We start from the raw sequence: 72,089 nt of genomic DNA, 5'->3' as shown, positions 1-72,089 counted from the left end.
AAGGGTCCCTCAGTGGACTGATTGTAAAGACACGGTTCCCAGTAGAACACCGAAGTCAAGAATCACTGGTTGCGGTTAGTAAGTGAGTGGGTGACAACTTTGATCAGTCTGCGCATGGAACGAAAGTGTGCGGTATCGGTCCTCATTAGCCTGTTCTACCATAAAGTGCTCGACTTCGCACTCAGGTTGTCGAGCTACCAAAGCAAGGGAGTCATCGCCTCTGCAGAGGATCAAAATTGCAATGGCATGTCTTTGGATCATCCTCAAGGATTTTTCCCAGAACATCGCCAATAGTCCATTGTGCAGCTCTAGTACGACGTAAATAAAGTACCTACCTACCTATTATTTTCGAGGCAAGCAAAACAATTGATCTGGTTAACAACATTTATATGATATTTATAGATATTCTTTTATTGATAAGAAAAAATAGGGTATTATGAGGTCATGCCGTTATTCTAATAGTGTCGTAACTTTCGGGAAATATAAAAAAAAGTATTTCAATGTTAAATATTAATCATTAGCTTATTAAATCGAAATAAATATTAATCCGCATTAAACTGTTCTACAGTAAAATGCTCGACTTAGCCCGTAGGTCATCAGGCTACCTAAGCAGAAAATCAAAATTGCAATGGTATGTCTTCGGATCATCTTCAAGGATGTTTCCCAGACCATCGCCAATAGCCCATTGTGCAGCTCTGGTGCAACGTACTAACCTACCTATTAGATTCATAATAAACAAAACGAATGTAATTTCTGATTATCAACATGTGTATGATATTTTGGGGCATTCTTCTTTTACTGGTAAGAAAAAATGGGGTATCATGCTATTAATATTGTAATAGTATTGTGACTTTTGAGAAATAAAAAAAAAAATTAAAATATCAATATCAAATATTAATCATAAGCTTATAAAATAGAAATAAAGATCAATTGTACCTTTTCTGATAAATTGAAAGAAGAATCTTTTCTTAGAGATGATATAAATTTGCGCATCATTTATAATTCTTTCAAAAACAAATCCACTAAATATTTAGTTCTAAATTAGAAAACAACAAACTGACTTTTCCAACAAACTTATTTATACGCTATCACTAAAGATTCTTTTCTATAAGAATAAATGAGGTTATTATTTCGGAAAAATATCGGATCGTTATGTTTGAAATTAAATTTGTTAATAAGCTTCTAACGGAAAGAAATATATCAGAGATGATGAATTTTTTGCGTTACGGCTGTAGGAAATAAAGAAATAAAGATAAGAAAATGTATTCAATTATTTTCTTGCAGTCGAAAGGAAAAAAAAAAGAAAAAAAAGCTCTTAAGTATGTAAGGTAAGCATTATTGAGAGAAATATAGTTGTTTCTTTCTGTAGTTATTAAATTAAGAAGATTGGAAACACATAGATAAGTAGTTCGATATTTGTTTAAATATATACATAAAACAAGAATATAAGCATTATTATTGAACTCGATAGGTACTTGTTGTTAATATGGCTAGGAAAAAAGTTAAAGTCAGTAAAAAGAAACCCTAATAATTCTGAACAGCTTTTGACATCGTAATCAGATTATTGCGAATTAGGTTTCAATTGTTATGCTTTAAAACAACTCTCTTCAAATATATTTGACTTAAAGTAATGCGTATTAAACGAATAACGAAAATAGATAAATTAGATAACTTTTCTGGCTATTGGGTACATATCAACAGGTGGCAGCAAGTCAGAGCATTAAAAGAAATAAACACTGGCACATTTAGAAAAAAACTCTACTTTATTGCATTTCTGGTTAAGAATAATTCTGATAAACACAATCAAAATAGACAGTACTTCCACAAATTCTGGTTTTCAAAAGTATAGTTCCACACGCTCAATAAAAAATATAAAACTGGAAGGTAAATTTAACCTAATAAACGGTTTTCATGCCACGCTCTTAGGTATTATGATTAAATTACCAAAATCGTTTTTAAAACTGTCATTAAATTTACCACATTTCGGTAATTCAAACCTTTGCAAATAACCTTTTGTCTATGATTTACCAAATAGAATAGTAATAGATTGTTTATAACTTCTATGTTTTATTTTATAACCGTCGTTGAACAGCTGACCCAATTTTGGGTTTATGACAACTCCGTAGCCTTGTAATTTCGAAACTAATCCAGAAGACAAGGGTACTCCTGGATCCAGTATTGCGAGAGTTTTGCCTTTGTGGAGCACTTTTTGATGGAGCTAACTCGCATTTGCGTAACATGACGAGAAAAATCAAGAAAACCTCCCACTGCTAGAATAACGGCAAGGGGACTCTAACCCATGCTCCGACTACCACTGGAATATTTTACTTCAGCACAGTGGTTGGTGCGAGCCGAGTGCAGAATTTGTATCGACCAGCCATGGCTGGGATTCGAACCCAGTTCATCTCATTGGGAGGTGAACGCTCTACCCCCTGATCCAGCACGGTCCTCTGTTTTATTTAAAATGGTGGTTCATTTAACTGGCTGATAGGGGTTAGTTGATTATTTATTCCTTATATATTTTTCGATCAGAGAAGAAAAAATGGGTCTAAATAATGCTTTCAAGTGTTTTAAAAATGCAATAATGGGATAGATGAAGCCGTGGCTTTTGTAGTATGCATCTTTCATAGCGGTAGTGAGATTTATTTATGTATTGACAACACGTGGGTTTTCTCTGAAAATACAAATAATAGCTAAAAACTTTTTTGAAATTTAAAAAAACAGACAGCACAAGTTAGAGATAGACAGCAAGAATATGCATCCAGTGTTGTAGTAGGTTTCAATTCCTCTATATTTACTCTTCTTAATAGTACTTTTTTATAGCAATCAAGCCAGCATTTGCGTGTGGAACAATAAATAAGTACTTGAAGTTTTTATGTAGTGGCCGCCCTCTATATTCCTCTATATTTTTATTTTTATTTTATTTGAACGACTTAAAACTCCTCATGCACCACAAAGTATAGCATGAGGCTTACTTACAACTGTAAGCCTCATGCTATACTTTGTGGTGCATGAGGAGTTTTAAGTCGTTTAAATAAAATTAAAAAAAAATTACTGTAGCTTGGAATGACTAGGGGTAAGTCTTTCCACTAAACTCTCTGAAGTGTAGAGGTAGCGGGTTCAATATCATATAGCTGTCTGTCTCATTTTTGTGATAACTGTTCTTCAATTTGACAAAAGACAATTCATCCCTTGTAGTAAGTACACGAACCTGCTTGCGTATCAAAACAAAATTAATTTACTCATTATTACCGTGAATGATTAAAATGATAGATTAAATAATAAACATAACGATTGGTTTGGTTCATTGGAATTACATACATTTGTATTCTTGTCCTCAATTTAGGCTTATAAACCTTTGTCAAATAGTAGGACAGATAGCACAGTACAGTTAAGGACAGAATGAAGATACGTCCTGGGAAACAGCGGGATTCTAACACGCAACCTCCATGCTTTGCACAGCATTTGGCAGACAATAACACTAGAAGGGAGGCCTCTACATAAAAATTTCAAGTACTTATTTATTGTTCCACATGCAAATGCAGACTTGATTGATGTAACAAAGTACTATTAATTGTAATCCCCAGACAAACTAAAAAGCAGATTGCTCAAATTAGAGAAATACGTTACACAGATGAATATATTGTAGTATAGAAGTAGCGGGTTCGAATACCACTGTATAATCATGCATATGTTTGTGATTTCTTTTTCGATCGGTATTTCGACTAAAGAGGGAAGCCAAAGTTAGTATATATATAAAGCAATTTTAATGATCAAAATTCAATATAAATCAATATATAGATGGAGTAACTATCCCGCAGTGGACTAATATATGTGACACCTACCTAATCTTTTAAGTCTTGTTGTTTAACAGCAGCCACATCGTGTTTTCAACCTTCATTAATCAACTATGTGTTCCGAATTTTATTAAAAAAAAAAACTAAAATAACTCATTAGTTCTTAAAGAAAAGATAGCGTATACAGAAGCGTAGTAATGAGTTTGACTCGAATGGGAATTAAGGACTCATTGTTTAATTAATATCCACATTTTTAAAAGGAATTAAACTTTCTCTCTTTTTCTAGTGATGTGAAAAATTGGAAGTCCGAATTTAAAAGATTTAATTAACTGCTTTAACAATCTATAGAAATAAACATATTAGAAGAAGTGATTATTTATAATTAATGAGTTAAATGTAATTGGCAACTAAAATCTATTCTCAGTTTACTTTCTCTAATTGTAAAAGAAAAAAGATGCACCTTAAGGAAAAATAACAAAAATTCTATTGATTAATTTAAAAATACTGCAATATAAATTAATGCCTGAAATATTTATTTATTTACTTTTTTTTACCTAGTTTCAAAATTCAAAATGAAACCATTTTGTTCTCAAGTAATCTTCGTCCCGCAGTCAAGCATCACTGGCTGCCGTCAGTGTGCGGGTAGGTGACCCACTTGGATCAGTCTGCGTAGGGACCGAGGGTATGCGGTATTGGTCCTCGTTAAACTGTGCTACCGTAAAGTGCTCGACTTCGCGTGCAGGTCGTTGGGCTACCGAAGCGGGGGTGCCATCCCCTCTGCAGAGGATCAAAATTGTGATGGCCTGTCTTCGGATCATCCTCAGGGATGCTTCCCAGGCCGTCGCAGATAGCCCATTGTGCAGCTCTAGTGCGACGTAAATGAACAACAACTACAACAACAAGATGAAGTAACTAGATCAAGATTGCTTCATAAAATGCGGATTGTGAATGAAGTGGACTGATCGTTAAGACACGGTTCCTAGTAGAGTACCGAAAACAAGCATCACTGTTTGCGGTCAGTGTGCGGGTGAGTGACCACTAGAATTGGGGATAACGAATCATCTAAGTGATTCGATTCAATGGAATCAGTTCACTTTAGTGATTTGAATCACTGTTTCGAATCACTTATTGATTCGAAGCACTGATTCGAATCACTTGTTGATTCGAATAAGTTGATTCGAATCAATTGATACAAATCTGTTGATTCTAATCAGTGATCCGAATCAGTTGTTTTTATCGAAATAGATTTAAATTATAATGAAAAATTGTGTCTTAAATTTCAGTTAGTTTTGATTCACAATGAGACTGCGTCATATATAGTTAAAAATTCTGTCAAAACCTAAGAGATTCTTACGTATTTATTACTAAGGGCATAAGATTTTTTCAATTAAAGAATTCGATGAATTCAGATAAAAAATAAATATAAAAAATAAAACCTTTCTTTTGTAGCTTCTTAAAATATACCACAATTAAAAATCTTCATAGCAGTTAGCAACATATACGATATAATTAAACAAAATGTATAATAAGCATATTTGTTTACTTGAAAGAATTCGTTAATGAGAAGTGATAATATTATCTATCGACTTTAGTTAAGAGAAAGGTAGTGATAGGTAAGCAAAAGTTTTTTTGAATTTTTTGCAAATTTGAATATTTTTGAAGCATTTGATACGAATCACGTGATTGAGTCGTTTAAGTCCTGTTATTCGAATCAAGTGATCGAGTCGTTTAAGTCTTGTTAGTTGAACCAGTGATTCAACTTACTAGATTCGAACTGACATCTGCATCACTTGATTCAAGTCTCTGATACGAATCACATGATGTGAATCATTAATCAGAATCAATTGATTCGAATAGTGATCCGAATCACATGATTTAAATCATTGATGCGAAACGCATGGTTTGAATTACTTGATTTGAATAACTGATTCGAACCACTTGATTTGAATAACTGATTTGAACCAATTGATTTGAATATTGATCCAAATCACATGATTCACATCAGTAATACGAATCACGTGGCTTAAATCAGTAATCCGAATCAAGTGATTTAGATAACTGATTCAAATCAAGTGAATTGGATCACTTTCCGAATCAAATTCAGATCAGTGATTCGAATCATGCCATTTGGATCAATGATAGGAATCAAATCATTCACATCCCTGATTCAAATCACGTGATTCGAATAACTGTTTCTTATGAAAAGATTCAGATCAATGATTCTAAACATGTGATTTGGATCACTGATTTGAATCATGCGATTTGAATCAATATTCTACTCAAGTGATTCACATCAGTAATTCAAATCAAGTGATTTAGAGAAATGATTCAAATCAAGTGATTCAAATCAAGTGATTCAAATCAAGTGATTCAAATCATTGATTCGAATCATGTACTTCAGATCAGCGGTTCGAATCATGTCATTTGGATCAATGTTTCAAATTAAGTTATTCAAGCCACTAATATCAGGTGATTCGAATAACTGATTTTTATGAAGTGATTTAGATCACTGATTAAGGATTCATCATCACTGACACGAATCATGCAATTCGGATCAGTATTCAAATAAAATGATTCTGATCAATAATTCAAATCATGTGATTCAAATCACCGATTGGAATCATGTGATTCAGATCAGCGATTCCAATCAAGTGATTCAGATCTCATTTCAAAACTAGTAATTCGGATCACTGATTCGAATAAAATGACTTAAATGACTTAATTGTGAATCACGTGATTTGAATCAAATGTTTCAAAAAAATTTTAAAAATGTCCTATTCCTATTATTAATAAATGTAAATTACCTATCATTATATTTCTTTTAACTGAAGTCGAAAGAAAAAAAAATATTATTGTTTCGCATTAATGAATTCTTTTAAGTAACTAAATATACTTATTATATTTTTCGTATAATTATATTGTATATGTAGCTAATTGCTATAAAGACTTTTAACTATGGTAAACTTTAAAAAACTACAAAGGAAATGTTTTTTTAAAATTTTTATTATTTTTTATCTGAATTAATCGAATTTTTTAATTGGAAAATCTTAAATCCTTAATAATGATTGCGAGAGAATCTCTTAGGTTTTACAAGAGATTTTAATTGTGCATGACATAGTATCACTGTGAAATAAAACTGACCAAAATTTAAGAAGCAATTATTCATTATCATTTAAAGTCGAATCAATTGATTCGAATCAGTTGCAAATTGGGGATTTGAATCACCTAATCAATGCAGTGATTTGAATCATTGAATCAATACCCAGCTCTTGTGATCACTTGGAAGTCTGTGAAGGGACTGCGATTTTGCTGTATCAGTCCTCATTAAACTGTTCTATTCTAAAGTTCTCGATATCACATGCAGATTATCGAGCTATCCAAGGGGGGTACCATCCCTTCTGCAGAGGATCAAAATTATTATTGCATCTCTTCGGATCAGCCTCATGTATATTTTCCAGACCATTGACAAAATCCCATTGTGCAGCCGTAGTTCGACTTAAATAAATTAGAACTTGTCCCATAAAATGGCATTCTATTAAGAAGTAAAACAAAAAAGACAGGGAACGCAGTGTAGTATTCGACGTGGTCTTGGAAATTTATTCTTTAAGAGTTAATTTCTAAATATATGGTGAAGTATTGATGCAATATTTTCATGTTCTAGACAGGCATATCATTGTAAACTTTTATTTCATTTTTTATTATGATAGAATATATTTTAGTGTCTTCTTTTAATAATACTAATGCCCAAGGTATTTTCTCATATTTTCTGGATATACTCATGTCTCACCAATTTAATCTCCCCTCACAAGAGGCCACTCCAATCGGAAATTCCCTCTTTTTAAAATTATATGGTTTCCTAAATCATAGAGTTTAAAAATTTTTGATTTATAGTACATTAAAAAGGATGTTTTTGAATTCCTAAAAATGCCTGTTAAAGCTATTTCCATGAAGCTTTTTAACCATGCGCAAATTAGCAGGAAAAAATATGTTTAAATGAAATTTATTTAACTTATTTTATGCATTTTAGAATGATGAAACTAATAAAAGTTAGAATTTCTTACAAGGGAAACTAGGGAAGTGTGACTCGCCAATTTTGAAATAAACTAGTGGGATGTATGCCTTATGAGGAATAATTTTAGGGGGCAACATTCGTTTCGGCCCATAGAAGGTCCTGTGAGAGATAAAAAATAATTCAATATATAGAAAAATCGGTATTTTATTACCTCAATGCAGACTATTAGTTCTTGTGATTGTCTCATACTCCGATTAATTTGTAATTAATTGGATAATTAATTAATTTGCTAATTAATAAATTAATTAGCATTTGTTTTGGCCCATAGAAGGTCCTGTGAGAGATAAAAAATAATTCAATACATAGAAAAATCGTTATTTTATTACTTCAATGCAGACTATTAGTTATTGTAATTGTCTCATAATCCAATTAATTTGTAATTAATTGTATAATTAATTAATTTGCTAATTAATAAATTAATCAGAAAGTTAATTAATTATTAATTATCTGTTAATTAATTATTAATTAATAATTTGATTTGCAATTACGTACTCCAATTAATTTGGAAAGTTTTTTGGAAAAAAAATTTAAAAAATTTTAGGTCAATTTTTTTTTTTTTTAAATTAGCCTAACAGGTTTTTCTGAAAAACTACAGATATATAAAATTTTCGAAATCGATTTTGACAATAAATATGCATTATATAGTACGTGAAAGTACCACAAAATTAATCGGAGTATGAGACAATTACAATAACTAATAGTCTGCATTGAGGTAATAAAATACCGATTTTTCTATATATTGAATTATTTTTTATCTCTCACAGGACCTTCTATGGGCCGAAACGAATGTTGCCCCCTAAAATTATTCCTCATAAGGCATACATCCCACTAGTTTATTTCAAAATTGGCGAGTCACACTTCCCTAGTTTCCCTTGTTAGAGCTATGAAAGCATCTAGCAACTTTAAGCTTCCTAGAGTTATGGAATTCTTTGAGTTATGAAGTGCAATCGGTGAGGCTGTGGTACAAATATTCTGAGTTCTAAATTAGGCTGATTGCCAAATTTATATACTGGAACAAATTACCAGAATATAGTTAAATTTATCGTGTTTCTGGCTCTACGAAAACATCAAAACAGCACTGTAATTTTTAACGAAGCGATTTGGTAATGATTTTTGCTAAAATTAACTATAAAATGTGCTACTTGGTAATTACTGTGGTAAAATTTGGGTAACATAATGAAACCTTAGAACATGGCCTAAAAATATTTATTCTGTTAAATTTCCATTTTTAATATTTTTATTAAATATGTGATAATAAAAACTATACTTTTGAAAACCAAAATTTCCGGAAACCCGTAACCATAAGAACAAAAAAATTATCAAATGAATTGTTTAAATATTTTGGTTTTATTATAGAAATTATGTTTCTTTTTCAATAGATAAATAATAAAAAAAATTGTCAACAGATAAACAAAAATTCTATTCTGAACTTAGCGAGACAATTTTCGTAATTCAAACAATAAAAAAAATCATATTTGTACAAAAATGTTAGAGTAACATCATAATGTTTTTATGTGATAAATTAAAAAAAAATCCTATTTGCATAAGTTGTTAGCATAAAAATAAAGCCATATTTAATAACTACATCTTTACAAAAATTCGCAGCCACATAAAAACTGAATGCCAAGCTAAATGGTGAGCTAAATCTAAAAAAAAGATACTTATTGATAACTGACAATAGTTAAATGCTTATTGCTATAGGCAATAGTTAAATGTTTCGTAATAAAACTATTCTACCTATTGCTAAAGTCCAATAATATCCACTAAAAATATAAAACTATAATGAAACTTACAATGAATGCACAAAATAGTAAAACATAAACAAAGAATCAATTCAAAGATATAAGACAACGAAGTAAAAATGGACTTTATTCCAAACATTACATAAAAGTGATAATTATTTTAACGAAGCGTATATTTTGCCGTACAAAAGATGCTATATTACTCCTCAAGCGTTCGCAAAAGACCCGAAGTTATTCAACATTAAACTTAATTAACATTTTCCAGAAAACTCTACCAATCTCCCGTTTCGCAAACGATATTCAAAGACAGCAAAAGCTTTGCCCATTGAATTGGCTTCAAACAAAAGGAAAGTGCGATCCTTTGGAAGAATATTTTCTATAAAGGCAGAACGAGTCCGTATCGATTATTTCATATCGATTGAAACGGAGTCCTTAAAGACTAATCGATACGAGGAGAGAAAAAGCGATCTTCCATTTGGTGCAAACAGATACTGATGTTTTTGTCTGTCCGTCTGTTTGTTGAAGGAAAAAGTTCTTAGATTGCCTTAATGGAATATCTGGCAGAAAGTGGAGCTTCTTTAAGTTTTCTTTTCTGATTATTGTTTCCGGATCGAGTTTGTTAAATTTAAAGCGGTATGTTTTAAAGATAAGTGATCGACAAATCTAATAAATGTATCAAAAGTTTCTCTGTTCAGTCATTGAGATAAAAGAAATAAATTAGTATTTGGTATCTATATTTGTATCATGAGTAATTTAAAGTTATGAAATATATCAATGGTGACATCAGTGTCTCTTACTTTATTTAATGACATATTAAATTTTTTATTGATAGCTTAAAAGTAATACAAATTTGAAAGATTGCAAAAGGGTTTAATTATTATCTTATACCAATGCAATGAGCTTTGTTAAGAGAAGGCATAACTACTAGCACTGATTATCTAATAAACCAAATTATTTAATAAATAATCCCAAAAAACTGAAGCAGTGAGGCATAAACTGATTGAAAACATTATTCGCTTCAAAAATAAGAATTACGATAGATATGTTTGCTATCAAGAATTCAAGAAACCTTCAATTACTTCACAATGTTGTACTCTCGGGTATAAATTCAATTTCGATAAGGCTAAAATTATTTCTATCCCAGTTACATCAGCTCATCTTGATTCCCTGGAATCTTGTTTTATTCATTTGAGTGCTGATTTCCTTGTTTAGTTCTTCCCCACCTCTCCATAACGCGTATTACCCTGTTTTGTCTCTCGGCTTCTGTGATTTGATTTTTCTTGTTCTGTTTTACATCGTTTTTCTCTCTCGGCATCTGTGGTTTTTCTAGTTTTGTCAACAAAAAGGACAGAGAAAACAAAACCGGAAAAATCACACCAACTGATTGATAAAAAAGTAATAAATCGAGCAAGAGAAACTATAGAGGTCGAGAAGGGCAAATCAGGGCAAAATGTCTTTCCAGGTGCCATTGAGAGGTGGTGAGGAATTAATGTCTTTAAGAAGGGAGATGCATTTTGATCTGAATTGCCTCTATCAACCTCTGTGGTTTTTCTTGTTCTGCATCTTTTCTTTCCTCTCTTCGCAGGAGGGGTTTTTCTAGCGTTGTTTTCTAATCTTTATTTTCCATTTATGCTGGTAACTTTCCTTTTTTTAAAATTTCAAATAATCACTTTTCTATCATAGCATTCACGTCTGGCGAGTCTTCAGGATGATTTTCATGTTTAAGGGGTGCTTGCTACAAGTCTACTGTTGTTTTCTGTTTGTATATTTTTGAAGGGAATGAAGTTTTGATCAGGTAATACCTTATTGCTTAAGTTTCTTGGGAATATTTATTTAATAGTGGAGAGGTTATAATTTTTATAGTACTTTTATCGCACTCCAATCGCACTTCCATGTGATTGACTCCTCGCAACACTTCATGTGCAATTTAGACCTGGATGAATAACGATAAGGAGAAAAATTACTACTGCCAAGTAAACGTAGCATACATGTTATTTTTGAAGGTTAAGTGTTATTGTCCGGTACACATTTCGCCTCTTTTCCCCACACTAATGTTTTTTTTATTCTTAAGTGCTATTGTTTAGTATACAGGGTTATTCATAACTCCCTCCGGGGTTTCGAAGTGTTATAGTAAAACAACGAAGACGAATATGGCAAAAAAGAACGTATGAAATTATTCAGAAAGTATTCAAGGTTTAGTTTAAGCAGTCGCCGGTAGATGGCAGTAACATGCACCACTGAAGCCAGTTGTAGTAAAGAGAAATGGCGTTTACAGGCGAAGGGAATTATGAATAACCCTGTACATTTGTCCGGTATATCGTTTGAAAAAATAAATATTTTTTATTGTAATTCGCAACAGCATTTATAATCAGTTCAGCTTCTCAAACGACGAGTGTATGTATTTATTGCAGTGCCCTCCTGTCTTTTTAATACCACGAACCGGTCAACGAATGATAATTTTGCTGAGTCTGATAATTTGATAATTTTGCCGCCGTTGCTATCGATGGAGGGACATTGATTGCTTATAGTTCAGATTGTTTTGATTTACTACTTTTAATTTAATTGTATTTAAACATGCCTAGAAAATAAAATACAATTACACGCGTAGTATTGGTGCTGCCTTAAGTGGCGTTTCTCAGCTGCCAGTTAACCTCTTGTCTATGGAAAACCCGATAAAAATACAACATAGTAAATAAGTGCGGTGGTGGCTCAAGGAAAAGAGCGTTTACTTTCCAATGATATGAACTGGGTTAGAATCCCGGGCATGGCTGGTCGATACGAATTCCTCACCCCGTTCGTACCGACCACAGTGCTGACGTAAAATATCCTCAGTAGTAAACGGATCATGAGTTAGAGTCCCTTCGCCTTCAGGCTAACCGTGGGAGGCATTTGTAGTTTTCCTCCTCAAATCCAGGTTAGTTCTATCAAAAAGTGCTCCGCGAAAGCAAATTTCTCCCAATACTTGATTCAGGAGTTCCTTGTCTTCTGTACTGTGTTCAAAATTACATGGCTACGGAGTTGAACATTAGTAGCCATGAACCCGAAATTGGATCGGCTGTTCAAAGACGGTTATAAGACACAGCAAATAAAATTGAAATAATTTAATGTTCATTGAGCATCCCACAGTATTTGATCAATAGACCGGTCCCGGCATGCTTCCCAATGGTAGTAGGCCACTGCATGTGCTCAATCATGGTTGATGCGAATATTTTGTAGATGTTTGAACCGCTGGTACGATTAGCTCCGGCCAATTTCATGAATGTGAAAAATTTTAATTACATAATATAACGAAAAGTAATGATAATGCCTTAATTCTTTAATGTGTAAGCTTTCAATTCAAATTTTAAGAACTATTTTCCTTTTTATTGATGCCAGTTAAAGTAATAATCATGTTTACCACTGTGAAAAATGTTATGTCCTTCAAATTTCCCACATGCTTTAATTAGTGTTTGGTTATTAATAATTATTTATGGTTAATAATAATTATAAGTGATGAAATTAATTTAATAATTGATTTTCAACTATTAATAAATTTAACTGTACTTAAGCAAACAATTTCATATTTATGGATTTTTTCTTGTCCTGCATCACCATGAAAGAAATATTACATAACACTGAGTTATATGTTTCATTTTAACTTTGTTCATCTTAAATTCTGTACTTCAAATGAGGTAAACATGAAATCCATTTTTTTTTATATAAACAGGATGAAATCATTTACGAATAGACAGAAGCTTTTTTTATAAGTTTTAACCTCCTATAATACGTACTATTAAATTTCACTGAATCTAATAAACTATTTTGTTTTTTAATTTACTTTAAAATATGCTACACAACATCCAGTCAACCTATAAATATTCCTTTTCTAGATTAAAAAAAGTTTGTTTGCTTAAATAAATTTATTTAATTTCAGAAATTTGCATTTTGCTGACGTTAGACATGAGCGGAATATTTAATGCTTTACTAAGATAAAAAAAAATTAGTTTAGATGATACTGGTTTAAAAATAACATAACTCGTAAAGTGAAAAAAATTGTTTCGAATAAATTTTTTTAAGATGAGTTTTATGTCCAATAATTCAAATGCAGATTTGAATTGTTGGAAGCTGAGTTGTTTAAGGACACTTTACATCAGAAAATTAATGATACTTTATGTTATTATTTTTAATATAATTTACTTATTTTAAAATAATTGTTATGTTTTAACAAGCTATTACTATTTAGACATTGTTGTTTTACAAGAAAGAATGTTGAATTGAATCTAGTAAGTATTCAATAGATATTTGATAGTTATTTAAAGAATAGAAATGATTTTTTATTTTCTGAAGTAATTATTATGACTTTATTGAAGCATTGTTGTTTTACAAGAAGGATGCTAAATAGAATTTGAAGAGCACTCAATTGACATGTAATGGTTTCTTAAATGATAGAAAAAATAAATAACAAATAAATAATAAATATTATGAAAAATAAGTATAAAAATAATTAAAAAAATTACTATAAGCTATTTTATTTAGTTCTCAGAAATGAATTCTTTTCTGAAACTACTATCAAAATATTCCTGATTTATATTAAATATTTCTTAATTGTTACTGATTACAATGAATTAATTCAAATGTTTCCGAATCAATTACTCCAAATTCTGTACAAATTATTTTAAATTCTGAATTAATTAATTGAAATTCTGAACTAATTAATTCAAATATTTTTAAAATATTTAAAGTATATATGAAAGTTTCTGATATGTTTAAAAAAATTATTTAATAGTATTTTAAAATGTTTTGCTTTTATTTCAAAATTTCTCAAAAAGTATCAAATACTTTTGAAGCATTTTTAATATTACTAAAGTGTTTTTAATATTTTAAAATGTTTTATTTTTATTCCAAAATTTTCCTGAAATGCTTCTAATACTTTCGAAGTGCTTTAAATATTTCTGATATATTCAAAATACTTCTGAAAGATCTCTGATACGTCTCAAATAATATCTCAAAATATTTTCAAAAATAATATCCTTAAATAAATCATTGTCAAAAGCAAAAAAAGAATTATAAAGGCCAAAATTCAAAAACTTTTCTGAAAATTTTGAACGAAATTTTTCACTTGCCTGAAACTCTAATCGCAACAATTCGTGCTGCATGAAATTATTCCTCTGATTTAGTTCATCTATTTTTCACCAGATGTCAGGACAATGTAATTTCGACTTTCTGTGTGACACCAAAAAATATTAGTCATTGTTTCATTGTAATATTTCTTTTAAGATTACACATAATTATATCGAAGCATTTAAAATCATTAATTGAACTTTCTATTTGTTTGTAGCATTCATTTCATCATTTTAAATGTGTATAATCTTAATGCATCATTAATTTATATTATTACTTTTAAAAATAATATTTATCGAACTATCAATGTCGAAACAATTTGCTTTGTATCAGAATATTCTGATATTATAATATAAACTTTGAATTGTATGTTTATCTATTTTATTTACTGAATTTTAATAACATATCTTATTTACTTAATTGTGATAGAAGTATAGTATTATTCACACAAAATTTACTTATTTTAACTATGTTTTTTAAGAAAGAATTCCATTTACAATGAATAATTACTTTCAGAAGATAATTCGTTTAGCTCTAAAACCAATTTATTCTGGACTGATGAGATTTTTTGAAAATTTACTTTACTTAATGAGAGATAAAATTGGAAAGATATTTTTGATTTGATATATTAAATGATTTATTGAAATATTCACCCTTTTGTTTAATTTCTAATCCTGAATAAAACTTTTTTTTTAAAGTAAATAGTAATTTTCCCTCAATTTATTAAAAAGGAGATTATTTTAATATTCCTGATAAGTTTCAGCAATTCCTATTTTAATTTAACCGAAAAAAAGTTTTCTATCTGAGTTCATAATTCTGACAATTTAATCGGCAAGATCAGGAATAAATTAAAGAAAACTAGTCAAGTGTTTCTTAAATGATGTAGTAAAGAAAACTATTTATAATTTGAAATTGTATTTCAAATTTTGACAAATTTAAAATTTAATTTTAAAAGTTAGAACATTTTGGCATAAGTTATTTGGCAAATTTTCTGATAGTTATAATAGTTTAAATTAACAGTAGATACATGTAATTTACATTTTGATAGATTGAATAATTTAACTATTATGTATTCATTTAAATATATTTTAATACTAAAAAGACGGATGGAGCAAATCCGGTCCCTCTCGTCTGTTATAACTCTAAAATTCGAAAAATAATTAACTTAAATGTTGAGTATTTCTGACTTTTCATAATTTTGTCCAATTTATGTGCTTATTTAATCATTCGCGTGTGAGCCTTATAGAAACGTATATATAGAATCTTATGCCTAGAATGCATTTGAACCCCTTGTGTATTCTGGTAGACATTCTATAACCCCAAGTAGTTTTGGGTATAAAGTACCCTTTAGTTCATTTAAAATATTCCACAGTTTCAATGAAATAACAAGAGAATTTAAGCATCTATATGAATATTATTTTTAGAGAAAAATAAACTCAATTATCTCAGAAAATAATGTATATGTAGAACTAAAGAGCCAGTGCTTCGTTAAATAAAATATTTTCGTCAGCAAATCGAATAAAATACCATAGAATTTTATGATGTCTATAATATGATTTTATTATAATTATGATTATGTTTTAAGATTTTAGAAGGCCAATTGATCTACACACAGACAATCTGGGAAAGGGCAAAACTAGTCTTTTCAGTCATTCTAGGTATACAGCAATGTTCAGTCTCTATTAGCTAGTTTTACATGATGTAAAAGTTTGGCATGATCCAGGTTTGAATCCCAGAGATGGCTGGTTGATATAAATTCTGCTCTCAGTTTGCACTGAAAACAGTGCTGACGTAAAATATTCCCATTGGTCAATGGATCATGAGTGAGATTCCCCTTACCGTAGGGATATCCATGGGAGAATTTCATGATTTTATTCTCAATATAATCCGAAGGCGGGTTACATCAATCAAAAATGTTCTCAACGAAAGAAAACTTATCCCAATGATTAAGTCTCATCCAAGAGTCCAAATGTTTCCTTGTCTTATGGGTTAAGTTTAAAATTGGAAGGCTAGGGAATTGAATTCTGATAACTTCCCGAAAATGTGAGAAATGAAAATCGTAGGGTTCAGCGCAGGTTATAAAATAATTTTGTAACGAAATCATGGGATTTTTAACGAAACGTGAATTCTTAAATACTTGACAAATTGTAGTATACCAAGTAAAATTCAATTTATATTGCAAAATATAGGGAAGATATAGCCTTAAAAGAATTCACATATTATTTCTTTTTCACTCCTCGTATATCCCAACCAATTCTTTACTATTTTTGTTAATCTAAAAATAAAACTCTTTGCGACATCTTTGCGACTCTGTTTGATAAAATGCTCAACTTACCTTTTATTTGCAATAGGAATTTCTCGGTGTATTTCCTTGAGAACTGTTCCGTCAAAAACTCAGACATCTTTGTGAAACTTTTGAGTGCAGAATTTTTTATTGTGTGAAAACATTGAATTGGGTTCATGAATCTATAGCAAAGTGGAAATTTATTAAATGAAACTTTGCAATTTTACAGATAGTTAAATCATTGTATTTATGGCCCATTTGGTAAAAACATGTAAATTTGAGCTATACCTTACACGACTGTACCAGTGAAAAAACCAGAGATAAAAATCTCTGTAAGCTATGATACAGCCGTGGTGGCTCAAAGTTAAGAGCATTCACCCCCAAATGATGTGACCCAGGTTCGAATCCAGCAGTGTCTGGTCTATTCTGCTTCCGGCTCGCACTGACTGCTAATGCAGACGTAATATATCCACAGCGGTAGAGGGATAATGGATTAGAATACCGTTGCTGACAGGAAATACCATGGGAGCTTTTCGTGGTTTTCCTCTTCATGTAACGCAAATGTGGGTTAGTTCCCTCGAAAAGTCCTCCACGAAGACTCACTTGTCCCACTTGTCCAGGTGTGTCCTCACACTCGCTCCGACACATTCGCTCACCATCCGTCCGCGGATCGTAACTTTGCCCTGAACTAAAGCACTGATCAATCACCGTTCGTGGGTATTTTCGTTTGCAGAGGTATTTATTTGTTATGAGGACTTGGAGAACTTTGTGACTCTAACAGATTTAGCATGCACCAGTCTCTTTTTCGTACACGGGGAGTCTTGTGCTGGTGCGGATCGACCTCACGATTTCTAGGACATGGGCTCAGCGCCCTACTAACCAGGATATCCCGGTCCACACTATAACGTAATATGTGCTTGTGTCAAAAATAAAAAGTTAACCATCAACATGCATGAAAATACATAAAATATAGTATACTATTTTAATTATTTTATTTTAAGGAAAAATAAATAAATTAACTAGCTATATTGTTCACTAAATAGGGAAAAAATAAAACATTCATATCAGTAAAAATAAACTATCGCATAAGTAAACGTTCCTAATAACAGCACCAGAATTAAAATGTCCTCTTAAATAAAAAAATGTAAAGAAAGAAGCAACATTCGTAAGTTAAAGATTAAAATGCAAAACTTCGTGTTATTACTTAGTAGTTTAATTATGATGATCAGAACAAGAATTAACATTCGTAATTTAGATTTTTGATTCAAATGCTAATTTAATTTTTTTGTTATTGTTTATTAGTTTAATTACCTTCATACAAGAAAAAAAGTCACATTCGCAAAATGGAATTTAGATATAATTACCAAACTTTATGTTATTATTAATTGTTAAATTTAAAATAAATTCGAAATTCGTTTCATATAAAATACATATTCATAATAATCTAAAGAAATATTAAGCAATTTTTAAGACAAACGAAAAAGTGATTTTAAGAAATTTGAAATAAATAAAATATTTTCATGAAAATATACTCATCAATTTAGCTTCTTAAAACAGTTTAGATTTTTCTTAATTTTTTTAAAATTACTGCTTACGACCCTGAAAACGAAGAATTGCAATATTTTTCAAAAATTCAACATTCAGATAGTCAATTTAATTTTTGAAACTTTGCTAAAATTTAAGAACAAATAATCTATTAAAATCTCCAATATTTATTTGTTATTTATTTAGTTTATTCAGATAAGTACAACATGTAAACAAATAAAACATAAAGGAAATCTTGTGAAATTATACTAATAAGGAAAATACTTAAGAAAGGCAAAGCCTTCACTAGAGATTAAAATCTACTATCTTCCCTTTAAGGCGTATTTCAACTTAAGACGATTATGATGAGGTGACAGTCGAATCTTTAAACTGTAAAACCGGATTTTAAAATAGAATTAATTATGGTTCGTGTCTATAAATTAAAGGAAAATAAATAGAAGAAGAAACTTAAGTTTTTCAGGATTTTGGTTTTTGACTTTAGATGGAGAAAAAAAAATTCTTCTGAAACTTCCGTACTAAGGTCATGTATTGAAATTTTGGTTAAAAAATATGGTACTTAAGCTATTTATTTGGTAATTTTTTTTCTTATGGTGATGGTTCACACGAAATTCTGGATTTTAGAATTTACAGCCTTGAAATGATTGTCTAAAAATGATTTGAAATGAAAAAAATATAGTCATGAAATGATAGGGACTTAATCAGTTATAATCTTGATAACCTTGAACTTCTTTCCTCCCATTTGGAAAAAAATTTATAAATCTGAAGAATAAATTTAATCAAATAAATTGTTTTTTTTATACATAATAATATTACTGAATTTTACAATATTTTTCAAATTTTATTTTATATTAATGAAACCATATTTTATTGCTAATTTTAACTATACATTAATCCTTGCTCTTGAAAGAATTTCTGAAATTCCTTGTGTTTCCATAGAACCAAAAATACTGCAAACTTTACAATTTTCTAGTTGTTTTGACTATACCTTTTTCTCAGTGTAGTAGTCTGTACTGAAATTCAGGGTGCGTAGCCAAATTATTCAGCAAAAAATAAGCACCTTTTAAGCACTTTTCAAGTACTCAAAAACTATTTTTAAGCACCTCAAAAAATTTCATAATTAGACAGGGTTGGGAAGTTTTTGACAACTGACGGTTTTATCTTGTTTTAACCATCATGCCAAAAAAAAAAACTTTTGGCATTGTATTTGACAATTGTCAAAAATCATGAAATTTTGAATCATGTAAAACGATTGGCCTTTTCATACGCTACGGACTGACAATACGCCAAAATAGATTGGGGTTGAATCAATTGTGAAAACATTAAATAAAACAATGTGAACTGCGTCTTTTTGCATAATTCGTAGCGAAAATCAACATGGTAAAGAAAAATCTCATTTTGGAAAAGTGAAAATTAAGCACTTTTTTAAGACACCCAATGAAAAAAGCACCTTTAAGGGCTTTTAAAAAAACAAAAATCGAAAATACGCACCTTTAAGCACTTTTTAAGAACACTACGCACCCTGAAATTACTATCTACATATAACTTAAATATTGTCTATATTAAAAATGCAGATAATGCAAGGCAGCAAATGAGAATATAAATATCTGTTTTTGTGAGGAAGTATATAGACAGCACGAAGCAGAAAAATTGAGTCTCTTAAGATTTTGCATTTTTGATAATTCTTGTCACCATTTAGTTTTAATATAAAATAAAACAACGTTATATAAAGATTAATGCGACATGATAAGTTCATATGTTTTTAGTGTTTATTTTCAAAGGAGCAATCAAATGTATGTCTATGAATATTAACCTAAAAGTTCTTTATAAAATTATGTGCATTCAGACAAAAAATAAACTAAACTGAAAATACGGTTTTAAAAAAAAATCTGTAGCTTTCCAAACAAAACTAATTTCAGTTTTCAAATTTCCACTCCCGAAATATGTAAAATCAAGTATTTGCATAAATTCAAGAAAAAATTCGGTCCTCAGTGCTATTCTGCGCTTTTAAAAAGTGCATCGTGTAGGTTTAATTGGGAGCCAAAAAATAACCTATTGAACTCGTCAGCTACATGAAGTAAAATGATTTGCAGACGGTACGAAAAATTACTCGGGGTAATTTATTGATCCCATTAATTGATAAAAAGTCTGTTGGGGGAGGGACAATGACGAAAATGTCTTTTAATTTTTTCACAAAACGCAGATAAGGATTGAAAACCCAGCTACTGATAATAAAAGGATGAACAGGTGTTTACTTTTCTCGGAATCAGAACTTATAGAATGCACTGGGTCAAAAAGTGACCCCCACATCTCCTCTCAGATTAAGAAGTCTTGACTATTTTAATATAATGGAGCCTTTATTTTTTTAGCTTATAAGACTGTATTTACCTAAGATAAAGAACTGTATAAAACGAAATTGTCTGATAAAAAGAGGATTAAATCCGTCTTTGGGATAGTTAGCGATGTTTGTAAGCTCTGCAGCTAAAGTGTGAATTTGATGGAACTTATTTTTAAAAAAATAATTCTTAGAAAATTGTTGTAGGAAACGGAATTTTTTTCAAAACACTGATCAATTCCTCCTTGATAGTAAATGATATTTGCAAACCCTGCTGGTAACGCATTTATATAATGCAACATTATATTTAATATAAATTTTATAAAATTGTATTTTCTTAAAGTGAGTAGTTGTAGGAAACGGAATTTTTTCCAAAACACCGATCAATTCCTCCTAGATAGTAAATGATATTTGAAAACCCTGCTGGTAACGCATTTATATAATGCAACATTATATTTAATATAAATTTATAAAATTGTGATTTTTTAAAATGAAGAGTTGTAGGAAACGGTTTTTTTTTTGCAAAACACCGATCAATTCATCCTTATTAGTAATATTTGTAAACCCTGCTGGTAAACATGAATATAATGCAAATTATATTTAATATAATTTTTATAAAATCGTATTTTCTTAAATTGAAGAGTTGTGGGAAACGGAATTTTTTGCAAAACACCGATCAATTCCGCATTGATAGTAAACGATATTTGTAAACCCTGCTGGTAACGCATGAATGTAGTACAACATTATATTTAATATAATTTTTATAAAATTTTATTTTCTTAAAATGAAGAGTTGTAGGAAGCGGTATTTTTTGCAAAACACAGATGAATTTCGTCTTTTAGATAGTTCGATTTCGTCGCCGCTAGATATAGAATTTCGTCGCTATTTGTAAGCCCGGCAGCTAATGTTTTAAACTTTCCGACTTGCACGCTCTTGGGAAGGAGAAACCTGTTTTACAGAGGTTCCTAAACCGGGAGGACGCTCGCTTCCTAAATGAACATTAGGATGCGCGGGTTCATGTGACCTCAGATGAAATTCATTAGTCGGCTGCTAAAAAAATTTTATAAATTTTTTTTAGAAATGTAATAATTTTAAGTCTGAGACGTTGAATAATTATTGCTTAACTGTTTAAAGCTTTTTACCATTCTTTTGGCGATAGAATTTAATAAAACACGATAATTATTTATCTGATAATTAATATATGAATTATAATATTATACTCGATAAGATTGTTTTAATGCAGACTTGAATGCTTATAGTAATATTTATTTATATTTTGTTTCCTCGGAGAGTATGGGTAAATACAGATATTATATGTTCCTTGAAAGAAAAAAATTGAACACAAATCGTTAGTTCAAGTAGTACTGATGATTTTGTTGATTCTAGGCAAAAGCTGATTAATATTTCAACTTGTATTTTATGATTCAAAAGCGAATTAATGGCGCTTTTGTTGGCGCTGATCACTAAGAAGTGTCATAGCAAAGTCTGTGATTTTAATACACACTCAGGTAACGTCATCGGTTTTCATTTTATACACAGTTAATGGAATTTTGTTATTCAGCAAAGCAGTTCCTGTACGTTTTACGGCAAAACTTTCATGAACATTGTAAACAAGTAGAAATCACTTTATTTGAAAACTAAAAATAACACACTAAGCTCGGCAGCTGCAAAAATAAAATATTTTGTAGAACAAACTGAACGACGCTGGGGATCATTCTATGACCCCAGTAACTGATAAAAAACTTCGATTGGTGGTGGAGAAATGCCAGAAATTCCTTATAATTATTTATAAAGAGTAAGATAACGATGGAAAACTAAGCTGCTAATAAAAATGGATGTCCAGTTTTTTTAGACCAGTCCAGGTGTCCAGTTTTTTAAATCTTTTTTTCATCTGTAAATCAGTACTTATAGAATGCATCGTGCGCGTCCTAGGGGTTAATTATTCCGTTGAGCGGGGAAAAGTAGTACAGGGTAACATGATTGATTTTGGAGCAATTTTGTTCCAACACTTAGCAAACAACCATATATTAAATTTTACCATCCCTGTAAAACCTTTTAACTATAAAATGAATTTTTAAATAGCTCGGAATATTAGTGGTTTAATTCACAAAACGAGACTCTAAACTATATTATATATTATTATTTATATCTATTATATATTATTATTTGGAATGGAGACTAAATAAAATATTTAGTTTTATTTTAAATTTTAATTTTATTGAAATTCAAAATTTAAATTTATTATTTTCTGCTTTTATTAGAGCAAATTTAGCGTAATTTCAATGAAAACGTAGGTTTATAGCTATACTTATTATTATTAAGTAAAAATTTCATGAGTCTAGAAATTCGCTTAACATTTTTAAATGTTGTTAAATTTACTAGAGCAAATTAAAATAAAGTATTTGCAAATAATAGTTTCAATTGACCGTTTTTTAGTCCGACTGTTTTTAAACTATTATTGACCTAAGCAAATAAAAAAAAACAGTTCTGGTAAAATTAATTAACTGTATGATGATATTTCTGGTAAAAGAAACCATAATTCTGGTAATAAAAATCAAAATATGCGGTATTTAAATCATTAATTTGCAATTTTTTCGTACTTTTGTAATGGTTTGCCGGAAATGTTGGTTATCAAAACTATAGTTCTTATTAGTAAAAATTTAATCAAAAATACAAAAATTTAAAGTAAATTTAACTAAATTAATTGCTTTACTGTCATGATAAAATTATCAAATTTTGAAATTTTTCCCATTTTTTTTTCCACAGAATTTAAAACGAAATTTTTCTGTTAATTTTTTCCAAAATCACTACCGGAGCGCATCGATGAGAGTCACTGAGCTTTTTGTTGTTCCCCATAGAGGATGAAATACTGTTAATTTTACCATATTCCAGTTGTATTGATTGATGTTACCATATTGTTGATTGACTTCACCTAATGCGGTTTAACAACCAGAATTCTATTATCTCCAACTAGGCGAAACGTAGGAAGCCATTTTGTGCCACGCAGCTGGTTACATACGGTAAGCTGCGAGGACTGATCAGTCAATTTCATGACCGGCTGAACAGGGGTTGGAATCCCAACTTTAATACCACAATATTTCTTCCATTCCTTCAATGCACGAATAGTTTTTTGTATCCTGCATTCTTCAATAGGTAACCCTAGACTATTAGAATACGAAATTACCATTCACACATAAACGGTGTAGCACAAACAAAGCCCCAATGTCCGTTCAAATTTTATTTCGGGGTTTAAGAAATATGCTAGTTGTAAATCGTTACAAAACTGTATTGTTTTGTATTCAGTTTTTTTTAACTGCACTAGTTGTAAATGGTTGCAAAACCGTAAAGTTAAATAAATGTTCTCAATCATAAACGTTACGGTTAATCAGATGAACAGTCTGCAGCTGGTTATTTTGCCATAATTTCAGAATGAAAATTCCAATAATGCAGTGCAAAGCGGAAAATTGAAAATTTTAAGATTTTGCATTTTATTATCGTTCTCTCGTCTCATAAATTTTATAATTTTTATTTACAATGAACTGCATAATCAGTCTTCCCGATGAGCAGACCCAGTGCGTTCTCCAGAAGTGGTATCCACTCTTTCAGGACCACCACAATGGGTGAGATACTGTTGGCCATGTTAATTTGGACATCTAGTTTCTGCCACACTAGATGGCAGCACCGAGACTCTATTTGGATGCTAAAGTGCACTAGGAATTTAATTTTGCCTGAATGCCAAGAGCCAATAAGGCACTCCAGGGATCTTTTACATGCCGAATAATCATATGACATGGCCGTTGAGGATTTTCTACATCCCGAAAATCCGGTGTCTGGGCCGGGTATCGAACCCGCAGACTTGGGCTCAGAATGCCGACGGCAAACCAAATGCGCCACCCAGTCACCTAAGTCTTAATATAAAATGTATTATAAGGGAACTAAACGGCATACCATAATTATTCAATACAGATTGACAATTTTTGCTTAAAAATAAACTTGAGTAAAGAATTATGTTTAGTCAAGAAAGAGATATTTTTTAAGCGTGTAAATGTCTGCAAAATGCAGAATTAAAATTTTTCGCATTAAAAACGTGTAAAATATGAAAAGAGGAACTTAAAGAAGATCAGGATCTAGAAGAAAGCCGATATTCTAAGCAAATGGTAAGAATTGAATATCATGCTTAGCATTAAATAATAACCATCAGAGTTCTGAACAATTAGCAAAAGTTGCAAATAAGAAGGGCTCACCCCATCTGCTATTGAAGGAACTTATAATTTATCCACACATGCTGACATCATTAATGAAAATCTCCCCACCAAGGAAACACTTTACCCTGGTGGCTTTCTATTATATCAAGACAATGCTGGTCCCAATCCTTCAAGAAAAACCACAGAATGACTGAATGATAATGGAATAAACATTCTAAAGTGCCCTGCTTAATTTTCCGAACTCTGTCCCATAGAGAATTGGTGGAGATAATAAAAAATGAATTTGAAAAAGCAGAAAAGAAGGCAGTTAAAGAATTGAAGGAAGATTTGGAAAAATTATGGGATAAAACTAGTTTCGACATTCAGATGTCTCGCGTAGAATGTGTGCCAAGAGAACTTAAAATGGTTATTGATGCTAAGGGAGAAAGAAATAAGTGCTAAGTTATCTGTATAATGTTGTATAAAAATAAAGAATTTTAAAATGTATTTTAATTTGTTATTTCTGTTTTTATTTACTTAAATAAAACCTTTGAAAGCTTCAACTTTTTTGCTCTGTTCTGTATTACTGTATCCGAGTTTTGGTTGACTTTAACGCGATTTACTGAGAGAGGCAAATTATGTTAATGTAATATACGCATTGAAATAAAACCCCATGATATAATAAAATATACACAACTAAAATAATATATATGAATTAAGATTTAAGGATCACATTGCAATTTTCAATGAATTTTGTGATTTTTCTTTTATTTGCGAAACGATAATTAAGCTTAGTTTCACTTTATAATCGTTTCCCCAAAATCATTTATAGTGTCCATGTTTATTCATTCCCATTGAAATAATTTGAGTTTGGTTGATAATTGTAATGCTTGTCATTATTTCTATTATTTTCACACTTCAAATTTAAACAACTCAAAACCTTGTCATTTCAGTATTTATTTAAAAATGAAAAATATATAAAAACTTTAAGTGTTTTTGCATTTTCAGAACATTTACTGTTCTGAAAAATCTTATATTTGCTTTAATTTGTTTTAAGTACTTTGTTCTTGTCTTTACTCAGGGCAATATTATATTGGGGATAGTACCTTCACTTTTGACAGTACTGCATTTAGCGTAGAACTTTTATTTACGACAGAACGCTATTTGGCGCAGTACCTACTAAGGACAATAGTTTTGTTGTACGTCTTAAGAGCTTTTATACTTTTTAGGGATACAAATCATAACTATTCAGTTCTATGCCCTGTTTAGTGTGAGTTGAGTTTTTTTTAAAAATAAAATTACATCTTTCTGCCTTCAATGACTTCTTATTATCAGCCTCACCATACATTTATGATTGATTTCAGACACTCAAAATAGCTTTTAGCAACTATACATCAAATTAAAAACTATTGTAACCGATATCAGTAAGCTGAATCCCGATTTTTGAAATAAATATCATTACAATATACCAATTATAATAATCTGAATGAAAAATTAACATATAGTATTATGATTAATATATAATATTAATCATAATATTATATAGTAATTTATCATATCATATCATATATAATATTATTATATATAATATTAATGATATTTTATCTAATGATAAATCAATATATAATATTTCAAAAATAATTGTGTTTGTAAAAGCGAAATATATATGTGTATAATTAATTAAAGTATATTTTTCTAACAGTAATACATCTTTATTTTTTAGGTTAATGTCTACTTCTCTACAAAATCAAGCAAAATTAAATTGCTTCAAATAAATTTAAAAACTATCTTTGACTAGTGTTGACTTTTCCACAGATAAAACATTCCATATTACATTGGGTTTAACTTTAAGAACAAAAATATATACTTTTATCTTTTCACCAATGAAAAACTACAATCAATTAATCTTCAAGATAAAGTTAAAACAATCAACACAAGAATCCCAGCGGAATTAATCTTCGGTTGATACCACAAAAGTCAAGATTGCCAACGAATCATTCTACCAATGATTAAATCCTAACAATCAAAAAGCACTTTTTTCATCCTTGAAACATAAGATGGTAACATCCATCCCTCTTCACCGTTAAAAAAGAAGTCGTCACTAGTGTATAAAAATCTACCTCCCCCCCATCCCAGGAAACTGTCTCTAGGGTATATCAAGTGAGAAAACCTAACGGTCCGTAAAATTAAAACCATCCTGTGTCAACATGTCTTCTTGTGCTATTCGTAGGTGGTGATTTCGTTGCTTCTTCCCATCATTGAACGCTACGTCACGGTAAATTAATTTAATACTCAACTCTAAAGCCGTTCCCGCGTATTATGTGGGTCTGAATTAATACAGGATACCCGTTGTCGTAGTCAGTTCCCCAGAACCCGATGTTTGTTTAAGGTCGCTTATGCCTGGAGGGAAAGTTACGTTGAAATCTGTCGGAGACCATATTAGAAGGTTTGTTGTTTTAGTCAAGCTCCCGTGGTAAAAATTTAAAGATGTTGCTGGATTTTTATATTTCCTTGTTGTGATTAAAATGCGTATAATGAAAGTATCCCTAGTTTGATAACATTGGGGCTTGGATACGTTAGAGTTTGTTTGCTTTTCTTCATTTTTTTGTTTGAGAGTTTTCTTGAATATGAAATGAGGGAGGAATAAAAATATTGCTTTATTAGGTTAAAGGTACTACATATTTTAATAACATATATTTCTTTTTATATGTTTATGTAAATTCATTAAAAGGTTGGTAGGTTTGGAAAATAAAGTGCGAACTTTTCATTTTAAAAACATATTGTATAGGTTAAACCTCTAAAGATTTATTGTTATTTTAATGAAATGAAGAGCGCAACCTGGTTTGAAAAGTTATTGAATGTTTCAAAGTTATTGAATGTTTCCTCAATTGCTAGCATTAATATAAGTTGCATCGCCATAATCACAAAATGAAGTTCATAGTTTTTCTTACGCAAATATTTTCATTTTAATAATACAATAATAGAGAATAAATTAACAAATTAAAATATTTTTTTAACTGTTTATGATTAAGGGCACGCACGGAGCCCTACCTAACGAAAAATATGACATGAAAAAAATAAAAATAAAACGGTGCACATAAATCATATGTATGTGCTTACAGCTGTACAATTTCCAAGTAGTTAATCTTTCAGTTTCTAGAGCGGAATTTAAAGTAAAAATGTTCATTCGACTGTAAAAAGACAAAAGATCTATTTAAATTTTTTTTATCGATTTGGTAAAATCATCCACCTTTGGTAAAACCTGGTAAAATCATCTATATGTTAAAATCGAAATATCTATTAAAAAATTTGATTCAATAATGGGATACCTAATTGCTACTATACCTTTATTACCGTAAGAATTAGCACATCTAGAAAGAGTTGTCAGAATGAAGCAGAATTTTAAATGCCAGCCTTGATATAAGTAAGTAATTTTTAAAATGAAAGCAAAATGATTTATTGCGGGAAAAATTCATGAATGGAGGTTTTAGTATCAGCTTCGGCCACGAATGCAGGATACAATACGGTCTGGCGTAGAAGCCTACAAATTCCTTATGATGTCCTCGTCCCACAGTTGCTGTAAAGACACCTTTAAAACGACTATCCAACTTACCATCCCAAGTGGTGCCAGATCGTTTGGTGATAAATCGGGAAACATCGAGCAGGCCGTAGTAGGGTAGTGATTTGGCGGACGCATGTCTGTGACACCTGTGTGACTGGGAATTCTGAAAAAAGCGTTTGAGAGCTTTGTCATGAATGGCAACACATGTAGCTGGAGGATGCGATTGCACCACTGCGATGGCACCCTAGGTATGCGGTGGCACCCCATACCATCACACCAGCTGTTGAAGAGGTGTACTGCTGTATAACGCAGTCGTCAGGATGTAGGCGTTTACCACAGATCCTCCACACTCGTACATAATGGTCATCATTGCCCAAATTAAATCAGGATTCACGACAGAAGATGACCTGGTTCCCTTTGGCTGCAGCCTAATCTCGCTCAGTGCGCAAGCAGAGGCAACAGTTGGTGCGTTTCAGTTCTGTCTTCGCTGTACAGCAGTACACTGCTTCTACTGCTGGTGTGATGGTGTGTGCCATCGAATACGAAACACCATCATCCCTAGTGTTGATTCACTGCTCCATGACACTCTAGTGGTACATTCGTGACATTATTCAGATATATGTATTGCTATTCATGGTAGGGCTCCCAGGAGTCATATTTCAACAAGACAGTACTCAGTAACACGCAAGTATACCTGTTTCACACAAGTCTGCATATGCATGTCTAACAATATATATGAATGAATAGATTCAGAGTTTTGTTGGGATTCGTACCTACTCCTTCCACTCTTCCATTAAAATGGGTAAGGGAATGTTGGGACAGTCTGGTGACATTTCAGTCACTGGTTTATTTCAGTCTTGTCCAGGCACTAGCATATTCACAAATGCATATTTTTCATTGTTTTAATCGTTGGCAGTTGCTAGCTTATAGCTTACATTAAAGGAAAAATAAGTAACGGACTAAAACAAAAAGTTAACAAGCGTTTACTGAATAGAATGTAGGTTATAAAACTGAAAATTTTTTGCTTTATCATCAAATGAGCTAATACTGTTGAAATTACCAGCATTTTTGGAAAAATTATCAAACTTTACTATATTAACTACCAAACAGTATCATAAAACCAACGAAAAATATTACAAGGAGCTAGGGAAAAAATTACAGTGGTTCTTAGTGTCCCCATCGAGACAGAAACCCGATAAATTTTAGCATATTCTGGTAGTTTTGACAATTGTTTTTCTTTCCTCAGTGTGTTTTACGCTATTTGTGCATTTCAATATACATTTTTTTCTGATAAACACTTTTTTCCAATAAAACTTGCAATAAGCGTTTAATATATCGCTGTCACAATTTCAATTTTATCACAATAATATTTTTCATACTTACATTAAATGCTTATTCACATGTTAGAGATAAGCTTTATTAAAATTTTCTCTCGAAGAAATATAAGTACGCGATAAGGAATGAACAATTTAAAAGATAAAGACGTGTTATTCACACTTTTTCTCAATATTTAAGATAAAATATTTCCCCATAAATCGCACGTGGAGTGATGGCATAATTGATATTATCATATTTTTAAATTTGTTGATACAATATGGATCAATTATATTTTAGTGATAAATAAAATTTATGTAAAATTAGGGGGCTAAGTCCCTCGTTCGTTATCACTCACCACCTTTGATCATTGCTTTGCAATAATGGGATACCTTCAAGTTACGTAGTGTGGGTATCTCGATCATATTGGTTGTTGAAATGTGTCATTTGTTTACGTTAGCAATTGTTCTCTCTATTCTATTTCGAGTATACCTAGCCAGTTAATTATTATTTCTCATAAGTGACCATTCTATATTCCTACACAATGTATTCTTTCACAGAGAATTCAATTCTTTCATTAAATATTTCGTACTTAACACAAAGACAGGTATGAAGCCATGTACAACATAAACACACTAATTATGCATCGAAGTTGCCAGGTACACAATACAAAAATATATCTCAGTTACAATAAAATACAAAAACGAAAAATAAACCTAAGTTAAGTAAAAGACTTAGACGAGAAAGAATTACCTTTCGAAAAATTTGACGTGCGATACAGCGTTGTATTTAATTAACTTCGTATTAATGAATATTCTAACTTATGTAGAAAAACTTTCTCTTTTAACACGCCATTTCGCTTTTGACGATCATCTCGCAATGACGTCATGCTGTTGTTGTTGCTTCTCATCCCTACTGGTCTAGCGGAACTGGACCAGGTCCATGAGTCCATGCACAATCAGGAAATCAAAAAACAAGACCGGGTCACGCAGAAAATCCTCCTTTTCAAAATCCACACAGCTAAAGAGGTGGACCGGGCATGTTGCGCTGGAGAAACATTTGTTGCAGGTGGGATAGATCTTTCGCTGCTGTTCATACCTCATGCACTTTATGTGACCATTGATGAATCTAGTGAGCGCTGTCTGATCGGCTCTATTACCTTTGAAGTTCAAAGCACGACCCGGCTTATCCCCAGATTACCAGATATGTACTGGGGGAGTATTCGAAACTAGCTGGACACCTTGCTTTCTAATGGAGTGAATTTCTGAGGATGTGAGGGCCAAACTTTCCGGCAGAGGTTCATTTGTGCCAAGTTTAGCCAGCGAGTCAGCGATCTCATTCCCGTATCCACTGTACGGAATCCACTGCAAATAAATATTTCGCTTCGCGGAAAGTTTACATAGAAGTTGTAGGATTGCCGTTCCAGTCCTATCTCTCACTCTGGGTCATGCACTCAAAAGTCACACATAGGTCACATGTGCGTGTATATCTGATCTTCTTCTTCAAGAGTAAGTACCTATTGTTTTTTGTAAGCACAAAAGTATTTTCTGCGAGAGTTGAAACTATTCAATTAATAAATTATATATTAGAGAGTATTCTGCTTTGCTTAAGCTTGTTCCCCCACTTGCCAAATCCACATATTTCCCTTGTGATTCTATTAAGATCTATTTTTAAACATAAATAATGTTTCTAGGTAATCATTTTTTAGATAAAGATTTAAAACTAAAAGTGTTTTGTTACAACGAATTTGGAGAATTTACATCCGTAATTTAATATTTTCATTTACTGAATGGACGGACATATTAAATAAAATTTTTGAATTCATCGCATTATTCACAAATTTGATCGTTAAATTTTAAATCTTTTAACGAATCTTTTTAACTATAAGTTATAATGGTATATTACTGAAATTTGCACCAAAATAATAATTGTAAAACGGTTAATTAGATTGAATGAGCTTATCTGAAAAGGAATTGCGTAATGCGTTATAATTAAGAAGAATAAAAAACAATTCTTTTAAACTCTTAATTTAGAAAGACAACAGAAATCAAAAAAGCAATAATACCAGTACCGGTAAATAACTTTTAATTAGGGATAATAAAATATTCATAGGAAAGCAATAGTTTTATAACTTTATTAATTTTTATGCTACCGAAACAATACAAAAATCAATGTGGGAATATTAGGTTTTACCATGTAATTTTCAGGCCAATAAAAATCCACCGATGACAATGGAAAGTTGTGGTAGACCAATTTATATAGAGATGCTACCTTTGAAGCCAATTAGAAATACCATTATTGCACAATGACAACCTTGGATCAATTAGTGCCTTTAGGCATTTATTTTGAACAAATAGAAATCGGAGGCGAAAGTTTGTTGTTTAGTCTATTTTGAAAAAAAGATACCACATTTAGAACTACTGCATCTTGTAGGCGATAATGTCGGTAGTTATCAAGTTTGATTTGATTATTATATAGTCAATAAAATAAAAACAAATCATTCATGTTTGGTAAAAAATTATCACCAGTTTCCTCTTCATCTAGTATTTAAATAAATCAGATTTCAACAATGAAAAATATTAAAACTCTCTGGAAAGAAGAACGCAGTTTTTTATTAAAACAATTAAATAGAACTTTTTGTTAATTTTGAGTTTCTTTGGCTGGTCATAAATATCTGTTTATTGCTATCTAACTGGTAAAAAGAAAAAGTAGTTATTTAAGAAAAATTAAATTATTTAACATAGTGATGCAGATAGAAAACTGATGAACTTTTTGGTATATATTTTTCTGACTCTCTAATTACAAGCAAAATGATTTTTCGCTATTTTTTTAATTACAAACAACTGTGTAATAGTTGCTAAAAACCTAATAGATTGTTGAAATTATATCAGTACTAAAATCTAAAATCTAAAATATGTAGTTCGAATTTTTGTTTTCCATTCATATTCAAATGTTTATTAATCATTGCTTTGATAAATTAACGAAATTTCAATGATGATTAACTGTTTCTGTTGGATCTAAATAGTTGCAAATTGGGAAAAAAATTGTTTGGAAGTGAGCCGTGCTTGAAAAATTTTAATATTTTATGGTTTTGAAATACTACATGAAACACTGGTGGTGCAAAGTACACAGTTGGAATTCAGATCACAGTTTTGAGTTTTCGTCTGCAAAAATCCTTCAACGCTGCTCATCCCCTTCCGAATTTGATTTTTGGGAGTCATTATTTACTTTAAAAAATTCTTATAATTAAGTTAATAATCTTTTGAGTATTCCTTCATTTTTCAGCATTTGGAAGTCCATTTTAATTTAATCTGTTGCATTCTGGTATTCCCACCAAATCTCCTCACATTTTTTTCGTATCTCCCCATTGTTATTTCCTTGCTCAAACTTGTTTTCTTTCTCCTGATTGGTTAAACCACTACACGTGTTTGTCTGTTTACTTCTCTGCCTTCATATGACGTTTAGACACCGAGAAAGGTTCTTGTTTATAGAAATGAAACCATATCATGTCAATTCATGTAATTTCTTTTGTGTTTTATTCACGTTGTGTTTTGTCTTAGTCTACATAACACAAAATATTACCCTTTCCCTTGTTAAATAGTTTTTATTAACACTGTGACGTGAATTTTTCCGTAACTTTATTTTTCTGTTATTTTCAAGGGTTTTGAAGACATTTACACTTATAGACATCTATAATAAAGGCTCTTATAATTAAATATTAGTAATTCAAATGGAGTAAACGCTTTCTGTTAAGAAATTCTTAAACTACTCTCATTTCCTTCAACTTGAAATGGTTATTGACAAATTCAACTTTAAATGTATAATTATTCAGTTTGAGATTAATCAGATGTTTATATGATTAATAAAATTTCAAGTTGTGTAAATAAAATAAATATAAAATGAATTTCAATTAAAAAAAAGTGCTAATCTAAATGGTTTGTCTATTGATTTGACCAATGATGCATTTACGCGCAATTTTATTTCTTAAATAAAACGTTATTATTACTGCACGAAATCTTTTCGCTTCCAACTGAATGTAATTTAAGCATATTTTAATGGAAATAATACAGCATTCCATAAAATTTATATGCTTTGCCTGAAATGGGTGAAATGCAGTGCAGGATATTATGATTCAATATGAACATATATGAACAGATGTTTTAAAAAGTATATTAATTAACTTTTGCAGAAACAGTACCACTGTACTTTTCATTACATGTAATATGATTCTCTCTGTACTCTAATGAATATTTGTTACTATTCAAAAACATTACGATGAAAAAATACAGTGTCATAAAGTAATACTGCAGAACAAGTAGTATTGTCTCTATCGGTTTTAATTGAAAAATTAAACACTTAAATGACAATGGTTAAAAATCTACCCTATTGCTTTCAAAAAACAACAACGTGCTCTAATTATGAATTTCCCTTTAATTTAATATACTTCGAGAGCAGTTAAATAAAAAATAAATTGAAATTTTAAAATAAATAAACCTGCACTATATATAATTTCTTAGGCCTCAAACTACTTTTAGTGACTTTTCTTAAACACAATAGCTGATGAATAAAACGGTAACTAAAACGCGACGAAAATTATAAGCCTTTCTGAAATCATCGAAACGTATTATTAACATATTCTTGCCACCGGCAAAAGTACTTCCGATACATAACAATCTAGTGCTTTGTTATTTTATTTTTAACTACTTCCATACAAATTCCACAAAGCCTTTTTCCTTCCTCCTACATCAATGAAGATATTCACCTCTCATCATTCATGCCACCAATTCCCAAGTATCTTCTACCAGATGCTCTTCCTCCAATTGGTCTTCCCATACAAGATCGCCGGCGCTGTTTTATGAGGAAGTATGGCAGCCAAGGACACACCCAAACAACCATCTTCCTCTTCCACGCCTTTGTTGGCGATGATGATCCAGATCTCCCTGCATATATAGTAGTCAAATCGAATAAACAGTTGATCCCCGGCGGCTACCAAGTAAGCAAACAGGAATTCTGGCGTCTTTACGATGCCTCCGGTTATGGCATGGAAGTTTCCGGTAGTGCTTTGATGATGTCCCCAGGGAACTGAATGCAGCTCAGTTGACAGAGTTGAGGTTCAGACTCTCTCTCTCTTTCAAGCTGATCGATAGTGTCATCAAAATCCTCCAACTTTGCTGTTCCAAATCATTATTTCGATCGGTTGGCGACCAATATTTGTTTCACTAGATGAACTGTGAGGTGATTTTACTGTTTCTTGAAAATCTAAGTTTGGGTCTCTCGTGTTGATGTTTTATTTGTCTGAGAAACATGTTAGAGCCTGTTCCTTTAAACAGAAACCAACAAGGGAATTTGAAGTAACAATGCGATGCCTCTATCTTTAAAGTGAAGATCATATTTCTTCGCCTGCAGGAAACAACATTTTCTAAATGAAACTGTTTTCTCCTCCAAGTATAAATATTTCTTTTCACATAATTATGTTAGGGTACTTACATCATTTACATTCTAAGTCTGTGTCGATTACAATTACTAAAGATTTTTTTATGCCAAACAAGAAGTATTTTTTTTTACAATTGTGTTAACAAAGAAGAATTGTTTGAAAAAAATATATGAGTTAATATTGTGAGTAAAAATGTCTATGAACTTATGTTTTTATATTTTTTTTGGAAACGATGCTTATATTTTGCTATTTTATTCAAAAATAATTCATTTTTAAAATTTATTTTCTAATTTAATGTTCTAGTATTTTACTTATAACTTATATATTGTAAGTTTTTTAACACAAGTAATAAAAGAATAAAATAGCTATAAAGATAAATGCTCATGAAACTTTTCTTTTAAAAGGACAAGATAAATTTTTTCTCTTAAATTGAGAAAAAGAAAGAAAAGAAGATTAAAAATAGTTGTTTTTCTTGTAATTTGTTAATTTATATTCTACATATCTCAGTTTCCAGTATATTTTTTTCTATCTCCAAAAAACTTAAGCAATGTAAATATTTAGTCGCAACTTTGTCCATTTAGCGAGAAAAAAAACAGTGATCAGCAAGACCAAATTTTCTTTCCTTCCTAACAGAGCTACAAAAAAGGGTTAAAAAGGACTGTCCCAGGTGAAGCAAAAAAATTTTTTTAACTATTTAGTTTCTTCTAATGAGCTTATAAAGGTGAAAATTCTAAAACAATATCAACATTTTAAGTAAAGAGTGATATTTGAGATTAATGTTCTCCTTTAAACTGCAATATAATAATGTTCTTACATGTAATGTTTAACATAATAACGCTAACTTTTATTATTTGATAAATTCCAACTTTCAGTTTTTCCCCCAAATAACATACCGAAATGTTTAAAATATTTATCATCTTTAAAGAAATGAAAATAAATAGTTTTAAAAAATATCAAAAGAAAGATATCAAAACTGCTCAAGATTCAAGACTATCCCCCCTTACGCTGTTTTAACAGAAATTGCACCAAAAAAGGTTTTTTTTATTGCTGCTGTTTGAGCCATGAAAAAAGAGGTTGAAGCTGGAAAATTTGAAAAATGAATAAAACTTGCAAGTTTACTGCAGATTTTTTTATGCAGTTTAAATGTGTAAATCTCTCTGCAATCTCTTTCCTAGTGACAATGTTATGTATATGTGTAAGAAAATTTTTCTCGCTCCTAAGATGAAACGTTTGGTTACAATAATTATCCTCGCCCCCCCCCCCCCTGGACAGGTTGCAAAGATAAACCAAGATCCTTTGACAGGAAATAATTTGTGTTGTGTCACTGTGTGAGACTTTCTTTGATCTCTCCTCCACCGAATACTTTCAGTCCAAATTTCGGAAATATATAATATTAAGAGATATTTTATTAATAAAAAAGGGAGCTTAAAGCTGAAATGTGTAAAGTATAAATTGAAAAAAAAAGCGAGAAAAAAATGTGGAAAAAAAAACAGTCAATTCATAAATGATTCTTTTTTCTTACAGATTAACGAAAAATATTTTTTGAATAATTTTTGACATTCATAGTTATGATTTTCTTTTTCGCTTCTTAACCCTTCAGAAAAAATCCGACTTTGAAAATTATATCATCCCCATAAAATTTTCGAATAGTGATAAAATAGATAATAAGAAATATTCGCGGTAAGCGTGGCGATAGATTAAGGAAAAAGGGTTTCATATTTGTGTTCAGGAGATCTGCTTTTTGTTTCAAGCAAAGCTTACAGCAATAAATTTACGAAACAAAAAAGTTGTTCACCAAGCTTGTGCTTATGAAATAAGTATTTTAGTACATTATTTTTTAAATACATTTTAAGAACAATTTCAAACTTATTAAAAATATAATAAAATAAAGCAGCATTTCTACACTCTAGGAACTAAAGGAGAGGACGTTTTGACACGTTTTTGATCCTAAAAATTTTAACATTTCTTAAAGAAAAGCAATTTTTAAATTTCCATATAAGGCTTCTTTTTGCCTTTTTTTAAGCGATTTAATTTTAAAAAATATTATTTTCAAACATTACTTTTTTATTTTTTGTACTGTATCTATAAGGGAAATATGAACGTATCTATAATAAGAAAAATTTGTATGTATCTATAAGGGAATTAGAAAACCAATTATTAAAACCTTTTGCAAAACTCAATGACTATAACAGCCAATAAATCTGTCGCGGTTGAAAATCCTCTTGGTGGCTTTGGTGTATAAGTTGGAGATAGAGGGGTACCGGATCAGGCACTGACCTGGTCGTAGCTTTCCTACCGTTGAAAGATAGAGTCCTGAAAACACGCTTGACAATGGTTGGATGATCTATAGCAGCCAAATACTTATCTGATGTATATGTTACAGGCAAAGTATGAAACACCGGCATTGTATAGAATGTCGGATGTTTTTAGGTAAAGTAGGAAATGTGAGAAGCATTACATACTTTCCTTAGGCATTGTATAAAATGCCTAGGCATTCTATAGAATGCCAAATGCTACTTAGGCAAAATATGAAATAAACCTCCAGTTGAGGTTATTATGTAAATGATGTGCATGTTACTGTGAATGACCGAAATCGGTGGTTGCTGACATTCACCGGTGAAATATTTATTACATCCGATTTGATATTAATTTATTCGTGGATATAATGAAATTTTTTCGATATTTTAATATTAAATGACGATAGATCAGAAGAAACATCAGCGTTTGGAGTATCAGGCAATGCCACTTGACCTTAAAAAAACATCAGTGTAGAGTATACCGGGCAATGGCATTTGACCTTAAAAGGACATCAGTGTAGAGTATACCGGGCAAATGTATACCGGGCAGTGGCACCTAACCTTAAAAAAACATCAGTGTAGGGTATACCGGGCAGTGGCACTTAACTAGACCTAGTATGACTAGACCTTTGGTAAATATTCGAAATATATACTAGGTCTAGTGCCACCTGCCCGGTATACATTTGCCTGGTATATCCTACACTGATGTTTTTTTTAAAGTCAAGTGCCATTTCCCGGTATACATTTGCTCGACACTCCAAACACTGATGTTTCTTCTAATTTATCGTCAGTAAGTATTAAAATGTCGAATAAATTTAATCTATCGTCACTAAGAATTAAAATATCGAATAAATGTAATTATATCCACGAATAAATTAATATCAAATCGGATGACGTTTTGAATTTGTCATTTTTGAATAACATTTTGACGAATCGGAGATGTATTTTATACTTTGCCGGTTTCTCATTTGGCATTCTATAGAATGCCTAGGCAATGTGTGAAATATAAATCGTTTCATACTTTCCCGGCTAATTTTAGGCATTATATACTATGCCTAGGCATTCTATACAATGCCGGATTTCATACTTTGCCAGTAACATATATAACATGTTATGTATCAGTTATATCTTATTATCCTTAAGAACCAAAAGTCTAGTTGTCTAAGAAACGACCCGTCAGTAAATGTCTTATATTATTTTATTTTTTGCAAAACCTTTGTTTGAGTCTAGCGAAAAGTTATTTGAAAGCAAGTTCATGAATCGATGTTTAGTTACATAAGAAAACAGCAGCTTAAATAACATTCTTCGGAAATATTTGTAATATATTACATTATACTTTCTAGAAAGATAATGTTTTCGACTACAGATTTTTTTCTCCCAATAAAAATGATATTTCATATTTGTCTTCCTATAATAAAGAAATATTTTAAATACAACTGTATTTAAAAAATAACAATTCTTAGAGAAAATGCTACTGTCATCAAAAGAAAGGTAAAAAGTTTTAAACATAATATTTTTATGATTTTTATTTTCTTCTTCTCCCTTTTGAAAATGAGCATATTTGAAAATAGAATAAAAAGTGCACATTTTTCTTCAGTAAATCAGGATTTTAAATTGAGTTTATTTATTTCTCCTAAGCAGACAGAGAATCGTAAAATTAAATTTATGAAAGATCGAGCTTTTTGTTTCCACTTTAAGAAGATATAGTATGTCATTGGAGATCAAATTGAATTACAAACAACTCCGGAAGTAAATAGATTTATCAAATACAGCGAATTAACTCAGAAAAATACTGATATTGATTTTCCGTGACAGGAGTTTGAAAGATATGCTTAATAAATTGTTTCTTTTTTTATGACAAAATTGTATGAGGTAAAGCTTAAGAGAAAGATAAGAAAAAACTGCTTTAAAATGAAATTCCTGATTTTTATGACATTTTCTGTGTCTACATTGTAGGTGGAATGAAAGTAGAAAAACGTGACTATTGACATTCACTGATTAAAATATCACACATATTATTAATATTATCTTCAAAGAAATTCGCAAACTTTCGATATTTGGTTACAAAAAGTTTATTAACAAAGCACGTTCCTAAATTATCAATCACACAATCAATCAGTGTTTTTAGATGCAGTCGTGATTTATATATATATATATATATATATATATATATATATATATATATATATATATATATATATATATATATATATATATATATATATATATATATATATATATATATATATATATATATATATATATATATATATATATATATATATATGTTTGTGTATTTGTCTATATTTTTACAAGTAAACTAAAAGTTATTTCGAAGGCACTTATTACGAAACACTTTAAATCTATTTTAATAATGCATTATCCATTCATGCAAAGTTTTCAATACCTAAAAACAATGATGCATCATAAGTCTTATATCATAGGTACAACATTCTACCCAAAAATTCCATCAGTCTGATCAAGAGTGAAGTGCAGTTAGTCAATGATTGCACCTTTAAAATTATCGAATTTCACCACATTTACCAAATTTTATCACACATTCTAAAACTATCTTTCATTGTAAATTTTACCAAAATCATTATCAGAGTGATTCGGTACAAATTACCGAGTGTTTTAGTGTTCTAATAGAACCAGAAACATGGTCAATTTTATCATATTAAAAAAAATACACAAACATATCACGATATTTTTATATTCAAAATAAAAATTATTTTAAAAGCGATTATTACAAAACACCTTATATCCATTTTAATACTACATTATCCATTCATACGAAGCTTTCAATACCTAAAAACAATGATGTATTCTAGGTCCCTTATCCTAGGTAAAACATTCTACTCCAGAGTCCTACCAAATTGATGAAGAGTGAAGTACAGTTTGTCAATGATACTCTTGCCAATAAAATTACTTTGGCAGTGTCTTCCTAGGAAATCGAATAAAAGAACTGAGTATACAACTTACTACATTTCTATGATTAAAAGGAGAAATAATTCAATGTTTCCCTCTTTCTAACTCTAATGAGTTTGACCCATTCTCGTGAAAGAAATCACTCATTTTTATCAACTTAGTCTTGTAATGGATTTCTTGTTAGCACTAGCCTTTACCAGCTTTGGTTATTTCTGGAAGAAGAATCCATCGCTTAATTCTGTTTACTTAATCTTAATTTTCCAAATTCCACTCGATATTTTCCGAAAGATGTATTCATCTTCCATTTGTTTGAGTTTGTTTTACTTCTGTTCAGTGAAAGTGATTAATTAATTTGCTGATTTCGATTTATTGGATTTTAAAATAAATTATGTATTTAGGACTGCTCTTAAGTTCAAAATAAAGTGGAAAGGCTAAAATCTTAATTAAGGTAAAAAGCATCACTATAATTCATTGGCGACAAAATATTTACTTATATGGGGAAATAATGGGGTAGGGTTGATTTGATAAAAAAATAAACTATTTCTGATAAATATGCTATTGTCCGTTGGTTTTATTAAAGAAAATACGATAGAATATTTTAAGTTGACAAAGAAATGACGAAAATGATATGAATAAGTTTTAAACAGTAAGTAAGAAAAAATGTATGGAAAAATTGTGCTAATTTGGTTAGCATTAAAAGTAAAAGAAATGACATATTCTTATTGATATTTGCTTAATTAGTTTTGGTAATAAGTACTATCTAAAATAAATCTCTAAGCTACGCAATAAAAAGCAAAATTAATGAGAGAATGGCTCTAATTCGTGGTGATGAAGGTGAAAATTCTAAAACAATATCAACATTTTAAGTAGGGAGTGATATTTAGGATTAATGTTCTCCTTTCAACTGTAATATAATAATGTCCTAACATGTAATGTTTAACATAATAACTCTAAATTCTATTATTTGATAAATTCTAACTTACCCCAGTAACATATAGAAATGTTTTAACAGTAAGTAAGAAAAAATGTACGGAAAAATTGAACTAATTAAGCAGTAAAAGTAAAAGAAATGACATATTCTTATTGATGTTTGCTTAGTTAGTTTTGCTAATAAGTACTATCTAAAATAAATCTCTAAGCTTTGCAATAGAAAGCAAAATTAATGAGAGTTCTAATTGGTTTAGGAAAAACATAAAAAAATGCCTTATTATTATTAACGCCAATGATGCTTAATTAATTCTGTTGTTAGGTACTAATTAAAATAAAAAGTATGCCATGTACTGAAAAGCAAAACTAAGTATTTGGTACAAATTCGTGTAGAAGAGACACAAAATTTGCTGAACTATTATTGACGCCAAATGGTGATTAATTATATTTGGTAATAGCAATTTAGGTATTATGGTAATTGGGTAATAGGAGCAATTTTAGTCAATACCAAATATACTATTGTAAGTAAAATGAGTATATTTGGCTCCTATTAAAACTGCATTGAATCCGTGCAATTTTAACATAGATAATGTGAACATCGGTGCTTTACAAGCCTTCGTAAGGGAAAAGTGCCCCAGAAAATCACTTTGGAATAACCAAAATATAATCAATATAAGGAATAACCAGAATAGCTCAAAAGATATGGAATCCAGGTTATGTTATTTTGATGGGATTGGCTATTAAACTCGTGTTTTGCATAATCTAATAGTGTAAAACCACCGGAAAGGTAAAAAAAAATGCATGGTTTCGTAATGTTGTTCAGTCCTGATTTATTGATTGTTTAATTTTTTTCACCCCGTATGGAGAACTGGTATTCAGCTAATTTGATGTAGGACTCAAAATATCACTGAATAATTATGAACAATCAAGTAATAATTTTGATACTAAAAAAAAAATTTTCTTTTTGTTTCCTGCTTTGGGTTTACATCAACATTTCGAGCATTTGAAAGAACCCTTCTTCTTAACAACTTTCAAACTACAATTTTCAAGAATTACGAGTTCATTCATTACACGATATTTTTCTATAAGAAATAATTCTCAAGTGAAAGTAATAAATCAATAGTTTGGGCTTATTTTGTGAACAATAATATTTCGTGAATTGTGAATTGTATCAAATTTGAAAGCTTTTTTCATTATGCTTTTTTAACAAAAAGTAAGGATATAAGAATCAAAGCATGCACACTATCTAGAACATAAAGTATTCTGAATAAAATTTCAAAGTTTGCTAAAAAAGCAAAATTTAAAGAAGCAAACGATATTATAAACTTTAATTCGATTCCATATAAAATTCAAAATTTTGACAGATAATTTATATACAAGCTTATTGCATTTAAGAAAAATATAATAGTTCATTTTTGCTTCCTGCAGAAACAATTATTGCTGTTGTCTAATAGAAGGTACACTAGCAATAAGCTGCATGAAGGAAAACAATTTTTGAAAAGTAGGATTTATAATATGAATTTTATTTTGTTAAATAATAATGCAGATGTAGCAATAATAGGAATCGATATTTATTGTTTTGGTTATGGGCTGTTCTGCAAAAATATTTGGTAAATTGCTTGTAGAACTAAAAAATATTTATGTGAATTTTAAAAGTTAAATTGATTTCAAAATTCAGGGAAAAAAGCTGTAACTTAAAATTAGACAGAAGAGAACGAACTTAAAACTTTTTTTGTTAAATTTTAAAATTGCCTGACAAAGCAGATTTAAATTTTGGTTCAATTTAATATAAATCCAATAAGGCCAAATGCTCTGCTTTCGGCAAAAAAACTTATAAAGGGAAAGAAAACTAAAGCTTGCACAAACTTATTAAATTTTATGAATAATTTGAAAGGTTCTCAATGAAATAATTCGAACAACGAACGAAAAGGCATTTTATCTAAATATTTGAATTACTGAAGTATAGTGGATGGGCTCTAAATGGAATCTAGGAACTCAAGAAACAACATGCATTTTTCTACCATTAGGAAAAGTATTACCATAACGGAGAAATTTGGCATCCCTGATAAAATTCAAAATTTACCAAATATTTATATTAAAGTTTACTTTACAAAATAAAATGAATAGCTCATTTTTGTTTCCTGCTGATTGGTGCTTTTTGAATACAGTTAACTAAAAGCACCGAGGGAATACTATTCTTATAATTATAATGTGGATTTTTTTGTTTTCCTTTAAGAAGTAATATTCTAGAGGAATCAATAATAGAAATGGTAAATGTCTTATTTCCGGCTTAAAGTGGTTTCAACAACAAGATTTTTTTAAGTTGCATGAAATTAAAAACCAATTTTATTATATTTCTCATTAAGGAAATAGATATAAATCATCTGCAAAATAACAACAAAATCTGAAACATAAAATCATTCGAAAATCATTTTAAAGTTAGCTGAACAAGTAGATGATAGCATGAACATCAGCTCATTTTCTGGAAAGTTAGGAATGAGATAAAGCGCTTTTAACAGCATCATTTTCTTAAGCTGTGTGAAAGTAAAAACCAATTTTATTATATTTATCATTAAGAAAAATAAATGAAAACCGTCTGCGAAATTAAAAAAAATTATTATCTAGAGCATAAAATAATTCGAACAACCATTTAAAGTTAGCTAAGAAAGCAGACGATATCGCGAACATCAATCCAAATTTATTATATTTCTCATTAACCAAATAAGTAAAAATCGTCTGCAAATATAAACAAAATTTAGAACATAAAATCATTCGAAAATCATTTTAAAGTTAGCTGAACAAGTAGATGATAGCATGAGCATCAGCTCATTTTCTGGAAAGTTAAGCGTGAGATAAAGCGTTTTTAACAACATGATTTTCTTAAGCTGTGTGAACGTAAAAACCAATTTTATTATATTTATCATTAAGAAAAATAAATGAAAATCGTCTGCGAAATTTAAAAAAATATATTATCTAGAACATAAAATAATTTGAACAACCATTTAAAGTTAGCTAAGAAAACAGACGACAGCGTGGATTTAAGCTCACTTTAATATAAAATTCGAAATTTTACAATTATATGCAAGCGTCTAATATTTTGGAAAATAATTTATTTCCTTTTTGTTACATGCAGTGACGTTAAAGTGACGTTATTTGAACTTTTGAAGGAACGCAAGTAATTAACTGCTTCGAGAAATACAATTCGTGAAGAGTTACATTCATAATATGAACTTTCTTCTTTAAGAAAGAATATTCTTGACGAAGCAATAATAAGAATAGTTCGAGGGCTTCGGAAAGACGTAGATGTTCCCAAGAAATTCTAATAATCTTGTCACTCACGGTCAAAGTTGCAGTTTTATGTGAATCTAGCATATTAGTCTCATCTCGAGCTCTAGGTTTATATTCTACGATGAGGCTATTCCAACAGATTACAGGGAATTGTGAGCCAAATTTTATGGTGATCTTTATGATCAGGAATCGCGAAGATTTCTTATTGCTGAATCGTTGAAGAAGAAGAACAATCAAGAATACTCAGAAAGATTTCAGAAGAAGACAGGCGCGAACTCAGATTGAAATCTTGCAGAGATATTCCGTATTGCTTTTTTACGGGTAATTAAATTATTCTTTTTAGTGATGTGATACTTAAAATTGTAATTAGCTTTTTCTTTCCCTTATAAAAAGAAAATCGTTTTGAATATGAACCGTATTTTATCTATTTAGGTGTTGTGATATTGATATTTAGAAAATTAGTTTTCGGAAAGCATGAATTACGAGAAGAAGTCAATATAAATAATCAAATTTAGTCATTTAAAAGAAAAAACCCTCCAAAGAATTAAGGAAGAGGCAATGAAATATATTTAAATAGTAGATAGGTTTATACTTTTGATATAAACTATGATTAATTATATTGTGCTTTTGATGATCATTTTTAAACGGTTTTAATGCAATTTTATTTCATTTCCGGAAATATTTTTTTTAAATATCCATCGTTGAACAGCCGACCCAATTTCGGGTTTACGACTTCCAATGTTCAATTCCGTAGCCTTGTAATTTTGAACCAATCCTAAAGACAGGGAAACTCTTGGATTAAGTACCCTCAAATTTATTGATTTATTATGGGAACATGGAGGACTTTGAGACTCGACAGATTTAACGTGCATCAGTAACCATTTACTTATCTTCGGCCTGCATAGGATCGAACCCACGAACTCTTGGACATGGGCCCAATGCCTTACCAACTAGGCTATCCCGGTTCTTCCAGAAATATTACAAATAACAAGCATCATTGAAAATTCTTTTAAGAAATTTAATTAGTTTCTTTGAAAAACAATATTCTTGTCGAGTAGATAGAGGGCTTTAGAACGGTGAAGATTTTTCAAGAAATTCTAATAATTTTGCTCTGCACGCTTAAAGTTGCAGTTTTATGTGAATTTATCATTATAGTCTTATCTCAAAGTTTTAGGTTTATACTCTGCAATGAGGCTATTCCAAGAAATTACAAGGAATTGTGGGGCAAATTTTTTGGTGTTCCATATGATCAGGAATCGCAGATCTCTTATTGCTGAATCGTTGATCATGATCAATCAAGAATACTCAAATCATGAATAATCAGAAGAACTTTGGAAGAAGAGAGAAGCGTGATCACTGAATTATATCTTAAAGAAATATTTTGAAATAATTCATGATTAACTATGGTTATGGTTTCACACTTGAGGTTAGAGTCTGTATTTTTATAGTTTTTTGGATCTTAATGTAATAATTTTAACGACGTTGATTTTTCAAAGCAATTGAGAAAATTAACAGTCTCAACTAGGACTGGGCTATAAATCGATATATCGCGACATATCGATTTAACGCCTATATCGGCAAACCGATACAGCAACTTTCATTCCAAGCGATATATCAGAAATCTGATTTAAGCCGTCGAGTGAAGAAGACGATATAACGATATAGCGATATACGCAAGGACTTTCTCTTACGTTCCGATGCCAACTCGCGCTGTGGAAGACGATATTGTTTCGTTATGTTGAGACGGCCTTGACTGATGAGCGGTAGAATCAGAATCACTTTTGAGACCTTATATCGTTATATCACATGTTCGTTTTCGCACCTTCGCGATTTGAAATCGTTTCTTGTAGATTATTTTCAATGGGATTAACTTCGTGATCGCGGTCGTAACCTTGTTCTGAACGCAATCTATTATTGAAAAGAATTTATAAAGAAAAGTTTCTTCATTAATTAGGTAAGTTTTTTATTTATTTTCTGACAAAACTTTTTTTATATTTTTAAATGTGAAAATTATCGGAAATCTAATTTAAGGCACCCATAAGGAATTTAATTACAAAGTAAATAAATTTGTTAGGTTATTTTTTTACTTTCTTTTAATTTATTAAAAACCTTTCGGATAAAACTTCTAATAATTTAATGGGCTTCTATTACTGATTTTAAATTTATAAATCTTGAGTTGTTTTTATTTTTAGAAATAAAGTTAAAACAAAACTTATTTTTTGGACATAAGTCAATAAACTTTATTTGTTCAGAAGAATTTGAAAAGTTTGCGAATTTTATTCATTTCTTTTTTTTTTTTTATCAATTACTACTTCGTTTTATTAGAGAGTAAAATCATTATTTTTTTTTAATTTTCGTTTTATATTATTAGTTAATTAGCTAAATATATTACCGAATATCACAATTCTTTTGTTTTTATTTTTAAGAATTTGATTAAGAAACTTTGCCTTACTTTGTTTTTCGTTCATAATTCGGTCATTATTTAATTTAATTTAATTATTTATATGAAATAATAATAAAAATAATGTTTAAGAAGCATTTTTTTTTCTAAAATTTATTTTGCTCTTTGTTTTAATCATACAAATAATTTTTTAACGAACTTATTTTTTAAATTTTGTTCCTATGCTGTTAGTCCTATGCTGTTAGGTAAATATATTGATAAATTTCACTTTTATTTTTAAACTAAGAAATCTTTTGTTATTTGCGTGATCATTTTTAGAAAATATAACAAAACTTGTGTTTACTTCTTCATTAAGAATTTGAACATTACGATCGAACTTAATAATTCTGTAATTATTTACGCATAATAGTACAAGCAAATATTGATTTGTTAAAAAAAGTTTCTTTTTTTAAAAAAAAAAAATATTTTTAACACTTTGTTTTAAGTGTACAATGAATTTCTTAACAAACTTTTTTTTTAATTTTTTAAATTTTCTTTCAATAATTTCAGCTAGATATCATTATAAAATTCCCTTTTTATTTTTAAACTGAGAAATCTTTCAGAGAACGAAAATTTTAAGAAATTATTACAAATCTTATGTTTACTTTTTAGTTTAAAATTCGAACATTTTTAATTTTAAACTTCGGCTTTTAGTCAATCTAACTTTTATTTTAATTAAAATATATTTTGAAATTTTAAAATCATCTTTTGTTTAATAACAATATTTTTTTTCATTAAGGGTGTTTTAGGGGTTAACTTAAATTAAGACTGCTTATACCTTATAAACGATAAAGAAGTGCAAATATTTCATTCTGTATCTACACACATTTTTTCAATAAATATTTTAAGTAAGATTTGTACATCTTAGTCAATTTATTTAATATCTTTCTTTAGCAAAACATATATATTTTCAAATTTATAAATTGATTTAAATCAATATGCGTATGAAGTCTTGATAGAAATCTGACTTTCTGTGCCTTAAAGTAAATGAAATTCAAAAATACTATATCGCGATACATCGCTATATCGCGATGCAAAACTGACGATATATCACGATATATAATTTCTAATATCGCCCAGTCCTAGTCTCAACTATAAAACGTGGTTAAAAAATTATTATAAGGAAAATTTATGTGTCTACTTATATCAAAAAATTTCACATTGGCGTTAAACAACGAAAAAAAATGGAGTCCAAACAATATTAATTGCAATTAAATGCGAATGCAAAACTGAAAAAAATACGAACAAAAAGTTGGTTGGATAGCGCCAGCGAGCAGGGGGCGAAGCCTCCTAGTAATATATAAATTTTCAACAGTTGTAATAGTGTGATGATTTTATAAGCAATGTATAATTCATTTGTTAAATAAACACTATTTACAATAATGGCATGTTTCTTTATATTTGTTTTTAAATTTAGTTGAAAATGTGTTAATACGAAAAGCGAAAAATTCCGGATTAAATTCCGGCAAAAAGTATCGGTACGGAGGCAGCTACTGAGACTGCTGGTACATTTTATGGTGAAATCCCTTTTTACCAGAACATCTCTGAACAAAATCTCTGATATACAATAAATGTTGCAATAATAAATACCATAAAATCACTGAATCACTCTAATTAAGAAAATACTACTTAAGAAAAGTATATAAAATTTTACGGTAAACTGGATTTTAGGATAAAAATTGATTTTACGGTATATGAGCAATTCTACAAATAAACGCCAATTAGGCTGCTAGAAAATATATATTTTTTTTTGGGGGGGGGCTGCTATTTCTACATGAATTTTCTTCTTTTTTACACCTTGAAAAAGAAAGAAAAAATCGTGATATCGATTATATTTTAGTATAAAAAGCAAAAATAAAAACATTTAATCAAAGTTCGTAAATTGAAAAAGTCGGGAAAAATTTAAAATTGGTATTTTGTCATTTAAAGTGTGTTACAAGGAAAAAATCCCATGTTCACGATTTTTTCCTGCTTTTTAGGGTGTAAAGAGGAAGAAAATTCATGTAGAAATAGCGTGCCCCCCTCCTCCCTCCAAAAAAAGTATTTTTTTTTCTTTGGCTGTCTGATTGGCGTTTATTTGTAGAATTGCCCATATATGGATTTTACAGATGATGCACCCAACATATATATATATATATATAATGTGTGTGTGTATGTATTACAAGCAGAAATATATTTTGGTATTTTTTAATTATAAAACACAGTCTAACCGTAACTAAAAGAGGTGTTTTAGATTATCGGAATTATATTTGTACTAAAATAAAAAATCAAAGAAAAAGTTGTTTGAATTTTTTTTACTCATAATCAATAATTTATCAATTTGATAATTAAAAAAAAAATCACTCATAAATAACTGTTTTTTTGGATCTAAAAAAGTGCAAATTTGAAGAATTTTGTGTTTGGTTGATTTTTCCTTTAAGGTAGAAAAATACGCTTGTGTTTCATGCTTTATTTAATCATGTGCTTAATGTAATATCCTCCATTTATTTTGGTTTAAATTAATACAAAATATTGAAAAAAAATATTAAAAGTATGCTGAATGAAATTTCTGCGAATAAAATTTCTGCGTTAAAGGATAACGACACAACCCTTATACGATTGTTTCTAAATGTATGTTCAGAAAAATATCTAAGCTACAGCTTAACAGGCGTGTCTAAAATCAATATCTATTTTATTTGATGTATTGCCACTAATTACAAAGGCGACACGCCATTTTATCTTCTCCGTTTACCCAAATCATAAGAACAAACTGCCTCATTAACAAATAAAAGTTCAATTTATCTTTAAGCACAACTTTAATGACATTTTTCGAAACACAAACCATCGCAGAATGTCATAAAACTAAAAAGAATCTGTCAACAAACATAAAGCCTATCAATTGAGCAGCGCGCTTCTGAATTTACACAGTCTTCGTTAATGAATGTAATATAGGCGACAAAGCGGGTGAGTAAAGAGGAGTACAATCAAATCTCCTTTTCTGGCAACGAACGAACTTAGGGCTAATCTAATACTGGATTGGCTGACGTGAAATTCATCAATTACGCGAAACTAAGCCACACACGTCTTTGCATGGGTGTTTCAGTCATTTGAAGAGAGCACCAAGTAGGACGTGGGACAAAATAGCTCTCATAAAATTAGATTAGTAGCAACCGCCTCAAGCAATGGGAACCGACACATTTTCAACTGCCTTCCAAGCCTTACAGCCATAAGCGAGTTGTAATTTCAAGGAAACCAGTTTAACAATTGCAGTTGGGCATATATATAGGAAGATTAAAACGGCTTTCATTTTAGACAGTTTACGTGTCTGGCCACAGCTGGAACTCTGCAGCGATTGCTCTATAAATTACAAAGTTGTTTAATTAGTTTAAATTTAAATTCCTCAGACGATTTTTCTGTCAGAATCTTCAATTTCAGTGGGTGGTTTAAGTTTTATTATTTGAGGGATCTTATCATTAGCTATCTTTTCCTGAAGTAGTTTACAAAATTTTCAATAATTTTCAGGGAATTGGAAATATCTGTCACATATTTTGTTAAGCTATTGTGGCGTTAAAGTCACTGAAATCCCTAACGATAAAAATTTACTTTTTGCTGATAGTTGTAGTTTGTTTTATGTTCATGTATGTAAAGTACTTTCTGGTTTAATTGTGCTAATTAAGTTCTATTTAAGAATTAATTAAATTAATGCCAATGAAAATTTTTATTTATTTTTTACTAAAAGCACGTATTATGAATTTATTATTTATTGTTTTTATTGTTTTTTTTAAATGTTCCATATTTTTAAATTTTTTTTTCTGTATTTTATTTTTATGACATTTTATTGTTCAGAATTTAAACAAAATGAGTACTCATGAATTAAAGCAACAATCTAAAAAAAAAAAAAAAAAAACAATGAAATTTTCGTTAACTTGAAAGTATTAGAGCCATATAATATAAATAATATATAGGAATAATAAAACGTACTTTGCTATAGACAGTTTTCTTACCATTTCTAAATGAATTTCTAACAATTATGAGGTTAAAATTGAAAAGGAGTTAAAATTAACAGATTCCTTTTCGTCTTTGATTAGGCTTGTCTTTGAAACTTATCTTTGATTCGGCCAATAGCGGTGTAATGAAGTTCAGTACATAATTTCAAAATTTAGTTTCAGAGTGTTACCAAAGGTGGAGCTGGCAGAAATTCAGAACCTTTGCAACAATCGTTTTTGTCACTTAATCCCATATCAGTAACTCATCAATTGTCAAGAAATAAGGAGTCTATGCAACTCTCACTTTGTTTTGTTATAATTTTAAGGCTGGAAATATCCCAAAAAGTAACAGTTCGCTTTTTCTTAAAAAGGTTCATAGTACCTTACACTTCATTTTATGAAGTTATGAACTGTGCGAATATTTTTACTTTATTTCTAATGGATTAGAAGACAACTACAATAATAGATACAAAGAATCCTAATGAAAACAAACATAAAAAGAAAAAACATAGCAAAATAGAGAAACGATTGCAGCGATAGAATATGAATCCAAAAGGCCCCTTTCCACCCAGTAGAGGTTCACAAGGGAACGCTTGGTTAAATCTCGTCAAAGGATGGGATGGACATCATTCATGAACAACCCAGATTTTAGAGTCTTCAGATAGGATTCAAAACAATGCGGAAACGGTGCAAATGTTTCGGGAGACGGTCATTACCAGTGGTGACCCTAAAGCCAGCCACCATTTTATGTCTGGGCCATTTTGAGACCACAGATAAAGACTTTTGAATTGTTATAAAACCGAGGTTTTTTGTGACCTCCTCAAACATGGCATTTTTGAATAACTGCTTTACTGTTCCAAAAGACACACTGGAAGGAGATGTTTGCAGTGTTAAGGCACCATTTTTGGCCAGTGAATCGGCAATCTTATAGCCATGGATTCCACCAAGCCCAGAGATTCACTGAAAAATAACATCCTTTTCACTGACAGATGCGCAGCAACTTCCTCTTGTAACAGCCTCCGACAATCAAGGAGCACAAAGGACGGCAATCAACAATCACAAGAGATTAAGCGCTCTAAGTTGACAATGGAGATTGCAATGGGGATCGAGAGACACTAAGTTCAAAAGCTTTGGAGAACTTATTTAATTGGCAGGTCAATTGAAAAAAGAGCAATTTTCATAACTAGCAATACCCAATAAAATATAGTTGCAAATGCACCAGCTGGGTTTAAAACTTAAAAAAGGGACAGTGAACCTGTTGAATACCTCCAGCAAACTGAAACCAGTAAAAATTCTCGGACAATCTGACTCTGAATGAAAATTGTTTATAATTTCACAAGCAATAACTTTTAGGAGCTCCGAATCCGTGTCCCTATTAAAGACTTCCTGGAGGAGATCAAGGCAAAGGCATGGGCTCCAGTTCATACAGCAGCTCAAGGAATTCCCTGAATAAATACCTTCTGGATTTCAAGGTTCCTAACGAATTTTAGAGGAATATCATGCCGAAGATCTAAAGGTCAAGTAGATTGAATTATTTTCTCGCACAAAAAAAGATCTTTTTTTCTGGATAAATTTAGAACCTGTATACAAATATATAGCATCCACTCGAGTGGTTTTAACGGCTCCAATTATGAAACAAACAGCTTGATTAAAAACCAGTTCAAGGGGACCCATATTGTGTACAAATGGAGCTACGAGAGACTCGCAGCAAAAAACCTTAAGATTAAGTTTTAATTTGTACTTTAAAAAACGTACTTTCAACAATTTGAGGAGTGTGGCTGTAATTCAGAATTCCTCTCCGACAAACAGACAGGGTCTGAAAACAGCACTGCTGTACAAATGGAATCAATTGGCATTGGAGTACTTATGATGCGGTATTTCAAGGATGAAGAATCGATTTGCTTATTATGGGAATATAAGCATTGTTGGATTTTGTTGAGAGCAAATCAGACTGAAAGTCACGTAGAACAAACTGAAAACTTAACTTTTATTTACATCAAAAAGAATATAAAAACAATAAGATGTTGCCAGCACAGGAAACTCAAACTATCTAACTAATCTCGAACTCAAACCTCAACAAGCATACATACATATAAGAGAAGGTCACCTCCCTTTTTAATTTCTTATCTTAGTCTGTCACTGTTTAATTAATTCTAACTATTATGAGTGTTATGTACAATAAATCGTGAGTGTGTATAACGATTGTTCAATTGATAATTTACTTGTATTTAATCAACTTATGTGTGGTTGTACAATATTTTATTGAAATCTGTGCAGTGGTTCTGGCGATAATCAACCAAATCTAAAAAAATACCAATCTTAAACACTAGTTTAAAACAAGATAGTATAGTTAATTTATTTCAATTAAAAAAATCAGATTTATTTAGTAAAAACTAATACAATTTTAATGTTGGAAAAATCTTGAATTAAAATAGAAAACTCATAACTTAATTTGAATTATACTTAATATTTTCTAATACATTATTTCTAAAATTTCAGTTGTTTTTAAAACTCGATGACTTTGTAGACTTAAAACAAACTTAGAAAATAAAAAATTTATATATATTAATTCCTATATTTATTTATTCCTATTTTTATAGAAATAAATGAATCTATATTATTTATTCCTACCAATTTCTAACTGTAAAGCACGTATTTTCCTAAATTTCAAGCCTAATTAACTGAAATGAATTTTATCGGTTATTTAAAAACGAAGAAAAAAACATGAGTTACATTCTTTTTAAGTGATACTTAATGACTGTCAATAAAAAAATTAATTTGTCCAGTAAAACAGAAGACCCTATAGCTACCTAACACTTTATTCGTTGATCATAATTTTCATTTAACGCAGATGGGGGATGGGCTGCTGATTTTCTGCCGTTAATTAATGTTTACTTATTAACGTTAATCAGCGTCTATTTTTATAATAAACTTAATAATTAAAATGAATCTATTAATTCTCTTTACCTGTATGATTATAATTCCTTAATAGTTTTTCAATTCATTGTTTTCTTCAGATGGATTTTCCATTATTATTTTCTCATTATTATTTTTCTCATTATTATTTTTCTCATTATTATTTTTCTCATTATTATTTTTCTCATATGTTGATAACTCGAATGGCCAAAAATAAACGCAATTAAAGATTGAAATATGTTCCTACTTACGGTTAAAATAGTATGAAAAATATTGCAGTATTTAATTTATCTATTATAATATATAATAATATTATACACTTAATTATATAATTTATTTATAATATATAATAATATGAATACTAGTTTTAGTTTAATGAGGAATAAAGACGAGTCAATGACTTTCTGCTGTTAATTAATGCTTTCAAATTCTTGTAATAGTTAATTTATCTATAATGAAAAAGCAAAAATTATTGTTATTAAACCTTTAGGATTTCAGAATTTCACATATGCTCTTGCTGAAAGCTTTTGATCAAAATATTAATTGGCGCATTTTTAATTTAAGCCAATTTTCTTGCATCGTATATAAAAATATTTTAGGATTAAGAAAATTTTATAGTATTCTAACTGTTCATTAAACTATTTCTTTTTTGTTTTAAAATCAGTACATGTTCCAAGTAGAAGCCTAGTTGGACAGAGAGACTGATGAGTCAATGCAATTTAAGTTGTTCAACTATTGATAACACAAAGTGAAAGGGATAGTCTCGCTTTCTATCGGCTATAAATTGAAGCCAATTACCACCCACAGAAGCGGGACTTCTGCTTCAATCCTGTTTTGGCGAGATGGGACATGTCCTAGAGGAGAAAGGAATAATTGATGAAATGGTCCGATAAAGTCGATTCTGTCCCAGCCTTTGAGAACGTTCAGAGATCTAGAATGTTCTGTGAGCGTGGCACTGTCACTTAATTTTGTTTTCTTCAGACAAAGAAGTAGAAGATTGGCCTCATTATTAAGTTAGTTACAGTTATCGCTTCAAAAGAAAACTCCTTTGTATCTTTGTTTGGTAGGATTTGTTGGATTTAGAGAAGTTGTTTGAAAACAACGATAATTATCGCAAGAATCATTACATTAGAGTAGGAGATAACAAAGATAAAGATTTAAGAATACAGGATTAGCAAAATTTGTATTTATATCAATGTATAGATAGATACTTAAATATGGTAGAAATATGTCTTTATAAGTATATTTTATCTAACTGAATTGCTTTTGATCTCCGAATTGCATTACGGTGGGTAATAATATATCTGCAACAGGTGATATTTTCACTCATTTACACTGGTTATCATAAATTAAGGAAAATTCACAAAAATCGCGATAACTCAAGAAATTACACATGGAATTTTATGAAACTTACCCACAATATACAACACATAGTAAGGTATTAAACAACATAAAAAGAAATTATCAGACATTAATAGTAGTATAGAAATTAGCACATGTATAAAATAAACAAATTGGAAGTATCGGTTTGCAATAGAAAAAGTACCTTTAATATGGAATATGATTGCCTCTAGAAGCAATACAGCACAAACAGCGATGTGTGATGCTTTCAATTATGCGGTCTATCAGTTCAATAGGAAGTGAGAGCCATTGCTCTTGTAAAGCAGTTGCAAGCGTGGCAAGGGTCTGAGGGGGCGGATTGATGGCAGATACACGCCTCCCTAGAGCATCCCAAACGTGCTCGATAGGATTCAAGTCCGGGGATCGAGCTGGCCACTCCATGCGAGTAATTGTTTCCTGTTGAAGATAATCATCAACAATGCGAGCTCTGTGTGGTCTTGCATTATCGTCCTGTAACAGGAAGCAATCACCAATTGCCCCGGCATATGGGCGCACATAAGCATCAAGGATGTTGTCTCGATAAACCTGAGCATTCACGGTTCCCCTTGGAAAGACATGGAGGTATGTGCGCCCTCCTAAGGATATGCCTCCCCAAACACAGACACTGCCTCTTCCGTATGCATCTCTTTCACGGATGTTTGATGGATGATAACGGGTCCCAGGTTCTCTCCATATCAAATAACGTCTACTGTCACTTTCTAGACTAAACCTGGACTCATCCGTAAAGAGAACAGGCCTCCATTGATCTGACGTCCAGTGGACATGTTGTCGGGCCCACTGCAAACGGTCTCTCCTATGGCGTGATGTGAGCGGCACGCAAATGGCTGGTCGTCTCGCATACAGACCACCTTCGTGGAGCCTTCTGCGCACAGTTGACGTTGACACCAACCTTCCGGTGGCTGCAGCAAGAGAGGATCTAAGATGTGTCGGAGTAGCGGTTCTATTCCTGCGTGCACTTAATGTCAAATATCGGTCATCGGCACTGGTCGTAACAGTTGGCCGTCCTTGACTGAACCTCCTAGATGCCGAATCTGTGGTTTGAAATTGCCTCCAAAGTCTATGAACCACAGATGGACTCACATTTAGCCATCTGGCCACTTCTGATTGACTCTGCCCTGCCTCTAGTCTCCCGATGGCTCTCCATCGTAGTTCTTCAGGCAAATGATGCCTAGAGGTCATTATTACGAATTGGCTATCTCAGATTTTCAATGTCGCAATCACAGTAAAATTTGTGTGCTTTCTCTCAAACTTGGACTTTTATGCTCCAGGCAGATGACGTAAGCCGAGTGCAGCGCCACTAATTTGCATATTGCAATTTTACTCAGCTACTCTTAGTGGACAACATATGCAAATTTTGCACGGTTTGGCTTACTTTTGAAAGAGTTATCGCTATTTTTGTGATTTTTCCTTAATTTATGATAACCAGTGTATTTTAATTCGTAAATACTGAAATTAACAATGAGTATTTAAATATAATTACTACGATTTTAAAAACTGACTTTGGAATCTGTTAGAGTGAAATCCAGAATCAAAAATTTAGGTTACTTTTCTTCTAATTAGAGCACTGAAACCTTTAAAAACGGCATTGAAAGTTTCAATAGTTTTTCCACTTCTACATTGCGTCAAATGGAATTGATAGTCAATAGATATTTCAATCACTCTTTGACTAGATATAATATTTTAAAACTTACTGTAGTTTTACGCTGGATTATAATATAAGTTTCAACAATTTCTTGATCGTTTCCAGCATAAGAAATACTAGAAAATAAAGCAGATCTTATTAGTTTTTCTGATCAATGATAAAAAAAGAGCGACGGGCTTGAAACTGAATCTTTTACTTAACATAACAACTGGAGTAAAATCTATCTTAAAACAACGATGCATTTAATTTTTTAAAAATATTTTTACCATGCATTATGTTTACTATGGTTTACCTTTTCAATACTTTTTTGAATGAATCAAGCTGCCTTAATACCAATTAAGTCATTTTCGTATCTTGATGTATTCATTGCTTTTTAGTATCGAATTTCATTAATATGTAAATTAAATACCTACTATGCTTTCCATGTAACATATATTTATTATTTAACGTGGCTTTATAACTAAATTCTGAGGTTAGGTTAATTTTCTCTTTATTAGAATGCACAGCACATGTAACTTTTTTTTTGAAAAAATCATTATATACCTTTATAAATTATTCCTATCACAATCAAGCTTGTAATATTAAAATCAAAAATGTGTGTGAATTTAAACTCTCTTTTAAAAATACTAGTTTCACAAGTTTCTAACAAAGAAAATTACTTAATGTTGACAATTTATTTCTAGTACATAGGCGATACGCAATTACATATTATTTTGAAAATAATTGAACTTTAACTTATTTTTTAAAACTATCTGAAGAATGTCTAGATTAGTCCTAATACGATACTTTATGTTTTTAAAACTCAGTAGAATGTTAAATAATAACGAAAATATCCTTTTAAAAACGCTTCTTGCATTTAAAACCCCCCTTTTTTCAATCGAGTATTAATATGCAAACAGTGACCATTAATATTAATGTTCTAAAGAGGATGTCAATTCCTGCACGCGAATACACCCACCAGTTCTAAAAGGAATGAAGAGAGGGGGTGGGTAAAAAGCAATAACATCCATTCCCCATTTTATATCTAACTCTAGAAAAAGAAGAGAGACTTGATTAGTATCGACAATACGATTTAGTGAACCTAGCACATGAGATGGTACAGTGTATCTGACACACGGGCGTTAAATGGGTAAGAAGGGTCTTCTCTCAGATATCTCACAACATTTTTGCTGCAACTGTATCGTTAATATTTTGGGCAGAAAGCCAGCCCACCCCACCATCTCCATGCTTTCTTATCTTCTTGATCGAACAAGCGTTAATGGCGAGCAATAGAGGTGAAGCTGACTGTTTGGCGAGCAGATGGCGTCTGATCAGCGGATATTACAGATTCTGCTGTGTGATGTGTGAACACCGTTGGGGATTATATCTGTGCCAAAGGAATGCCGCCGATTGAGGATCGGAACTAGGATATTGAGAAACCTGGGAACGAGGATAGGATCGCTCACTGAATTAATGTGAGAATTCCTTGGGAATTGGATTCGGCAGTTTATTATTAACATCGAAGACATTCGTGTTTTGCAGGCTTAGTGAATTATTAAGGCCATTATTGAAAATGTAATTTAGCTTCCAGTGTAAGGAGAACTGTAATATCGGATGTCATTATTGGTGTAACTCAAAATGAAAATCTTTATGAAGCGGAAATATCATTCTCCGTGATTTGAACGTTTCATCGTGTTTTAATAAGAAGTTTTTTTTTATTTTTCAATGAAAGTTGTATGTTTGTATCGTTTCAATTTACGAATAGAAAGAGGTTTTCGAAATGGAGATATTGTAAGTAGGAATTTGAAGAATGTATTCGATTTAAATAAGCTTTAAGAAGGAACTGTAACCTGCACTTTTTAAAAAAATTGTTTTTTTTCTTCTTTTTATTTTGTATTTTCTGAAAATTAAACTGTGCAAAACTACATGATCAACGATTTTCAATTGTTCGCTTTATTTTCATAACGATTTTCGGTAAAATGCGAGTATATACAGAAAGGAAACATTGAAAATATTTAATTTAATGAATGAAAGTAAAAGAAAATACATTCCGACGGAATAAAAATTAAATAAAATCGTCATTTATCTTCGTATAAAGCACTTATAAATATAGGCGCATTTATACAATCGAAAAAAAACATGCATTTATACAATCTAAAAGAAAATCGGTGAACTTTAGCAGCAAATATTTCGATGCAATGCAGATCCAACATTACTATTCAATTTTTACAGTATGTTAGTAATTGTTTAGGTTAAGTTGACTAGCTAAAGTTGTCTAGGTTAATGCCAATCGGGTACCGTAGTTGCTTCTCTTTCATTCTCTTTCTCTCTCTTCTCTTTCATTTATTGTGACATTACGACCCATTTTCGAACATATTTGACATTTGTTTTAAATATATTAACCGGGTACAAATATTGCAGAGGATCAGATGGCTCTAGAGATAAACTAACCATTTTTTTTCAAGTGATAAGTGTTATTATAATGAATGAAGCTGTAAATCAAGGTACTGGTATTTTGAGCACCGGTATTATTTACCAGAAGGTATTTTTTTATTGTGTATGCATATTATCGGTGTCTTCTAGAAGTACTAAAAAAATTAGTTTACTTACAAAAAAATTGTTTTTAGCAAATACTGAAAGATTGTAAAATGCTGAACTAACGTGATTTTTGAAAAAAATGAGGAGGCCAAAGTTTGTTATTAAGGATTGCTAATCTTTATCACACAAATCTATTTCAAGTCTTTCAGAAAACTTATTTTTAACTTCATCTTATAAATACATCTGCTTTGGTTCATTTTGTTTTTGTACTTATATAATATCATAGATAATTATACTTTCTATAAAAAACGAAAAAAAATTACAGTTGAATTTTATGTTTATCTCTATTTTTAAATTTTCATCGGGATAAAAAAACTTCTCAAATGTAAAAAAAAAGAAAAAAAATTAAAATTACGGTATTTGTATGTTTATGATATTTCTTGCAAATGAAACGTAATTCTGGTTAGTAAAACTAAAATATATGGCGTTTAAACCATTCAATATGTAATTTTTCGATTCATATGGCGACAGTTTATCGGAATTTCTGGTTTTCAAAATTATAGTTCTTATTGCTACACATTCAGTAAAAAATGCAAAAAGGAAAAGAAAATTTAACTGTATAAAGGATTTTTATCCCATGCTCTAAGGTATCATGATAAAGTTATTGAATTTTTACAACATTTACAAACAAGCAGCATTTTTTATAGTAATTTTATCAAAAAATAAGTACTAAAGCGCTTGAGGAAAAACTACCGAGCTCTTTGGTATTCCCGTAGAACTAGACTCATGATAAACTTTACCACATTTTGGTAGCTCTGACCAATACCATACTTTTTCCCCCATGGTACAAAGTTTATTTTTTTAAACTTTTGATTAAGTTAAAGATAAAATTTTGTGTAAAAAGTATGTTATTCTGGATTATTACATATAAATTTAAAAATTTGCTTGCACCGCTTGTTACTCATATTGTTCATTGTATACCTTTTTCAGAAACTCTAATTTCAAAAAATTCTCTTTAGCATATAATTTAAACTTATGATAAGAAAAAATAAACAAATAGAGAACTAGATTTATAGAAATATAGAAAGTAATTATAGAATTTATGGAAAAGAACTACAGAATAAAATAATAAAAATGGTGCCAGAAATATGGTAAATTTTTTCATATTTTGGTAGTTTTACAAAACTTTATTCTCAAAGTTAGAAGTTCATTTTTTTTTAACTTTTGAGTAAGAAATGACTGATTAAAGCGGCTCTAACTTTGTATAGCAGAACTGGCAATGTCTACTGATTAATAGATTTGGTTGCATCAATTTATCTGTAGACTTAATCTATAGAAAGAGAATGAAATGTTTTTTCGAATGTTTTTCTGAATCATCAAAAATAATTTTAACAATTTTTATGCACTGCTTGATTTAGTCATTGCATACCTTCTTCAGGAATTTGAAATTCTGGATGTCTCAATAGCATACAGCTCTTAAGCTTTACCAAAAGCCAGAAAGAATTAGAGAAATAAAAAACGAAATAGAACTATAGAATAGAATTCAGAGATAGAACTATAGAAATACAGTAGAAATTTATTAGAATTATAGAAAAAAATTACCGAATAGAATTATAGAAATAATAGAATAGAAAATAGTTATAGAAATAGAGTCAGACAAGAAGGTAAATTTTACCACGTTCTTGCTTTTTTTCAGTGTTAGAAATTCATTTTTTAAAATTTCGAGCAAGTTAAAAGTCTGTTATTTTAAAATATAAATTTAAAATTCAATAAATTTTAAAAATTGCATTGTTTATTACACAAATTCGTCATTGAATACCTTCTTCAAAGACTCGAATTTTTAAAAATCTATTTAGCACATAATTTTAAGCTTACGAATTGCCAAAAGGAAATAGGGAATTAGAATTAAAGAAATTATAGAATTTTTTTCCAGAAATTTTAGAGTGGAATTATAAAAATAGATCTAGAAACATGGTAAGTTTTACCATATTCTACAGTTTCTTAACTTTTGAGTAAGAAATGGCTGAAGATTTGAGAAAATCCAAATCTTCATTAGCTTTTTATCAGTAATGCTAAATTTTTTAAACAAAAAGTTAAACACATCTACTTTTATGCGGAATGCATGTTTTTTTTTTCAGATTTAGTTCCTCTGAAATTAAGGTCTTTTTTACAGAAACAGGAGAGACAGCATTAAATCCAGTGTATAACATCTGGTTCTGAATACTGTTTTTAACTTACGGGCTTAGTACTGACATTAAATATCTTCTGTGTGAAGAGGATCTTACTTTAGAGTTCATTACTTTAGCTAAATATAAGAATTACTCTCCATTTGAGGCAAACTCAGGTTAGCTTCCTTAAATATTCATTTTCAAAAGACAACTTCGTGTCAATTAACACGCAAGTCTCATGTCCTCTGGTTAAGGGTAAAATAACAAGGTTATAAAATTAAACATTAGTGTTTGAGTCTCTTTTTTAATATAAATCTGCTCTTTGATATCAATGCCAATCGAATCAAAAAGTGGTCTTTTTTATTTTTAGTGACCTTTATTTTATAGTTCTCATCAAATCCATTCTCAAATGCTCACAAAGTAATTCTGTTTAAACTGAAGTAAGCTCCCATCCTATTTTGGGAACGACAGTGGCAATTCGTACAATTAAAATTTTATTAGTTCTGTAAGGAAGCCAGACAAACTCTGTTTTCAACGCTAAGGATAACACAGATGAAAAAGAAGGAAAAATATATGTGTTTTCTGAAAAAAGGGGGGCCTACTTACTTAGTCACTTTATTTATACACCTACCAATCGATATTCGGTTCTCCAATTAGCCCTTTTTGCCTAGGATATCCGTCTGCCAAGTAGATCTTGAAAAGGTTTCTATAGAAAAGCTGCAGTTACAGGTCCAAATGGTTCTAATTGTCCCGGCCGTTCTTATTTTTTTGTGGTCTTGTTTCTATGGTTACGAATCTGAAGGCTACGAACCCCCCGGAAACGCAACTTTCAGAGCTTCTTAGGTTCACTGAATATCCCTTATTCAGACACTTACACAAAGAATTACTCTGGTGTACTCTATTTTGCCAATCTTTGTTGTGCTTCTTTTGATGAGCGAAGTCGTCGTGGTGCTCAGAGTGGGTGGTAAAAAAAAAAGTTGTCTTGGTGCAGTTTTTTGTGACAAAGGGAATCTATTTTTTTGTTCGGAGACCAACTGCAGTTGATAATGAATGTACTTGTAGGTATTAAGATCTGGAAGAGAAAGTGAGAAGAAATACCTGAAAAGAGTGACAATATTATAGATATAATAGAGATATTGAAAAAGTGCCCAAGTGATACTGCGTTATAGAAGAATAACAAAAGCTCATATTTTTGTAGATAGGATATTAATAATAAGTTTAATTGTTATAATTATATAATGTTGAAAGTCCGTCCTGATTTTTAAAATTTATAAATCCCTTACTTAACCCTTTGACGCAGAAGGGACAACGGTGATCCTTTTATATATTTTTTCTGTCACTCTAATTACAAGTAAAAATATAATTTGGTACATTTTAAGTATAAATGACAGTCTAAGAGCTTATAAAAAATACTGTTAGATTATCAAAATTATATTTGTACTAAAATAAAAAAATAAAAAAATAGGGGAAGTTTTAAAAATATTTCATTCGTATTCAAAAATTTGCCAGTAATTGATTGCAAATTAAAGAAATTTTAATAATAAATAACTGTTTCTCCAAGATCTAAATAACTGCAAATAATAGAAAATTAAATAAAAAAATTGCTTGGAAGTGAGTCGTGTTTGGAAAATTTTATTTTTTACGCAAATGAAACAACAATAACTGTATTTTATGCTGTATTTCATAACTACAAATTAATGAAATACTAAATACAATATTTTTCACTTACTTTAACCTAAATTAATTCAAAATAACAAAAAAAAACTATTAAAAATGTGTGTAGGAAAAATTCTACGGTAAAGGGCTAAAAAGAATTTAAACTGGTGTCTAAATGTTAAATCCAATTTTACACACATATCCAGTATAAAAGTGGGTTTAACTTTTAAATATCAGTGCACACTTCAACACTAAGAAACAAAAGCTTGAAAAAATATAGAGTAAGAAATTTTCATAACTTACAAACTAGAAAGAAAATCGGGTAAAGAATTTATAAATGTAAATGTCTTTTATTCGAATAAATGTAATTTATTTATCTAAGATGTAATCATAAAAGTTCGCGAGACAGATGTTAAACTGAATTAATTAGCGCAGAGAGAAAATTTGAGTTTTCAAATCAGAAATAGTAACATATAACCATACATATTTTAAATGAGCATATGTATTTTCTTACGGATTCATATTTCAGACCTTTAAAATATAAGATCAACCGTCAAATTTTTTTATTGCTCTGGAGAATGCATTTTTCGAAATGTTTTTAAAGACTAAGTTTAACATTTAAGTTAAACATTTCACTGTGTTTTATCAAGCCGTCAAACTGGTTTTGATGTTTTCTATCGCTGCTTCCTCAGAAGCAATTCGTACTATTCCGATAAAATTTTTTCTCTCGACTGAATATTTATTTGCAAATCTTAATCTAGCACTTCTTTTTCCTCATTCCTGATTTGGGTCCTTGGAATGTATAAAAATGATGGTGATTATAGCTCATTCTGCACAGTTCAATAAAATGCCATAAATTTTATTTCCAACACAAAAACTTTCATAAAAAGCTATCAGTTTAACAAAGTTTTATAAATTTGAAATCAAGGAATAAATTAACGATTATAAATTCCTTTCCCAAAAAATTTTTCTTTTTTCTTTTTATTTGTTCAATTCCATTTAATTCTTATTCAAAACTAACTCTCTAATATATAATTAAGCTAGGTATGTATACTCAAAAATAAATAAATTCATAATAAACAGTTAAAAGTAAACAATTAAATCTCTCAAAATAAAGAGAGTTTCAGTTAATATTATGTGCAGGTTTCTCATGAAACTTAGCGAATGATAAATATTTCATATTGCATTTGTTTTTCGGTAACTAATCCTATGATATCATAACTCTTCTCTCTGTGGATATCATCTAAAAGATAACTCAAAAGACGAGAAATATATCCTCTAGGAAAAGGAAGTGGCACTCATGCTATTCGACACCAAAAAACTCTAACACACCCCTTCCTTCTATTCAAACCATACCTCTCAACATTCAAGCATCTTCAACCCTTTCGAACAGTCGTTAATCTAAGATTAGATACTTATCTTCGAAACCATCTTCTTCAAGAAAAATGATAAAAGAGCGAAGTCTTCGGTTGGCGATAAATTCTTTTCTGTGCCACTTTTGTTCTGAGGGACTGTCTTGAGACTTTTACCGACTAGAACGAAAAGAGGACTAATTGCTCATAAAGGCATCATTTTTACACTTAACAAGCTTAATAGTGGTGAGGAAGTGCTCTGGTCATGGAACGTTTTCTTCGACAATAGGGGGATGGACCAAACGATCAATCTGGATTGCCCACTTTGCGATTTGGGGGTTGAGACAAAAGATGCTTTGGGGATGGCGAGATGATTGGGAAAGAGATTGTTTGCCCTTGGGAATCAATAGAATAAACGGGCCAAAACAATCTGACCTGCGAGAATAATAATTTCTTGCGTTATGAGATAAAAAGGCATTGAATTGGTTCTTTTAATGCTCAGCAGAATCTGTAATTGTTTTTTTGTATGTTTGAATTTATGTATTTTTTTTCACATATGTTCTTTTGTTTCATAAACAGAAATAAGTATTTGGTTGTATTTCCGTATCTATTTGACTTCAGTCGCAGGAATAATCTTTCAGTTATTGAGGGTATTAAACTAAATTTATTAATAAATGATAATTTAAAATTTAACATCTTATGAATTTTTATAATTTTGTACTTAAATCATATTGTTACTAAAATAATCTTTCTAGCAATTTTGAATTCAAAATCATTTAAAATTTAACCTTGAATTAAATTTTACCAATTTTTATCTTCTATTTATATAGTCTCAAAAATAATTATTCAAGCTATTTTAAATTATAAATTGAACATTATAAATTGATTGTTTGACATTATAAATTGAACATTTGAAACATAACTGAGTAGGAATTTTTAAATCATGTTATTTGAATCATATGAATACAAAATTAAACCTTCAAACTATTTTCAGTGTTTAATCAAAAACTAGGAAATAATAATTTAAAATTCAATCATGTATGGCTTAATACATTTTCTAAAAAAATCATATATTCGCAAATATAATCTTTCAAGCTTCATTTTATAATGAATGAAATTTCAATGCAACCACATAGCAATTTAGTTTTAGTGTTATAAGTTAGTATTTTAAAATATTTTAATTTTAATTAAATTAAAAAAAGATTTTAATTTATTCATTGGAGTGGAGAAAGGCTAAAGTAGTTTATATTTCTACTTCACAGTAGTTTTCACCTTAAAATTGAGACCATTCAATAATCGCGTATTTATAAACAACAATTTGAAAATATATTAAGCATGTTTATTAGTTTTAGTTTCACCTTTTATCCTTAATTTAGCAAACAGTAATAGCTAAGATGGTCCAAATAACAAATTACCTATTATAAATACGGTAGGAAAATGGTTGTTGCCAGTGTTGGTAGGGCTTAGATGATTTATTCCTAAATACAATTCATCTAAGGGATCAATAACATTAATGAACCACGGAATAATACTCTCTTTTGCCCCAAATTAGTTACTACATTTGAGTACTTTTGTACTTATTATTGACACTGATGATTTAATGATTCAGAGTTCGATGCCATCGTCAGTGACATTTACTTACCAAGCATTCCCTTTTTAAATCAGTACCAAATTAATTTCAAAAATCCAGGTTTATCGCGCTCTTAAGCCACGACGCATTTTGTAAGGACGCCTTCACCAGGAATTATAGAAAACTATCTTCTGGCAAAAAAATTGTAAATTGTCACCTTTTATCCTTAATTTAGCAAACAGTAATAGCTAAGATGGTCCAAATAACAAATTTCCCAATTTCCGTACCTAACATACTCTGCGCCTATTATAAATACGGTAGGAAAATGGTTGTTGCCAGTGTTGGTAGGGCTTAGATGATTTATTCCTAAATACAATTCATCTAAGGGATCAATAACATTAATGAACCACGGAATAATACTCTCTTTTGCCCCAAATTAGTTGCTACATTTGAGTACTTTTGTACTTATTATTGACACTGACGATTTAATGATTCAGAGTTCGATGCTATCGTCAGTGACATTTACTTACCAAGCATTCCCTTTTTAAATCAGTACCAAATTAATTTCAAAAATCCAGGTTTATCGCGCTCTTAAGCCACGATGCATTTTGTAAGGACACCTTCACCAGGAATTACAGAAAACTATCTTCTGGTAAAAAAATTGTAAATTGTCACCTTTTATCCTTAATTTAGCAAACAGTAATAGCTAAGATGGTCCAAATAACAAATTTCACAATTTCCGTACCTAACATACTCTGCGCCTATTATAAATACGGTAGGAAAATGGTTGTTGCCAGTGTTGGTAGGGCTTAGATGATTTATTCCTAAATACAATTCATCTAAGGGATCAATAACATTAATGAACCACGGAATAATACTCTCTTTTGCCCCAAATTAGTTACTACATTTGAGTACTTTTGTACTTATTATTGACACTGATGATTTAATGATTCAGAGTTCGATGCCATCGTCAGTGACATTTACTTACCAAGCATTCCCTTTTTAAATCAGTACCAAATTAATTTCAAAAATCCAGGTTTATCGCGCTCTTAAGCAACGACGCATTTTGTAAGGACGCCTTCACCAGGAATTATAGAAAACTATCTTCTGGCAAAAAAATTGTAAATTGTCACCTTTTATCCTTAATTTAGCAAACAGTAATAGCTAAGATGGTCCAAATAACAAATTTCCCAATTTCCGTACCTAACATACTCTGCGCCTATTATAAATACGGTAGGAAAATGGTTGTTGCCAGTGTTGGTAGGGCTTAGATGATTTATTCCTAAATACAATTCATCTAAGGGATCAATAACATTAATGAACCACGGAATAATACTCTCTTTTGCCCCAAATTAGTTGCTACATTTGAGTACTTTTGTACTTATTATTGACACTGATGATTTAATGATTCAGAGTTCGATGCTATCGTCAGTGACATTTACTTACCAAGCATTCCCTTTTTAAATCAGTACCAAATTAATTTCAAAAATCCAGGTTTATCGCGCTCTTAAGCCACGATGCATTTTGTAAGGACACCTTCACCAGGAATTACAGAAAACTATCTTCTGGTAAAAAAATTGTAAATTGTCACCTTTTATCCTTAATTTAGCAAACAGTAATAGCTAAGATGGTCCAAATAACAAATTTCACAATTTCCGTACCTAACATACTCTGCGCCTATTATAAATACGGTAGGGAAATGGTTGTTGCCAGTGTTGGTAGGGCTTAGATGATTTATTCCTAAATACAATTCATCTAAGGGATCAATAACATTAATGAACCACGGAATAATACTCTCTTTTGCCCCAAATTAGTTACTACATTTGAGTACTTTTGTACTTATTATTGACACTGATGATTTAATGATTCAGAGTTCGATGCCATCGTCAGTGACATTTACTTACCAAGCATTCCCTTTTTAAATCAGTACCAAATTAATTTCAAAAATCCAGGTTTATCGCGCTCTTAAGCCACGACGCATTTTGTAAGGACGCCTTCACCAGGAATTATAGAAAACTATCTTCTGGCAAAAAAATTGTAAATTGTCACCTTTTATCCTTAATTTAGCAAACAGTAATAGCTAAGATGGTCCAAATAACAAATTTCCCAATTTCCGTACCTAACATACTCTGCGCCTATTATAAATACGGTAGGAAAATGGTTGTTGCCAGTGTTGGTAGGGCTTAGATGATTTATTCCTAAATACAATTCATCTAAGGGATCAATAACATTAATGAACCACGGAATAATACTCTCTTTTGCCCCAAATTAGTTGCTACATTTGAGTACTTTTGTACTTATTATTGACACTGATGATTTAATGATTCAGAGTTCGATGCTATCGTCAGTGACATTTACTTACCAAGCATTCCCTTTTTAAATCAGTACCAAATTAATTTCAAAAATCCAGGTTTATCGCGCTCTTAAGCCACGATGCATTTTGTAAGGACACCTTCACCAGGAATTACAGAAAACTATCTTCTGGTAAAAAAATTGTAAATTGTCACCTTTTATCCTTAATTTAGCAAACAGTAATAGCTAAGATGGTCCAAATAACAAATTTCACAATTTCCGTACCTAACATACTCTGCGCCTATTATAAATACGGTAGGGAAATGGTTGTTGCCAGTGTTGGTAGGGCTTAGATGATTTATTCCTAAATACAATTCATCTAAGGGATCAATAACATTAATGAACCACGGAATAATACTCTCTTTTGCCCCAAATTAGTTACTACATTTGAGTACTTTTGTACTTATTATTGACACTGATGATTTAATGATTCAGAGTTCGATGCCATCGTCAGTGACATTTACTTACCAAGCATTCCCTTTTTAAATCAGTACCAAATTAATTTCAAAAATCCAGGTTTATCGCGCTCTTAAGCCACGACGCATTTTGTAAGGACGCCTTCACCAGGAATTATAGAAAACTATCTTCTGGCAAAAAAATTGTAAATTGTCACCTTTTATCCTTAATTTAGCAAACAGTAATAGCTAAGATGGTCCAAATAACAAATTTCCCAATTTCCGTACCTAACATACTCTGCGCCTATTATAAATACGGTAGGAAAATGGTTGTTGCCAGTGTTGGTAGGGCTTAGATGATTTATTCCTAAATACAATTCATCTAAGGGATCAATAACATTAATGAACCACGGAATAATACTCTCTTTTGCCCCAAATTAGTTGCTACATTTGAGTACTTTTGTACTTATTATTGACACTGATGATTTAATGATTCAGAGTTCGATGCTATCGTCAGTGACATTTACTTACCAAGCATTCCCTTTTTAAATCAGTACCAAATTAATTTCAAAAATCCAGGTTTATCGCGCTCTTAAGCCACGATGCATTTTGTAAGGACACCTTCACCAGGAATTACAGAAAACTATCTTCTGGTAAAAAAATTGTAAATTGTCACCTTTTATCCTTAATTTAGCAAACAGTAATAGCTAAGATGGTCCAAATAACAAATTTCACAATTTCCGTACCTAACATACTCTGCGCCTATTATAAATACGGTAGGGAAATGGTTGTTGCCAGTGTTGGTAGGGCTTAGATGATTTATTCCTAAATACAATTCATCTAAGGGATCAATAACATTAATGAACCACGGAATAATACTCTCTTTTGCCCCAAATTAGTTACTACATTTGAGTACTTTTGTACTTATTATTGACACTGATGATTTAATGATTCAGAGTTCGATGCCATCGTCAGTGACATTTACTTACCAAGCATTCCCTTTTTAAATCAGTACCAAATTAATTTCAAAAATCCAGGTTTATCGCGCTCTTAAGCCACGACGCATTTTGTAAGGACGCCTTCACCAGGAATTATAGAAAACTATCTTCTGGCAAAAAAATTGTAAATTGTCACCTTTTATCCTTAATTTAGCAAACAGTAATAGCTAAGATGGTCCAAATAACAAATTTCCCAATTTCCGTACCTAACATACTCTGCGCCTATTATAAATACGGTAGGAAAATGGTTGTTGCCAGTGTTGGTAGGGCTTAGATGATTTATTCCTAAATACAATTCATCTAAGGGATCAATAACATTAATGAACCACGGAATAATACTCTCTTTTGCCCCAAATTAGTTGCTACATTTGAGTACTTTTGTACTTATTATTGACACTGATGATTTAATGATTCAGAGTTCGATGCTATCGTCAGTGACATTTACTTACCAAGCATTCCCTTTTTAAATCAGTACCAAATTAATTTCAAAAATCCAGGTTTATCGCGCTCTTAAGCCGCGATGCATTTTGTAAGGATACCTTCACCAGGAATTACAGAAAACTATCTTCTGGTAAAAAAATTGTAAATTGTCACCTTTTATCCTTAATTTAGCAAACAGTAATAGCTAAGATGGTCCAAATAACAAATTTCACAATTTCCGTACCTAACATACTCTGCGCCTATTATAAATACGGTAGGGAAATGGTTGTTGCCAGTGTTGGTAGGGCTTAGATGATTTATTCCTAAATACAATTCATCTAAGGGATCAATAACATTAATGAACCACGGAATAATACTCTCTTTTGCCCCAAATTAGTTACTACATTTGAGTACTTTTGTACTTATTATTGACACTGATGATTTAATGATTCAGAGTTCGATGCCATCGTCAGTGACATTTACTTACCAAGCATTCCCTTTTTAAATCAGTACCAAATTAATTTCAAAAATCCAGGTTTATCGCGCTCTTAAGCCACGACGCATTTTGTAAGGACGCCTTCACCAGGAATTATAGAAAACTATCTTCTGGCAAAAAAATTGTAAATTGTCACCTTTTATCCTTAATTTAGCAAACAGTAATAGCTAAGATGGTCCAAATAACAAATTTCCCAATTTCCGTACCTAACATACTCTGCGCCTATTATAAATACGGTAGGAAAATGGTTGTTGCCAGTGTTGGTAGGGCTTAGATGATTTATTCCTAAATACAATTCATCTAAGGGATCAATAACATTAATGAACCACGGAATAATACTCTCTTTTGCCCCAAATTAGTTGCTACATTTGAGTACTTTTGTACTTATTATTGACACTGATGATTTAATGATTCAGAGTTCGATGCCATCGTCAGTGACATTTACTTACCAAGCATTCCCTTTTTAAATCAGTACCAAATTAATTTCAAAAATCCAGGTTTATCGCGCTCTTAAGCCACGATGCATTTTGTAAGGACACCTTCACCAGGAATTACAGAAAACTATCTTCTGGTAAAAAAATTGTAAATTGTCACCTTTTATCCTTAATTTAGCAAACAGTAATAGCTAAGATGGTCCAAATAACAAATTTCACAATTTCCGTACCTAACATACTCTGCGCCTATTATAAATACGGTAGGGAAATGGTTGTTGCCAGTGTTGGTAGGGCTTAGACGATTTATTCCTTAATACAATTCATCTACACTGAATTGTATTAAGGAATAAAACATTAGCATTAACATTAATGAATAATGATCAGTAACATTAATGAACCACGGAATAATACTCTCTTTTGCCCCAAATTAGTTGCTACATTTGAGTACTTTTGTACTTATTATTGACACTGATGATTTAATGATTCAGAGTTCGATGCTATCGTCAGTGACATTTACTTACCAAGCATTCCCTTTTTAAATCAGTACCAAATTAATTTCAA

The sequence above is a fragment of the Parasteatoda tepidariorum genome, chromosome 10 (assembly GCF_982258835.1).
Source record: "Parasteatoda tepidariorum strain Cologne lab strain chromosome 10, Ptep-v5.0, whole genome shotgun sequence".
Classification (NCBI taxonomy): domain Eukaryota; kingdom Metazoa; phylum Arthropoda; class Arachnida; order Araneae; family Theridiidae; genus Parasteatoda; species Parasteatoda tepidariorum.
This window is presented reverse-complemented; position numbering follows the sequence as displayed.